This window comes from Phragmites australis, chromosome 1 (assembly GCF_958298935.1).
Source record: "Phragmites australis chromosome 1, lpPhrAust1.1, whole genome shotgun sequence".
In the NCBI taxonomy this organism is placed as follows: domain Eukaryota; kingdom Viridiplantae; phylum Streptophyta; class Magnoliopsida; order Poales; family Poaceae; genus Phragmites; species Phragmites australis.
In genome coordinates this window covers 3,050,545-3,122,633 of record NC_084921.1, presented here as the reverse complement: position 1 = coordinate 3,122,633, position 72,089 = coordinate 3,050,545, and the positions used below count along the sequence as shown (strand labels likewise).

Genomic DNA, 72,089 nt, shown 5'->3' with positions numbered 1-72,089 from the left:
GCAAGATGAGAATAAAAGAGAAACAAATGCATAGAAGTTCAAGAATGACTTATATTTAGAGAATAGCTAAGGAGCTAAAACGACCTACATTTGCAAACAGAGGGAGTATATACATACACATATACGTATATACGTACATACATACATACATGCACTTCTTTTGTATATAGTTCACACATGTTTATTTGTGATTTACTAGATCTAAGCTGGATTCTCTCTGAATGTGTACGCATATCATGTAATACGTACCAATAACGGCAATCTCTTATCTGTATTATTTTTTCTTTCTTCATCGGTTGGTAGGATTGTAGTGAACAAGTGCAAAATATTGTCAAAATCAAAGATCCTCTCAAGCTGTTGCAATCTGGCCACATAATCCAAACAGGCCTTATTTACGCCTCTGCCCAGAGGCTACAGCAACCTGGGTCAGGCGGCCCAGTATACTCTCCTTACCTGCACAGGCCCAGCCCACCCGGCAACCTGTCCCGGATTTTTTATTTTTTAAATAAAAATGTAAATATATTCGTCTTTTTGAAATCTTGCAATTCTATATTCTTGTCGCTAGTTGTAAGGAGTGACAGGTCACTTGTCATCCATTAAAAGGGTGACATGAAACTCACCGTTGTGCACGTGTGGAAAATTATTCGCAGCAAACAAAAAGGAACGGAGAAATGAATTATCTGTCTCTTTTTAAAAGAAAAGTTGAAGCGGATGTCAATCAATTGCCACCAATGATGTAATGCATTTTCTCTAGAACAGTAGATGACAGTGCTTCCAGTGACTAGTTACTGCTTGCTATGCACTTTTTAAGTGAGATTTTTTAGATAATGGAAAAGACTTTTTAAGTGAGATGTAGCGTGGGTTTGGTTTATGTCAACTCAACCTTTGTTAAAATTTGCGTAGTTCAAGACCTGGGGCATATATTGTTTGGATGTGAAACATATTTCGGTGTGACGCCTGTTTTCTCGTCGACCCGGACTATCTTCTCACACGTCAAAGCTCAGCACGCTCCCCCTCCCTTCCTCTAGCTGACATGTGGGCCCCATGTCCCTCTCCCGTCGTCGTGCTGTAACTGTGCTCGCAACCACCAGCCAATAACCGTGCCACGTACCACCTCCGCACTCCATGGCTTAGCAATGGGCCTCGCTCCCTCTCTGCGATATAAAATGGCCTCCGTAGCACCCATTGCCCTCCCATTCTCCCTCACATGGTTGCCCAAACGCATCGAGCACTATTGCTGGCATGCAGAGAATAAATTTGGTGGCACTTTGTAAAGTTCTTGTAGTGAGACCTTAGCTCTACACCTCAGAAGTGTGAAGCAACACGAGAGTCACGACTTATTGGTAAAATGTGCAACCTCTGCAGAGTGTAAAACTGATATATCAGTCGTGCTCACGATCAAGAACGGGTTTAGATTTCTTCATAATTAGTGAGGGATCTGCTTTGGTTGGTTCTGATAGTCGGGTGGTGGTAACATGATGAGTTGGTGGTCAGGTTGTGAGATACATAGTGAGTTTGGTAGTTGGATAGAATTCGATGAGCTGTTTCTCTTAATATTGGTGTCATCGCACATAGTAACTAGGATTGTTAAGTCTTTTTAACCTGAGTTAAGCATTTCTTGTCTTAAAGCTCTCATGTCATACCTTCCTATACTTGCGGAGTACTCTATATACTCACGTTTGCTTCCTCCCAACCACTTGTTGCTACTCAGAGGGTGAAGACTTCGAGGATATCCTAGATGATGGAGTTGAGTTCTATGTGGAGAAATACTTCAACTCGGAGATAATGGTCTAGGCTGACGCTCCCCGGATAACGTCTGTTGATTGATGGAAGAACTGCTACTGTTGATTTACCTTAGTGTTTTTCTTTATGATCTATGAGTTTTTTTTTACCGAATCTTATCATTATGTAATGGTACTGTAATGATTTCATTTATAATGTTACCACATGTATAATAAAAACTTGATCCTGATATACATATGGAATGCATCTGGTTTATTCTTTTGAAACCAGATGTGATATTCGGCAAGCCAATGACACTTTTGCTTCAAGATTTATATACTATCTTTTTTTTTTTAAAGGACAACAAATACAAATTCATATAAGCTATAACCCGTGGTGATTCCGTCGCGGGGGGCAGGGGCTGGAGCCACCTAAGCCCGAGCGCATTGGGGAGCTCCCTCCCTCTTCAGTTTTTAGGCATAGAAGAGAAAAAAGAAGAGGAGTTTTACTTCAAGATTTATAAATTATCTTTTTTTTAAAGAAGGACAACAAAAATACAAATTCATATAAACTATAGCCGGTGGCGATTCTAGGGGCCAAAGGGCTCAAGACCCTTACCCCCGAGCGTATTTGGAAGCCTCCTTCCTTCTTCAATTTTTAGGTACTTAAGAGAAAAAAGAGAGAGGAGGAGATAGAAGAAAAAAGTCAGCTCAGACCCACGCTCGCTCTCCCCACTTGTTCAAGTGCTGCCATATCACATTCTGCCCGAAAGTCCAAACAGGAAAAGGTCCCGATCGAGCTGAAGCTTGGAATGTCAAACTCAAAAAGGTGCTCTGTTTAGTGCTCCTTTTCCCCCTCCTTCCAAGATAGCAACTTTGTGGTGACGATGGCGAGATGAGCAAAGCCGCCTGTAGATATCTGCTGGGATTGGGTACGCTGCATAGGTGCAGTGGAGTTCCCACGGCAAGCAGATGCAGAGCACTCCTGCAAACGTCTCTTCAGTTTTGTTGAATTCTGCTATGTTCATGGTCGAATTATTTTTCAAAAGCGCGCGGTATTCTCACTGCATCAGACATGTGTCTGGGTAGAATGAAAATTTCGCAGATCATAGCTGCAAACATACCCTGATTATAGCTGCAACATACCCTGATTAATCTTACTTTATACAATATATAATTCTTAGGGCTTGTTTGGTTGGTATACTCGCTTACCGTAATTTTCAAGGCAAACCATTGTTCCATCATTACTGTGAAAGAAACACTACTCGGTGAAATTCTTGTAAGGGTGCCAATTATGGGAGTTGTAGCCACTTTTTGTGGTACTTCAGTAGATTTTACTCTGTTTATCCTCTAGTTTGATTCAGTTTTGTTAATATCTGGTACGGACGTGTAGTGTCTTAAAAGTGCAAAAATCCACTAGGTAATACGTACAAAACGCACTTTAACATAGTAGTTATAAAGCAGTGACCACATTGAACGGATCAAATTGCCACGAACGAATTTGTGTCAAGTCGACATGGACATCTAATCTGAGGTTCAGCATTAGCAAACAAGTCAGACTACATTCCTGATAGGTCTATCCATCCAGGATAGGCCATTTCGTTTCAGAAAGGTGGAGATGTGATATTTCTACTTCTACACTGCTTTTCACTCCAGCCGTTGCCAATGGTGATCTTGTTCATTTCTGAGTCTGACAGACAAATTGTGATGTTGCCATGCGCCAATTATTGGTGCTCTTTGATTTGTTCGTATCAAGTGATTTTGATTTTTGGGAGGGTTGACATAATATTTAGTAGGATAAGATTTCCCGGCCAAACAGGGAACTGAATTTGGACCAAGTGCACCTTAATTTGGGCGTACAAACAGGCAACTTGAGTATTATTTGTATTCTCCATAAGCATCATCCGTGAGATTGCGACAGTTTCATAAAACTAACATTACATCCAACTGCTGAAATTTCGATAAATTATACTCATGCTCATCAGATTGTACTACAGATAGCTGTCCGTTTGTCAAAAGCTCAATGCATAATTCATTGTTAACTCCTGCTGGTTCATTAAAAAAAATAAAGGAATTCATCGTTCATATCTCAAACGGTACCTTAATTGTGTTGTTTTGTGCTTATGGGCTCCGGTGTGTGTTGAGCAAATAGTTGCTCGGGAATTATTTTTGTTTCTGAGTAATATATAACCTCTCTTATCCTAAACTGAAAAAAGAACCGTGTTGTTTTAGAAGTAACAACAGAATATCTGTCTGAACCACTCTAAACCTACGCGACCATATTATCACAAGCAAATCAAATCAAACCAAACAGAACTAGGAAATATCACTATGTTCTTGTCTGGAGCGCAAGTTCCCCCCCCCCCCCCCCCTACAATAGCATAATTTGAATTGGCTCGTGTGAAATTCTCAGCAGGCATCAGACAGAATGTAGGGACTTGACATGCAGGAGCAAGGATTTCCTCAAGGACTGCGCAGGAGCAAAGAAGCATCGACTTGCAATCGCAGCTGAATCGCTACAAACACATCGAGTTCTGGAAGTGCACGCGATGGGAGTCGATGGAAGCCGAGAAGCCGAACCAAATGTGGAAGCGAAGGGTGGACGACGGACTGGTTTGGCGCCACATGGAGAATTCAACGCAGCCGTCCAATCAGATCGTTTTGCTCGATGGCACTCAAAGGCACTGACTGACTCCAGGTGAAACGACAAATATTAAATTCATGAAATTAACGGCATGAATTTGTCATACATAATTCATATAGAAGACTCTCGTTTCAAACTCAACATATTATATATGTAGTTAGATCGTGAAAATCTCTTACGCTGGGACTGCAAATTCGATTCGTACGCACGGTTAGTACTACGTGGAAAAGCTAGCTAGGATGCATGGGCAAGGTAGTATCGTCGGTCTGTGGAGCTAGTGGCCGACGCCGGGGCTCGGCACCGACCCGAGCACCCGGCTGCGCCCAGCTGCTGCAATGGTGGTGGTCGCCGTTGGCGGCGGCGGTGGCAGCAGCGCGGGTCTTTCTTGAAGCGACGTTGCTGTCCCAGGTCTGACCGCTGGGGTGGAGCTGCTCGTCTCGGCGCGCAGCTGCTGTCGTGCTTGGTCACCCGTTGGCATCGTCCTGGCGTGCAGCAGAGGAGGCGACGCCACGAGGAGAACGAAGAAGAAGGCCACAACTTTGTGCAGTGAAGGAGGAGCCATGGCGACCGGTCGACCCAACTCTTTTTTGGGTGTAGCTCTGCCTAGCTTGCTAGCCAGGCTCTCCAATTTGTGTGCGCGCTTTGCAGGGACAATGCGATGGAGCATCGTTGGATCGTATTTATAGGCTAGGCTGCAGAGGGAGGGGCATAGTGTAAAGAAATTTTATGAGATTTTTTATCAAAAGATATTACAAGATCTTGATTCATACCGTTTTTTTCTGATCTAACGATTGTTACGTGTAACTGAGAAAAAAAAATAGAAATATGTGGCATACATAAGAGAAAATATCCGATTTTATAGAATTTTCTTCCGAGGCTAAGACCTAACAAGCAAAGGGCTGTAAGCATTTGAGGAGGGAGAAGGAGGCAAGAGACAATACAGCCTTGACCCGTGAGGTTCTAAGGGTAGCTTTGTCAAATTGTTGTCTATGAATATTAATATCTATAAAAAATATTTAAAATAGAAAAAGTTATATATTATGAACGTACTTTTTCACAATGAGAGAGATAGAATTAAATTTGAGATATGGTGTAGTCGACAGCACAGACAAATTGTTTTCAAATTTTAGACCTGTCCTTAATCTTGCGGTTTTGAGGGTCACGTAGCATCTTGCCCTTAATTTTACACGTCCTGATCCATACGGATTTACCAATATGGCCAACTGCCCCGATGTCTTGACTCCATGATCTTGGCCTCGTATTGGTCGCTGGCGGTGGCCGGGTGAGCACGGCAATAGTCCAGTTGAGCCATGGAGGTAGGCTGTGATATGGCGGATGGCTGGCCGAGAGCAGCAGTCAGTAGCAGGGGCAAGGAGACAGTGGAGTGGAGTGCCGTGCCCTACAACTACGGCCTGCGCCAGCAAAGCGCTCGAGCTAGCAAGTACTGGAAACTTACGTATTCACATGCATGGCGTCCTCTGCCTGCCTCGATTAACTGGAACCCTCATCTTATATTAATTACGCTGTCAAGTCGTCCAAGTGGCTGTCTGTATTCTCTCTCTCTCTCTCTCCCTTTCTCGTTCTGATCGATCAGATTAAGACGGGACCGAATCCAAGTGTACGTGCGAGGCTGGGCAGATAGGCTTGATGGCGCCGCGACACTGCGCCCCGTTGAAGGAGGGCACGGCCAGTCGGCGAGTCAAACAACACGTACCCTGATTGCATCTGCAAGTTAGAAAAAGGGTGAGCTATGCAGCTAGCCGCCGCAGGAGAAGATGCGACTTCCATGGAGGCAGCAGCGACTAGCGACTAGCCAGCCAACGAAGGCTTCCAACCATGGCAGACGCCAGCAGCCGGAGGAGACGTCGCCGCAGGTCAGGTCAGGTCAGGTCAGTCAGGTCCACGTATACAGTACGTGGTGGATGCACCATGGATTGCGATAGCCTGCAAGTTGGAACGACCGGTGCGTGCCTGCGTGCGTACCAGACCGGCAATAAGAATTTCATTGCGTTTTCTTCAAGCGGCTGATTCGGTCCAAGATTATATTGATCCGGAGAATTAGTTGACCAAACTTACTGTTGATTACTCGATTGCACGATTGCATCCCTGATGTCTGATTGTGCTTTTTTCGTGTGAGCGTTGTACTGTTTCGAGTTGAGGGTGTATTTTTATCTCGGGGTTTATTTGCGGGTTTTTAGCGGATCAGTCGTAGGTTTTTAGATCTAATTTCTTTCTTAAACAAAATTAATTCTCTTCTTTTTTTAATAATATTAAGATCACTGGTACCGTCATTCGGAAAAAAGAGAGCATGCAATGACTTGTTATTTGTCTGTATTAAGGATCTCGCTAACTTTATTCTCTCTCTCCAGATCGAAGTCGCATCTAGCATTTTTTTGCATTATTGGCCCACTAGCACTAAGCTAAGAGCTCTTTGAACCTGGTGATAAGATAACACTTGGGAGGCAAACCACCTGATTCACCGTGCTATTCTTCTGGTTTAATACTTGCAGTAGCTACAAGCCTCACGTGACTATGTATTGACCTACACATCTATTTTGTCCTAAAAATTAATATATGTAAGTACGGCACGAAGAAACTCGCAGATACAGAAATGTTCAACACAGTTTTCGACGTTCAGGGGATTTTTCGCCATCGAACAGACAGGTGTTGAACTGATCCCCTGAACGTTAAAGGAGGTCAGAGGTAAACTCTTCTCTCTCCCCTGCACTTCACAAATCACAGAAGACAGAGTTCAAAAGAAATCGGCAAAAAATACAAAAACAAAAAACATACGAAACTCTATTTAAAAAAATAGATAATATGATGTCGTATTTACAAATATAACATGTGTATTCAGTATTTTATTCACCGAATACAGGTTTTTGATGCACTATATACCAAAAAGACAGGCACAGGTGTTTTCGGTATCTTATGTACCGAATACAGTACACAGTGATATACTAAATATGGTAAACAATGTCGTATTTAATATCTCATATGCCGAATATAGCCGGGACCCTCTTTATCGGTGCTTTCAGCACGTCACTTGGTACTTTGTCGATATATTAATTGAATTAAACTAATTAATCTGATTAATCATATATGTCTAATAACTCTAATAATTACGTACATACTCTAATTATACTGATAATGATATTCATACAATATTAAGAGAATAATCTAATTACACTAACTAATCAAATATATATAATCAAACCAAACAAATAATCTAAGTATTCTAATTTATCAAATTAATAAAAACTAAACAAATATAATTGAACCTATTAAACAATCTACTTACTCTAATTATTATTATTATTATAAATAATAATTAAATATGGTCTAATATATTGACGTGCTATATTTGTAAATACATATGCTATATTTAAATAGGTGAATGAGGTGTCAAATACACATGTTATATTTACAAATACAGTATTATGTTGTCTATTTTTATAAATACAATATGATATACTGTGTATTTTTGTATTTTTGCCGAAGAAATCACAATTGCTGAGTGGCAACCAGCGCCCCTCACGTTTTTCCTCTTGATCGACATGTTCGCTCGCAGATATTAGCTCTTTTTTTTTTGTTAACACCGCACATTATATATATGTTGATATAAGGTCTTCTTCCTCCTGGATTACTCAACAAATTAGTACTGAAAACAGTGGTTGGGCCTTGTCTGATCTGCTCGATCAGATTCAGGGGAAAGAATGGCTCTTCCTTTCCTTTCAAGGCAATCCTCTGTATCTTCTCAAGGCCTCATACAAACGGTCTGTTCATGCTCCTCTGCATGCAACAACCTGCATGAGATAGTCAGTGGCTGCTTGCTGACATGTATACACTCTTGGGATCAATCTCTCTCATAATGCACGACAGAGTAGTGTTCCTTCTTGCCAATGATTCTCTAGAAACAAATCATGGACGGCTTGATAATGATTCTATGCGGTTGATGAAAATTATACAACTACGACGGATACAACCGCTATATTGAATGCTATTCTTATAGTGACTATAGTTCCGCCGTGCTACATGTGTCAAATCACTTAGAATCCTATACATTTGTTTTATTTGATTATACTCTTTCCTGTTATTTGTTATTATTAGCTCCCCTCTCCTTTGGTGGTAGGATTATGAGAAGACTTTCTTCACTGCACATTAGCTTGAGGGTGTTGCTGGCGCATGGTGGTTCAACTTTTTGACTATGCACGTTGCCAACCACAGGGTGTCTTGAGCAGAATTCCACTAAGCCTTCCATGATTTTTACATCCCAAGGGGATCATGGAGATCACGAGGCGGGAGTTCCTAGACCTCAAGTAAGGAGGTAGATCAGTGATGGAGTATGTGCAGGTGTTCAACCATCTTACACAGTATTCTCATGATGAGGTCAACACCGATGAGCGGAAGCAATACCGCTTTGTGAACGGACTCAATTCCAAGAAGCAAGACTGACTGTCGTCGTATGCGTTCGTCGACTTCAACAAGATAGTAAGCACCTCTCTCATGGTGGAGTTCAAGATGAAGAACCACTAGGAGGAGAAGAAGCACAACAGGGTTCTGTCGCCTTCCATGAGCGGGAGCTCTCAATGTACACGAACAGAGAGTCAGCCTCCTCCGTCTCACATGTTGACCTCGACTACTCCACAACCAATATGGATGGTGCGACGTCCGTCTTTCTTCGCTCCGTAAGGACAGTCTCCAAGACCTACTGGTTTTCAGGGGAGTATGACAGGTGGCCTTGGCAACCCGTGTTATAACTGTGGGCGTGTTAGCCACTTTGCACCGGATTGCCCTTATCTGAAGTCGGGAGTCGTGGTAACTGCTCCAAGGCCACCACCCGCTCAACTCATTGCTCAAGCCTCCTAGGCTACACACGTCCCCAAATGTAGCCGAGTGTGTTATATCACCAACGAAGAGGCTCGAGAGGACGATAGCGTGCTTGTTGGTACGCTACTTGTGAACTCTCATCCCACAGTTGTTCTTTTCTATTCGGAAGCATCTCATTCTTTTATCAAGAATAGTTATGTTTTAAGTCACAATTTGGTCACCAAGACCCTACCATCTGTCTATCACATTGATGCACTAGGTACTAAGTTGACAACCAACCGAGTTGTCCCTAAGCCTAAGGTTCTTATTGAGGGAGTTCAGTTTTTTGCAAATTTGATCCCGCTGGATACTAGAGGAATAGATGTCATATTAGTAATAAATTAGTTGGCCAGGTATGGGTATCGGCTTGACTGTACCAAGAGAGTAGTTTCTCTCAAGAATCCCAAGGGTGATCGAGTTTCTCTTCACCTTGGGGAGGGTGATCTCCACTTGTACACTCTGAAGATTGTCATAGCCAATGATCTCTTGGATATTCTTATGATCTGTGAATTTTTTTATGTCTTTCCCAAAAGAATTACCATGAATGCCATCTGATAGAACAGTGAAATTCTTTATTGATCTCTTGTCTGGTACGACCCTAATTTTGAAAAAGTCTTATAAGATGCCGCCAAATGAATTGGCGGAGTTTAAGAAGCACATTCAGGATTTGCTATCAAATGGTTTCATTCGTCCGAGCTCCTCACCCTAACGATGTCCGACGGTCTTTGTGAAGAAGAAGGATAGTACTTTGCAGATGTGTGTTGATTACCGTCCGCTGAATGAGGTCATGATCAAGAATAAGTATCCACTTCCTATGATCGATATTCTATTTGCTCAGCTGACCGGTTCTCATGTTTTCTCAAAGATTGACTAAGATTGGGCTACCACCAAATAAAAGTTCGGTTGGGAATATTCCAAAGACGACTTTCTCCACCCGCTACGGGCTTTATGAGTTCACTGTCATGTCCTTCGGCTTGACGAATGCTCCGATGTTCTTCATGTATTTGATGAACACGGTGTTCATGGAGGAACTCGACAAGTTTGTCATGGTTTTCATCGACGACACTCTTATATACTCCAAAACTGAAGAAGAACATTCTGAGCATCTCCGAGTTGTTCTTGGCCGACTTTGAGATCACCAACTCTATACCAAGTTCAGCAAGTGTGAGTTCTGACTCAAGGAAGTCGATTTTCTAGGTCACGTGTTGTTTGAGAACGGAGTTGTCGTTGACCCAAGCAAAATGCAAGAGGTTCTCAATTGGGCTCTGCACAAGAATGTCATCGACATCCGGAGTTTTCTCAGACTTGCGGGTTATTACCGCCGGTTCATCGAGAACTTCTCTAAGATTGTTAAGCCCATGACTGAGCTGTTGAAGCAAGAAAACGTGTTCGAGTGGTTGAGTGAATGTGAGTCAGCTTTCCAGATTTCGAAGAAACTACTCACGATCCCTCCCGTTCTCGCACAGCCTGAGGTGGACAAGGGTTTTGATGTCTATTGCGATGCTTCTCTCATAGACCTTGGATGCGTCCTTATGCAAGAGGGCAGAGTTGTGGCTTATACCTTGCGCCAATTGAAGCGCCACGAAGAGAACTACCCAACCAACGATTTAGAGCTTGCGGTAGTTGTGCATGCCTTGAAGATTTGGTGCCATTATCTGCTAGAAAATCTACACCGTATCTATACAGATCACAAAAGTCTCAAATACATTTTCACTCAGGCCGATCTGAACATGAGATAGAGAAGGTGCCTCAAGTTGATCAAGGATTATGAACTGGAAGTTTATTATCATCCCGGCAAGGTGAATGTTGTTGCCGATACACTGAGTAAGAAGGCTCGATGCAATTTTCTTATGGCCGAGCCCGAAAATACCACACTTTATGATGAATTTCGGAGACTTGGGCTTGAAATGGTCCCGAAAGGATTTCTTGTAAGTTTGGAGATCAAATCCACCCTCTTGAATGAAATCAAAATAGCTCAGAAGGATGATAAGAGCATGGCCTGAATCCGGGATAAAATGAAGGAAATCAAGACTATCTGTTTTTCTGAGGATGACCAAATTGTCTTGTGGTTTGGGAACTGACTAGTGGTTCCGAAGGTTGAGACATTGAGAAAGAAAATTTTGGATGAAGCTCATGATTCATTGTTGTCCATTTATCCTGGAAGTACCAAGATGTACCAAGACCTTAAGGCTAGATTTTGGTGGACTCACATGAAGCGAGAAATCGCTCGATATGTTACGGAGTGTGATGTCTACCGAAGAGTGAAGGCTGAGCATCTTAAGCGACTGATACGCTTCAACCTTTACCCATTCCCTCCTGAAAGTAGGAGGAGATCGGTATGTATTTCATTACCGGGTTGCCAAAGACCTCACATGGATATGACTCGATTTGGGTCATTGTGGACCGATTGACAAAGTCCGCTCATTTCCTTCATGTCAAGACCACGTATTCGGGCAAACAATATGCCGAGTTGTACCTCAATCGAATTGTTTGTCTTCATGGGATTCAAATGAAAATTATTTCTGATCAAGGCACTTAGTTCACTTCTTATTTCAAGAGAAGCCTACATGAGGTTATGGGAACTGAGCACTTCCATAGCATCACATCACCTCTAGACTAATGATCAAATCGAGAGGGTGAATCAAATTCTAGAGGACATGCTTCGAGCTTGTGCTCTCACATATGGGAAGAAGTGGGTGATATACTTGCCATTCTTCGAGTTCTTACAACAACAGCTACCAAACGAGTATTGAAATGTCATCGTTGAAAGCTCTCTATGGCAGTAGATGCCGAACGTCATTGAATTGGTTCGAATCTGGTGAAAACGCTTTTCTAGTTGCAAATAAACATTATTTTGCCATTGTAAGTTTCTAACACTAAACATTATTTTACCATGGAATGCTTGAATTGGATTAGTTACAAATGGCGGCTTATAGCTTGGGAGGCATCACTTTGAGCAGGTACTTCATATTGCAAGCAAAGGCTAATAAAATGCCACGAAATAACCGAAATCAATGCAAAATTTGCTCATATGTAGTTTTGAAATGCTTCCTACATACTACTGTGAAAGTAAAGCCCTTGCAATTAGTATGCTGGAGGGGAGCACTCGTGTTTTTGCTTCATAAGATTGATTACATTTGTTAGTTCCATCCATCTGGTTGAAGCTTAGGTACATTTGTATTGTACAGGACAAATTATTAAGCAAACTATTCGCACCGCATCAATATTGTTGATTTGTTGTATCCAGGGAGAATTTCGGAAATGAGTAGTTAATTTGGCATGGAATGCTGGATGAGTACATCACAATGTTGATTCCATCAGCTTAGTGAGTTGGGGAAGTAGCCCCTTCCAGTGCACTGAACCTTGGCTTTGCTAGACAGTGTTATGCATTGGTGCTGGGATGATATGGACGCATACAGTAAATTGCATATTTTTGTTCTGGAATGTTTGGAGTATTAATTGCAAATGGCGACATGAAACTTGGGAGGGATGACTGAGAGAAGATGCTTCACATAGCATGGGGATTAGACTAATCGGATGTCAGGCATTAATCGAATCAATGGAAAACGTATATGTAGTTTTGAAATGCCTCCTACATGCTTGAAAGTAAAGCCCTTGCAATTAGGATGCTGGGGGAGAACACTCGTGTTTCTGCTTCATAGAGTTGAGTACATTTGTTTGTTCCATCCGTCTTGTTGAAGCTTAGGTATATTTTTATGGGACGAATTATTAAGCAAATTATGCCATGTCACTGGCCAAACTTTTATAATTAACAAGTCTGAATAGTTATTTTGTTATGTGTGGATTTGATATTCTCTACTAGCTATAGTGAAAAGAAATGAAAATAGCGTTGCAGAACAATTTCTTATCAATATATGTATATGCTGTTGAACGTCTTGTCTATGGCAGATGGCTGTCAGGGAGTGATCCGAAGAAGGTTGTCTTACTTGGGTGTCCGTCTGTTGAAAGAAGAACGGTTTTTGCATAAAAAAGATTACGAGCCTTCTTCAACATCCAGGAAGATAAAGTCTGTAATAGTCAACTGTTGCCTGGTGGACTAGTGCTCTTAATAATGCTAATTTTTTTACATCTTGTCCAATTTCAGATATGCAGCTCTTGTAACATGAGAAGTTAATCCAAGTTTGTTAACCAGGAAGTTGTTAGTGCTTTTAACTTTCGACTTTAACTTCTTACTTGGCATTAAACAGTCCGTTTTTCTTTGTTTTGGCAGTTATTTATACGGTGAAATCTCATATCAGTCAGCCGACCTCTGGGGTTCTGAGGAGTGAAGCTAATATGCAGCAATCTGGGATAAGCATTAGGGCTCATGTTTGCTTTATATATCGACAATCTTAGTATATCTGCATAGAAGTGCCTCATGATGTATAAGAACTCTGGTCATTGACAATGACCTGCAAGATAGAACAATTTGATGATATAATAGTTCGTTCCCCTTAGCTCTGCACATTAGTCAAGTTTCTTGTCTCTTAAGCATCTTATGTTTGACAATTATTTTGAAGATGACGATTCTTCTTCAAGGTTACTTACTTTTGGAAGCCATTGTACAAATTGCAAACATTTCTATGTGTTGGCGTAAAAAATATAGATCTTCGCACCAACATACCAGCACTTCATGTGTAATCCGTAACACCACGCGTAAGACGTTCAGCAACGGAGATAACTATTGCGTTTTCACGGAAACGAGCGACCCGTTTACGAGCGAACCGGCAAAAGATAACTAACCTGACGAGCAGCACCTGGGAAATCCAGTCTGGCACTGAGACGATGGATATTCATCAGTAAATCGCACCAGAGAGGGACCCTGTCAGGGCACAGTTAGCCAGCGGCTTGTCCTTGATCGTCAAGATCAAGAACGAGTAACAGTAGAAGGAGGAGGAATGAGGAATATGACTACAGGAACTAGGCAAAAGATGAAAGATAATGTAAAATGTGTTTGATCGATTGGTTGATATCCTTAATCGCCCATGATACTATCATATTTAAAGGAAAGCAGATCTTAGCTGTAAAAGATCAGAACTCCTAATTTAAACCGAATAAGAGTTACAGATATAATTTTGGCTACGCCTACCTGATCTTCAAACTTTCTATAACAAACATATATTTCCTATTTAAATACATAAAACTCCCATATATCTACTCGAATAAGCTTTAATGTAGTTCAAACTTCTTAAATTCGATCAACTCTTCTATCTGTTCAGAGACTAATTACAAGAATAAATCATGATCACTGGTTGCCGGTCATTGGTCATAGCCACGGATCGTGTTCACTGGTCTGAAATCACTATTCACTGGTTGGAAGGCAGTATTCGCCAGTAGGAAATCACTGTTCATTGGTCGGAAGTACTGTTTACTGGTGGAAAACTGTTCACCAATCTGATTACTGTTTACCTGATCGTGGTACTGTTCATCTCATCGCGCTTTAAGGTACGCACTGTTTGTCGGTCTAGTTACTGTTCATTCTATAGTGCACTGTTTACTGATCGTGTACTGTTTATTAGTCATGGTATTTTTCATCTGGTCATGATGCTTTTCATCTGATTACGCATTAAAATAGTTATCTCTGTAATAATACATTGAAAAAAGGCAAAGGATACTGTATCCTATTTGCTATGATTTATTGGTCATCTGCTTCGTCAGTCAACACAGATCAATATCTCCGTGACATTGCTTAAGTATATTTATCGCACGGACACTTGCAACATGTGTACGATATTTCCTGTGCTTTACTGATTTCTGTAGCTGAACTCGAATTGATTGATCGCAGAAGCAGATGCCCCTGAAGCCTGAAGGCAAGAGCCAGTGGTTCACCCCAGCAGTCCAGCAGCATCAGTCTGACTTCCATGTGACGTTGTTTACCTACTACTACATGCAGGTCATTTAGATTGGACAAGGTACGATCCCCCTGTCACGGTCATTTTCAAATTTAACTTTTGACTCCTCTTCAATGATCTGTTACCTTCATGTTTTTTTTGTGTGTGTGCTTTTTTTAAACGTCCCTGTAACCATGCGTTTGCCCGAGCATTTTATATTTGATGAAGCACTGCCGTTGGTGTGTTCCTGCAGCTCCTGTTAGCAGCTCGTCAATGGAGTAGGAAACACTGGAAAATTGGACGCCCTTTTCAGGCTAATGCACCGTCGCTTTCCACCTTTTCTCGTGGTCACGAGTCTGCTTCGGCACGGGCACCATTCACACTGTATTTTAGTGGTACCAATCATGGAACCCTGGATCTGTAACAATGCTGTGCGACGTTTGGGACTGATTGGTTTCAGACTGGCCTGTGTTCTCCATGGCATGCTGCCTCTTGAGATCCGTTTCCGACTGGGCTGGATATGGACTGGATCACTGACCGTTTCCGCGTGAGGAAAACGGGAGCTTCTGCAAGCTGCAAGGCGATGCATCTTTTTTGTGCTCGCGCCGTGCCGATGATTTCCAAGTGGCCGCTTTTCGTTGCTTCCACTCGTGGTTGTGGAGGGAAAGCATAAGCAAGCATCATGTGCCTCGGACGTGGCTAATTAGCACACGCGTCAGCAACCAAGTTTACTGAATAATCTGTCGCAACCGCCTTCCTCCTCAGCACTGGGGAGAGCTAGGAAAACGGAGCTCCACCTTCCTCCTTCGGTGAGTCCCTACCAACCATCTCTCTTTCCTCGTCTCTAACGACCCCATCTCAACATGCTCGCTGCCACCCGTTCTCCTCCACCGTCTTCGATAACTCCCTACTGCTAAATCTGTTGCTCGTCACTATGTTAACTCGACGTTGTGGAGCTATAGCTTTGACGCCTCTGTTACCGACCACCGTCAGTCCTCCATCGCTTCGTCGCTGATGCCACCGCCGCCATAGTCTAGCCCGTCGCCACCCCTGGAGCTCCCTCTAACCCTGCCGAGCACGGAAGCTCACCCCGAACTATAATCCTAACCTTACCGGCGGCTCAGACATGTGGTGGCCGCGCGGGGTGATCAAAGCACTGCGCGACTTTATAAGAAGCGCGCTCTTGCTAAGATCATCTCCAACCATATTCCCTTCCCGATTTTTTTCCTCATTCTCATTCTCTTTATTTCATTTCATCTTCAACAGCTTTCCTTCGAGGGGAATCGCGAAGAGAAAGAAGAGAGAATCCCGTCCTGGAGGGAATGACCCTAGGAATCCCTTTATAACGGGAACCGTGAAGGGAAACCATTGAAACGCTGAAGGGAACGAAAATTCCGTTGTGAAGGGATTCTGACCCGAAGAGAAATCATTGGAAATGGTCCAAATAAGAATTTCGCATGTGCCTCCCTCCCGCTCCCGTGTTTGCTGCCCGCTGGAGCCGGAAGCTCCTCGTCTTGGCGCACTTGCTCTCTTTTCTCAAGCCTAGCCTCTCAAAAAAGACAAGGCAAAGCAATGAAACGGCACACATCCTTGGGCAGAAATGTTGGGAAACCAAACCAGCAGTTCAGATCCGTTTTCCTGACCTTGGTTGGCTTCAGCTTTGCCGTGCAGTGCAATTCTCGTGCCTGTGCGCCGTGACACGACCTGCCGGCGTGACACAAATATGATTCCACAACTACAGTGCAGGGCAGTGTCACTGTTCGATCACGGACAGTCTCAGCGGAGACAGTGGGAGCTGTTCTGTGTAGGCCACACGAGGGGAGCGAGCCGCAGAGGATGAGGGAGCCTGGTCCTGGAGGGGGGAGGGGGGGGGGCCTTGGATCACGTGGTGGCATGTCGGAAATGCTCCGCCTCCGTCCGGTGGATGGGGACGGGCCCGTCGCTCACGTGCATGCTGCTGCGACACCCGCCCCGTCCCGACCGTAACGTAACCGCGTTTGTCCCCTCGTGGCGTCACCCCACGCGGGCCCCGCCGCGCTGCTCTGTTCTGTTCCGCGCCAGTCAGCTGCACGGCGCTAGCGTACCAGAAACACATCCCCAGTACCAACGCACGAGGTTTGAATGCCTGTTTATCCCGGTAGTTTCTTCCCAGCCTATCTATTAAATCTAAAATGCTCGAAATAACTGAGGATTTATTTTTCATTTCTACCCTCTTATTAGCTATTGTCGATCTCAATACCATAGTAGGCTTAAAAAACTGGCTATGAATATACCAAGTAAGCTTTTGATTTCACCGATAAAAACTTCAGCTTTGTATTCGTAAATGACAAAATGTTCTATCTATTTTTGCTCTAAAATGACATGATAATTTTATGGGTTAGCATTGCTTTCTGATATAAGTATTGGTGGGTGTATCAAATGGAAGCAAGTACAATTTGCATGTGCGCTGTCCTTCGTCGCTCTTTTCTGTTCCACCATAACTATGTATGACACTAGTTGTACTTAGAGAAATATCCCTAATATCAACGCACGAGGTTTGAATGCATGTTTATCATGGTTTTTAGGTAGTACCTTCTCAGTCTATCTCCTTGACATGCTAAAATACATCTATTAAGTCTAAAATGCTAGAAATGGTTGATGATTTCTTTTTCTTTTCTAGCCTCTTGTTAGGTGCTCAAGTATAAGTTGTTGATGCCACGTAGGCTCCCAAAATGATGGGTATGGTTGTGCCAAATAAGCTTAGGATTTCATCGAGAAAAAACTTCAGTTTACTCTTCATAAATTACAAAATATTCTATCAGTCCTACTTTTATGCTCTAAAGCGGCATATTATTTTACGCGTTAGCATTACTTTTTGATATGAGTATTGGTGGGTGGTTCGAATGAAAGTGAGTATAACCTATATGTGTGCTTTGTCGAAATGCTATGTTTGCTCCGGTTAGCATGATGTGCTAATTTATAACTATAGTTATGATCCCTACTTAAAATAGTTAATAATTGGTAGAGTACCCCTTATTTATACTATATATATATCAACTAGAATTTTTTTATCGATCCTTATAGAGAGATTATATAGAAACTGAACACATGCTAAATGAGATGCATAAATTACCTAAAAATCTCATGTAAATTCCACAGACAGCAGTCTATTTTTTACAACATTCACCCAAACATACAGGTTCGAGCCTCTAGCAATTCACCTCCAGTCCTTCCTGCGTCATCGGTACAATACCAGAACGTGGCTCACGGGATGGGTGCACGTAGCGAAAATCGGCCACCTGTCCGGCGCCCCGGCCGAGATCCTGCTGCGGTGCTGCCACCGTTCTCCCTCCCCGCCTCCGCCGCACGCGCCCTCCTAAAGCCGTCGCCTCGTGCTCGGACCCGCTCCGCCACGTGTCGACGGTTCCGTCCATCCCCCGGCGTCTGCTGTTTGCGCGCTCGCAGGCGCGCTGCCGCTACGCCACTCCCCGCACGCCGAGGCGGGACTAAAAGAGGACGCCGGAGTAATATTTTTTAAGCGGAAAAGAAAAGAAAAATAAAGGCGTGATCCCTGAAGCAACAGTGGGCCCGCTCACGTGCCCCACCCCCAGGTGGGCCCCACTCCGCCCCCACGTGGGCCAGCCCATTCGTACCTCCACAGTCCACACCACGCTCACCCGGCTGCCATGTGGGTCCCCCAGCCCACTGGCGCCCACGTGCAGCGCCGTTCGACGTGGACCGGACCGCGCCGGGCGGGGTGGTCCCCGCGCGGCGGAGCACGCTTCGTGGGCTGCAGCTGTGCTGTCTAGTCCACTGGTGGTGGTGCCGTTTCCCCACTCTGCCCCCGCCGGGGAACGCCTCACGCGCACGCCTCCACACCCGCGCCCGGTGGCAGGGGCGTGGATACGCGGAAATCGAGGGGCGTTGTCGTCTGCCAACCCGAGCCCGAGCTTTTCTAGGCTCACGCCACTTCTCCCCACCCAGCGTTGCCTTTCCGTGTGATCTCTTCTCGCCTCGCCTCGTCTCGCCTCGCGCAAAAGCGGCGACCCGGTCGGTCTCCTTCTCTTCCTCTGAGAGCAGAGCTTGGTTGGCATGGAGAGTGGGGGAGGAGGAGGAGGGTTTGGGGCGGCGGGTGGAGCGGGAGCCGGGGGGCGGATGCCGACGTGGAGGGAGAGGGAGAACAACAAGCGGCGGGAGCGGCGGCGGCGCGCGATCGCGGCCAAGATCTTCGCGGGGCTGCGCGCGCACGGCGGGTACAAGCTGCCCAAGCACTGCGACAACAACGAGGTGCTCAAGGCGCTCTGCAACGAGGCCGGGTGGGTCGTCGAGCCCGACGGCACCACCTACCGCAAGGTACGCAGATCTCGTCTCCCAGCCCCCAGCCACGGCTCCGACCGATCCGCTCCCTTCCCTCTACATCGATTAACGGCGGGCGCAGCTTAGCTAGCTAGCTCGTCGATGCAGGCTACCGTGCGCCGTGGGTCGGGTGCTGCTTCTACGGTGTGAACTGTGTAGCTAGCTTGCAGCTTTTTTCTTGTTTGCTCCAGTTTTTTTTTGGTGGGTGTTGCAACTTGCACGTGGCGATGGGCAGAAGGTGCGAGATGCCAGTCTGGACCGCGCACGAGTGGCGTGGTGGGTGGGTGTTGACGCGTTGGTGGAATCGAATCCCCTTCGCGTCGTTGGGGATTTGCTGGAGATGTTGCTAGATTCTTCAGGGTTCGGCTGTGACGGGTCATGGGAGGCAAACATGAATTGGGCATCCAACTGTGCTAGTGCTCCTCCAGTTCATGTCGCTGTTCCAGCATCTCGCTGTTGGTCCCGAGTCCTGTTTACCTCTTCGGATCAATAGCCAATGCGCAGAGTCAATTTTGTTTCAGAATTGCTTGATTGACCGTTGGGGTTACTCGAGCATTGCTATTCACTAACAAATCGTAATCTATGTAAGAACTAGTTGCCATAGCCCGCCCCGTTGCTTTAAAGTAGTTCACAAGTCATGTGTCAAGTAGGATGCGAAATAAGTATGGGAGTGAGAGAGCTCAAGTGGTGATTGGAATGTCACTAGATTGTGTGTTGACTGTCCTTGGCATCATGTTCAGCATATTGTACAGTCGCACCTGCTTGGCGATTGGGTAGAGATGTTCCTTCAGCATAGGCAGATACAAGCATAGAATTTTAGCAGGTGACTATCTGCGGATGTGTGTTTTAATCAGGACTGCGGATTAGGATTTGCATTTGAGTCCTGCAAATGTTGTTGGATGTGTAATCGTTCTTGGAATTATTCTGATACCGTTTTGTGTCATATGGTACTTTCCATAAGTACTAATTGCAAGAAAATATTTGCCAAGTGACACAATCTCCCATGCTGTTTTACCTAGTGATGACTTGAGGATTAGAGTTTTGGACCTAAATTATGCAATGGACTTGCCTGATGAATAACAAATTCATGAATTACTTCTTGTGCCGGTAGATTGTTAGTGTTATTTGTTTACTCAGGTTCTGTAATGGAATGCAGTTGACTATTTAAATAATTTGCAGCGAAAAACAAGTGCATCTCATTTACTTTCTGCTACTTGCAGAAAACATGAATGATTCTAGTGACATTGGAACTAATCATGTCTTCAATTTTTCCCACAGGGAAGCAAGCCACTAGAGCGCATGGATGCGATTGGGTGCTCTGTGTCACCAAGCCCATGTTCCTCTTATCAACCAAGTCCACGAGCATCATACAATGCGAGCCCTACTTCCTCTTCATTCCCCAGTGGTGCATCTTCCCCTTTCCTCCCTCCTAATGACATAGTCAATGGCATTGACGGCAATCCTATTCTACCATGGCTCAAAACATTCTCCAATGGTACTGCATCAAAGAAACATCTATTGCTTCCACCATTGTTGATCCATGGTGGTTCCATTAGTGCTCCAGTAACTCCTCCTTTAAGTTCGCCAACTGCCCGAACTCCGCGTATGAAGACAGATTGGGATGAATCGACAGTCCAGCCTCCATGGCATGGTGCAAGCAGTCCCTCCATAGTGAACTCCACTCCACCCAGTCCTGGACGCTCTATGGTTCCTGACCCCGCATGGCTCGCCGGTATCCAGATCACATCGACTAATCCGTCATCACCGACCTTTAGTCTTGTGTCCACTAATCCATTCAGTGTTTTTAAAGAAGCTATTCCAGTGGGCAATTCATCGAGGATGTGTACACCAGGGCAAAGCGGCACATGCTCCCCTGCGATCCCCGGCATGCCCCGGCATGCAGATGTGCACATGATGGATGCGGTCTCTGATGAGTTTGCATTTGGAAGCAGCACCAACGGTGGTCAGCAGGCTGCTGGATTGGTGAGGGCGTGGGAAGGCGAGCGGATCCATGAGGACTCTGGATCAGATGACCTAGAACTTACACTTAAGCTCTAGGGCAAGCGCTGATGCTTAACATCGCTAACTCGGAGGAATTGTTTTTTAGTGTATTTCTTCTTGTTCATTAGTTTCTGATGGAGACCAATTGTGTGGTTCCTTCATATAGCTTCACTTGTTGTGATGATAATTGTGTTATTTATGCAAGGGTAGAGCTTAGAGGTGAAGGACTTGATTGGGGCAAAATCAGCTCAGATGAAGCCCGGAGCCCTCGGCGGGTGACGATCTCGGTTGGCTGTAGCGTAAGCTCCTTGTGGTGTTGTGACAATTGTAAATTACTGCCAGAAATCTTTCAGAAATTTGTGGAGCTTTTTGCCCAACGAGACATTGAGTTCCTGTCATGCCGATACCTCCATGATCACCGGAGCCTGAACCTCGGTTGCCGCTTGCTTTATTGTTGGCGGGTGACGGTGGTCACCATGCCTGGCGTTGGACGGCGCCGAGTGCTGGATCAATGACGCTGGGGCTGCCGGGGCTGCTGTCTGTCGGCCGGAGCCGGCGGAGGTGACAGGGTCTAAAGGTTTACTTTTTTATCTGTACTATTTAAAAAAAAAACAGAGAGCAATTCCCATTCCTAGCCATGACATCGCATTGTCGTTCCTCTCTCACCCACCTCTCGTTGCAATCTCTTGCGCAACTGTCTCCTTCGTTCATCTTCGCTCCTTTCCCTCGCTCATTCCCCTATCATATCCGATCTAACCACGATGTCCACCGCACCCCCTTCCTCTTCCCTTCGTCACTAGGCAACCCCGTCAGATCTATGTCGCAGCAGTAGCAGCGACCACCAAAGGGCCGCGCAGGATCTCGCCTACCCCCTCCTTAATTGGAGCCCGCAGACGAGCCTTCTTCCCCATGGTCGGTCGCCTCTACCCGAGCTCAACCCTGTCGGAGGGTGAACTCCTGTCACAGGGATCCTGGGGGACCCTTTTTTAGAGATTCGGTCGGAGGGATGATCCTGAATTTGTTCGTCGGAGAAATAAATGGGTATGAATGCGATGGCCGGTGTGATAGAATGATTCAATGCGGAACGGAGTAAATGCACTGGTGTTTAGACAGGTTCGAGCCGTACGGAGGCGTAACACCCTACTCCTATATTAATACTATAAAAGCCCTGAGAAAGTCTCTCAAAGATGTTGCTAGTTACAAGAGTGTTTTTCTATCTTAGAGCCTGGGGCTCTTTGTTCTTCGGCCTGTGTGTAGCTGCCGGCCTTGGGTACTCTTGATCTTCTCTTCTCTGCCTGTCTGAACTAACTCTCTAACGCCCTTCTTCTACCCCGTTTCTTTCTTTTTGTACCGCCGGCTGTTTTAAATACCCGCTGGCAGTAGCATGCCCCGAACGGGAGGGGGGGCACGAGTTCCGAGACACCATAAATGGAAAGGGCGTCATCATCACCTCTGGGCGAAATGACCGGGCGTGGAAAATGCGTCCCACGCCCGGTCATCCGTCACCATAAATGCACTGGCAACGGGCGCCGTGGAGAGGGCCCACCGGGCAGCCGCAGAGTGGCCCGGCGTGCCTGCCCTGTCTTGTTCCCCTGCCACAGTAGCGCGGCAGACGGAACGCCTCGGCCCTTATGACGTTATCCCGAGACGAGCCGGATGGCACGGGATGAGACCCGTGCAATTAATAACCCCACGCCCTTCTGCTAGGATGTGGCAGGAACTGACGCTGAGCGTGGCGGGAACAGTTGGAGGTGACAGGCCACACACGCTCTTTAAATGCTGCCTTGGGCCTTTGACGGGCTGACACCTCATCAGTGGGTCCCTCGGGGGCCACTGTCAGGGGGCTTCCTGGGTCGTCGGGGAACCAAGTGCTCGGGGGTCACTGTTCTCCTCCCCGAGCACTCTCTCCCGAGAATGCCCTTTCTTGTCCTCGGGGAACCGAGTGCTGGGGGGTACTGTTCACCTCCCCGAGCACTCTCTCTCGGGCACACTCGTACGGATCCTCGGGGAACCGAGTGCTCGGGGATCGCTGCACGCAGCCCCGAGCACTCTCTCCCGGAACTTCCTTCAGTGGGTCCTTGGGATACTTGGGTGCCCAGGGGGCCACCGCTCACGGCCCCGGGCACACTTCTCCCGGTACTTTAGCCTTCCTGATCGTCGGGGGACTTGGGTGCTCGGGGGCCACCGCATGCAGCCCCGAGCACTTTCTTCTCGGCGCTCAGACTTCGTGGATCATCGGGGAACTAGGAAACTCGGGGACCACCGGCTGTGGCCCCGAGCGCCCCTTCCCGGGACTTGATCTTTTTTACCTTGCGGAGGAGACTCCGCGGGATGGCGCCATGTGGCGGATTGCTGGTCTGGCCTCGGGATTCGGGGACCCCCGGTTCCTGATACACCGACAAACCCCCTCTGTCGACCCGCCTTTTCGGCCACCCTCCGACCGAGCCGACTCCACCACGACATCCCCCTCGATGAGGTGAAGCTCCTTGGCATCTTCCCCCTTCCTCTCTCCCTCCGAATTGCGCCGCAGCCGTCCTGCTTGACACGCCGCTGCCATGGGCTCGCCGCTTACCAAACTCCAGCCAGTGCATGCCGTCACCGATCCCCAAAACGGGTTCTCCATCTCACGTCGGACCTCCTAGTACCACCCGTCAGCCGGACCTCACCACCGTTCACTACCGGCGAGCAGTCAATGGTCGGTCAAAGCCGATCCCCCTTCGGTCGATTTTGATCAAGGTCATGATTTTGACCCGATCAAATGGGTCCAGGCCCCACTATCATTTGTATGTCTAGCCAGAACTGAGTAAAAAAAGCATTTAGGGTATTTTAGTTCTCAGGTAATTCCAAAAAAGGCTAAAATAAGTTTTTGTTCCATTGTTAAATTGGCTCAAAATTGGTAAAATGCATAGAAAAATAATTAGAGCTCAGAAAAATATGAACCCAATTTTGTTGTGTTTGTATGGATGTATTCTGCATGTTAAAAATACATGCACTCATGAAAAGTGTACTAAAATGCTTTGATCTAAACTATTTGCAATTGATGTTAAATTCGTCTGAAAACTTATGAAACCAATTTTGTCGAGTTAGTATTATTGTTGTCCGCATCATAATTTTCCTCTTGGTTTCATGTTATTGCTGTCCAACGAAAATAGAGCATCTAGATGTGGTCCTATTTTTCTTCTTGCTTCATATTGTTGCAACAGTATCAAACGCGTTGGAACAAACATACTATAGCATGATAGTTGGACAAATATTTTGAAACCGTTGCAATGCACGGGCACAATACTAGTTCATAGCTAAAGCAAATATCATTTTTTTGGGCTTAATGTAACACCTAAGAACAACACTAAGCTTAGGATGCTAATAAACTACTCCACAAACACGCTAGTTCCATAAACACGCCGAACTAGCAAAATTTCAATGGTAACTCCTTAGAACATAGACTATGAGGAAACAACCAACAGACATTGATATATTTTATGAATAAATCAGCACACTAATATTTTAAAACATCATAGCAATAAAAGAATAAGAGCTTAACTGCTCTAGGGTATTATTAAAATTGTGAAGCAACGACAACATCAACTATTAATTTATTATTACTGCACCACTCTAAATTATTTATGACAATACAAAAGTGGATGACATGTAGCTAACTCATTCCTTCCATACTAGCTTCCAGAAAAACAACTTGGGAGGGAGAAATGCAAATGTGAGATTGAAAAATCTCAGAAAGTAAACTGGTTTTACCAAGCTATTTAAACTATAATATTTAAAACATCAATTTAATACTTTAGTAGGTATAAAAGATATTAACATTACCAAACATATTCTTTTCTTTTTTAAGCAAGTTAGATAGTTACTTCTAAAAAATTTAATAATCACATGTCCTTAATGAACTTAACTGTAACATAAGCCAGATAAAAAAACTATATAACCCATATACCAAGATATGAACAACATGATTGACTTCAACTTCTAAGAGAGAAACATGACTTGTAGTGAAATATCAAAATCTAAGTCATCACGAATAGAGATCAAGCCATATTAATAATAAATGATCGTTTTACAAGAATGACCCACTCATAACAATATACCTTCATACAAGTCACCATAATTAAATTGTATATGGGATATTATTGCAATACAATATGATGCACATGAATACTTTGCTATGTAAATCCATATAAGACGTCAATATCTACATAAATCCGCAAAGCATACCACAATAGACTTATACGGAGAAGCATCGCTTCTCATATCAACTTTCAATGTAACTTTCAACATATTCAAGCATTCAATTTCATACAGCAATGCATATAGATGCAATGATATGCCTTCTTTTACATCGCATCCTTCCTCGGGAATGTACGATGCGCACCGGTATGATTGCTAGGTTCACGACGTAACTTTCAATGCATTGCAATGCCACAAAATGAATATCATCTTCATAAATCCAGAAATCCATGCAATAACATATCTTCTTTTACATTGCACCCCTCCTCAGGAATGTACGTTGCAGACCGATACGGTCGCAAAAAATAAGATCACGACATAACTTCCAATGCATATGTAAATTAAATGCAATGCAAATGATGCACTTCAAATGCCATCTAGCATTTACGTATACCACACACTTCAATATACATAACATAAATATGATATATCACATAAGGCAACATATAAACATGTGCCACTGATATCAACATATAAGTGAAACTTCAAAGATAAATAACATGGGTCATGATCTTTCGTATATAGCAGCATATATAACATATTTCTATTGGACTAAGAGACACTCGTATGGATGGTTGTTCCCATGCAATCCATCCTCAAGTTAAGTGTTACATTTATAATAGCTCCTATTTTCACTTCTTTTGTTTATCATATTATGTGGATGATAACAAAATTGCATTAACAAATGCAATTAAAATAGCTAAGAGAGGAATTTCCTTTAGACAACTATCCGAATGCTACAAAGATATAGGTACAACCTACATCTATAAATAAGAGAAACTAAAGGTCAAAACTTTTTTTCTTCCATTTAGTATGATTTACCAAACCTCACTTCTCTAACCTAACAAAGGCCATAGCATGATAGCTCTATCATCATCTACATATCCCCAAGAATTCCAACATTGGAAAACATAAGATGTGAGTTTGCTACAAACAACTAAATCTCATCATCAGTTTTCTTTCTACCGCACCACATTCCTCATATATGTAATCAGTGATGATTTCAAAAATGCATAATCGACAGACCCTAGCATAATTAATTTATGATACATAAGTCATTTGAGAATCTCAAATTTTTCCAAAAGTATAACCATGTGAACAACTCATTCTTGCTAAAAATATAAGCATCATACTATCATCCTACTCACATGGCCAACATAAAGACATGAATCTCCATGAGCAACATAAAGTAAGAACTTAAACATATAAGACATTTAGGGCATACCTCGACCTGAATCATATCACAAGATGAATGAAGCATCATTTAGATAGGTTATATAAGTTTGGTGTTTGCACTGAAATTTAATGTTTAGGAGAATAAATATCAAGTTAAAACCGTAGCAACCACCGCTAAATTTATTTGCCTTCAACCAGCGAACTTCAAATGAGACAAAGCACCATCACCTAAACACAATCATATCTTAGCTCCAACACTCCTCATAACATGCAAATGCATAATACAAAGCCCTCCTACGCCCGAAACCCTCAATCAAACAAAACCGAAAAAAATAACAGCACACATGTATTCGATCAACATGAGCAACAATACTTCTCTTTTTCGTATCTATTTTTCTACCATAGATATGATAACAAAAGAGTACATTTTAGAAAACTATAGGAAAGATCTACAGTAAAAGTGGATAAATAATTTAAATTTTATAGGCTTTTATTAGATATAGGAGAGTATGAGAAGAGATGATATGAGAATGAGAATCAACTCGTGTTTCGTGTTTTATATGGTAGAGACCAGTGGCGGATCCAGCCCGGCAAAGCAGCTAGGGCGAACTTTAAGATGAGATTAAAAAAAGTATCTTAATTAAGATAATAATTAAGCGAAGTGAATAAGTCCCCAATAATTAAGCGAAGCTAACAAAATCCTTAATACCTTTGTATTCTATACGAGTAGTTGCATGAGCAGGAGTGACCGAGTGGGGATTACTGTTTCATTTTCTGCATCACGTCCATCACCAACTCCACTCTCCCTAGTACTTCGGGTATCCAAAGATGTTGGTTTAAAAAATCTCTTTATTATTGATGTCTTGATGATCTAATAATTGATATCCTACCAAGCACACAACACACACGGTAAGAAATCTCTTCATTCATGATTCATTCATTGCACAATGCAAATTGCATATTTTGCACTTGCACAAAGCAAAGAGTTCTCAATTGCTTATCATCAGTACCTCAAATCCTGAATCTGAATGCCTCACATAGTCACACTCACAATTGGAATCAATCAACAATTGATGTCCTGAATCAATCAATCAATCAATAATTACCTCACACAGTCACACACACACACACACACACACACACACACACACACACACACACACACACACACACACACACACACACACACACACACACACACACACACACACACACACACACACACACACACACACACACACACACACACACACACACACACACACACACAGACAACTCAACTGGACAAGCAAAATCAGTTTGATAGCTAACCAGTTTAGTACCTTACCTCGAATGAATTTGTGGCTCGCGGCAGCAGCCAGTGCCGGAGTGGCGGAGTGCCCTGTGCAGCAGTGCCACTTCACAATCCAAGTCAATTTATAGTCTATGACCAAAGCCTGGAAATATTATGCAAATCATCAGGTGCGACATATAAATGAAAGAAAATAGGTGTTGATGCATATATCTTCAAACCTGTAACAGCTTAAAAGGTACTGAAACACGCAAGGGTGTCCCATTTAGCAGTTTTGGAGAACTGATATCAAAAGGCTTAAGCAGTTGAGCTGGCTAGAAAAAGATTACCAATATACTACTTCAAAATTGCATGTTGTTGGTTTTGGGGAAAAAATACTGCATGCTATCCTAATGCTCCATTAATTCGAGACAATTTGTGGAAATGGACAAAGGAGGCATCTTTCTAAGCGGGAGCAACTTGACAAGCCCCACGAAGCTAATGGCGAGGAGGAATCTGGTCATCCACCCGACGTCCCGACGCAGGGCTCCTTGTAGCTCCCCGGAGGCTGTACGGCTGTGTGGGCCGGCCGAAGCCGATGTCGTCCTTGATAGTTGACTCCTTGATCCTTGCCTGCAGGCCACCACCGCCGGGAGGCCGGGAGTTACGGTTGGCAGGGGCTGATTGGAGTTGTGGTGAAGATTAGGAGTTTGATTTGGAGGAAACGGGAAAGGGCGAAGAGGAAGCAATCCAACTGGGCCGATTGGAATCCAACTGGGTCACTGGGCCGTGCGGATGGAAAGGTGCGGGTGTCAGCCTCACAGCCTAACTGCCCAAAGCCCCAAATGGGTCTTCTTCTTCCTCGGTTCCTCACAGCGACACAGCCTCACGTAGTCACGCCGTCGGAAATCAATGAATCCTTTGAAAATCCATGAGGGGGAGGGAGGGTCCGCCGCCGGGGAGCTCGGGCGGCCGCCCGGGGTCGCCCTAGCGGTGGATCCGCCCCTGGTAGAGACTATACTAAAGTAGGATGGTCTCGAGTTGAGGTAGATTTCTGTTCATGTTTTGATTTGGCTCATCACGGGGGCGTCGATGAACCCAGCACGTAGCTGGGCCCGGCGATCATGGCGGGCCAGTACAGGGGCATGTGGTTGTACGTGGTGGGCCCGGTGTGCGGGACGGTGGCGGGCGCGTGGGCCTACAACCTCGTCCACTTCGCCGACGAGCCGCTGCGGGAGATCACCAAGAGCGGATCCTTCCTCAGGAGAGCGCACATCGCCAGGAGCTAGCTCGCTGAGTTTCAACGTGATTTACTGCTACAATAACAATACTCGGCCAAGAAAACTTTGTACTAGTATGTTGATGAAACCAATTTTTAATTATCTTATGAATGATATAGTATTAAATATTTACAAATTATTACTACATAATCCTTTATACAAACGGTTCGAAAATTTCATACAAAATGTTTTTTCAAATCATCTGTACAAAGGGTCGGTACAAATTAGACCGTCTGTGCTAATCGAATATCGTGGACATCTCTAATTTGAAGCTGTTTGGTTTGTAACTGGTAGCTTAAGGGACGCATTATTCAGTACTATTCTTTTGGGTTCGAAAAGTTGACTTAGTCCATATAATTCATTACAAAGAGTTTTTCTTTTTTGTGGAACCATGTCAGGTGAAGCACGTGGCCCAGGTGTTAACAATGACAATAGAGGAATTTATGGACTCACTACCGAGGGAACTCTGAGAGATACCGTATATTACGGACAACGTAAGATCGATATCCGACTTCAAATTCATAGGTTAATAAGCAACTGCGTACACCACCACCATACGTACGTATATATATAGCTGACGGTGTAAAGTGGTATTTCCCCGGCCCTTTCTTGTTAGGATGAATAATCATGTCATTTTCTTCCTGGAATCATTGCAGTAGCGGCCTGGTTTGCTAGGGAGACTGGGTTCAGTAGTTAGGATAAGTTAGACCTTGTTTTTCAGTTTCGCTAGTTAGTCAGTGTCTGTTTAGAAGTGGTCGTAAGACCTGGGCGTGGGATGGCACGTTCGGGAGTGTAGCTAGATTGTCGAGCCACTAGCCCATGTATTTCGTGTTCCATTTTGCCTATTTTTTTTAGAATACACAGGAGGATTGCGTATTGTTGTATTAATACGAGGAAAGTTGAGAATTTTAGTACAACAGCCAAAGAAGCAGGCCGGTTAAAAACAGGAAAAACAGGAAAGGAGACACGTTATGCAGCAGCAGCGTAGACTCTCTATTGTCGGACGCCAACGGCAACAGGCGACGGCAGCGACAGCATATTAAGCGATGGTGCCGGTCGTGCGGAGCCGATGTAGGAGGACGCAGAGCTGAGTCATGCCTGCTTGGCACCAGAGATCGGCATCATCCCAGATCCAGCTAATGAAGTAGTCAATTGTAAGGCGGTTATTGTCAAAGACAATGGCATTCCGAAGCAACCATAGTCTCCAACAAATGAGAAGAAAGAAGCAGTCCAATCCTTTTCTGAGAGCAGTGACGACACTTTGATGCAGGAGTAGCCACCACTGAAGGATTGGAACTTCAGTTTGAGGCGTTAGAATCCTCAACAATTTCCACCAGACCTGTCGTGCGAAGGGGCAATGCAGCAGGAGATGTTCTGTTGTTTCCGGCAACTGAGAGCATAGAGCGCAAGAGTCATCTTCCTGGAGTCCATGCCGCTTTCTTCGGGCAGCTGTCTAGAGCCTGCCATGGAGCATAAGCCAAGCGAAGAACTTAATTTTGGCCGGCGCCCAAGATCCCCAGATTAAATTGGCACCTTCGAATCTAATGCTTCCTTCAAACATGAACCGGTAAGCAGATTGTGCAGTATAGGTAGTAGAAGAGGGCCCTTTCCAAACGAGTTGATCTTCATCTGCACTTAGGTGAAAACGTTGCTGAAGATCGAATCAGCTAGCACAAAAAACACCCGAGTTCTGGACTCCCGTCAGATACTGTAGCACAAGTGGCAATTTGCTATTTTTCTTTAGAGAACGATTGCGAGCGCTCCAGCGTGGGCACCATCAAGTCGAGCTGATTCCCAGCTACGATAACAATTGGCATCAGAGCTAGATACCACATCTGGTGTTGCGATCGAGCGATGTCAATTTCATTTGAAACTCTGCGCCGACGCTCGTTGTCACCACCCCGTCTCAGGACTCATGACAGCTATGCATGCGGTGTTGCAGGTCATGAGCTGGCGGTTCATCGTGTGGTGAGAGAGATCGATGGCTCAGCATCGTATCAGATTCTCACACGAATGAACTACACAGGATGGTCACTCATGATGAAGGTGATGATGCAAGCGAGAGGGCTATGGGACGTGGTCGATCGTGGCAGCGTGGAGTTGCACGAAGATAGGATAGCGCTCGAGGCCATCCTTCGTGTTGTCCCTTAGGACATGCTGGCATCATTGGCCATCAAGCAGAGCGCTAAGTATGCATGGGAGGTGATCAAGACCATGCAGATGGGAGTGGATTGTGTGCACAAGGCCAAGGTCCAGATGCTCAGTTGAGAATTCAAAGATATGGTGTTCCATGATGGGTAATCCGTGGGTGATATTGCGATGCGCCTCACTAGCCTTGTTAATCTGCAGATTCTCGAGGAGGATCAGTGCAACGAAGAGGTGGCCCAGAAATTCCATCCCTACCATGTATTCAAGGATCACACTATCAATTGAGATGTTGCTCTACCTCAGCATGATGTCCGTGGAAAATTAGTGGGGAAACTCAAGACGATGGAGGAGCACCATGATCTAGGCATGTCTACAGGGGCCAACACAACGGGCGAAAAGTTGTTGCTGACAAAAGAGGAGTGGATGGCCAAACATAGGTAGCATCATGGCAGCGGGGACACATTAAGTGGTTCAAAGGGAGGCTGTTATCCCCATCGGCAAGGGAAGCTTAGGCCGAAGGAGAATGATGACACCGCCACACGGGACGGTTGAGACAAATTGCATGATCAGTGTCGTAACTATGGAAGGTATGGACACTGGACGTGTGATTGTCGATGGCCGAAACAAGAACATAAGGAAGAGGCTCATGTCATTGAAGCATTGGATGACCAACCCGCTCTCCTATTCGTCGAGAACGTGATAGAACACATCATTGGTCGTAGCAACCCCGACACCCGGTGCAACATGTCTTACTCAAAGAAGAGCACGTGATACCCGTTGATGCTGGCAGCGATGTGTGGTACCTCGACTCTGGCACAAGCAACCACATGACCGGTAATCGATCCATACCGGTGTCTCTGGACAAAAATGCGTGTGATGCAGTGAGGTTCAACGATGGCTCACACGTGGAGATTGAACGAAAGGGCACCATCATGTTCAATCATTTTCAAATGTAGGAACGACGAACACAAAGTGCTGACGATGTGTATTACATCTCTCAGCTCCAGAGCAGCATCGTGAGCCTAAGGTAGCTCGACGAGAATGGCTGCAAAATTGTGATCGAGGATGGCAAGCTCTGCATCTTTGACCGCATGTGGCTTCTACATGCTAAGGTGACTCACGTGTGAAATAGGTTGTACACAGCTGGACTGAACATCGCCAAACCGATGTGTCTTCTCGCGAAGGATGACGATGTGGTGTGCCATGTCATGTGCATTTTGGCCACATTCATTTCCGCACGCTCCACGATCTCACTGCGAAGGGGCTGGTTGAGGGGGTACTGAACATTGATTAAGTGGAACAATTTTGCGAAGGGTGTGCGATTACTAAGCAGCATCAAGCGCCATTTCCCCAGGCATCGGTGTATCGGGCGGAGCGTGGACTCGAATTGGCACACGGGGATCTCTGCGGCCAATCACCCCTGCGATGTTGATCGGTAACAAATATTTCCTGCTGATCATCGACAACTATAGTAGGTTCATGTGGGTGGAGATGCTTTGCATGAAGGATCAAGCTTTCAAGTTCTTCTGCAAGATCAAAGCCCTCGCGGAGAACGAGTCTGGACTGAGGATGAAGGTGTTCCACACTGATCATGGAGGCAAATTCAACTCAGTCGAGTTCGCAGATTGGTGCGATGAACATGCCGTCAAACAGTGTACCACAACTCCATACTCTCCTCAGTGGAATGAGGTGGTCGAGCACCGGAATAAGACCATCATCAAAATGGCGCACGAGCTACTCAAAACCATGGCGTTGCTGGTGAGGTTTTGGGCTAAGGCGATCAAGACAGCGGTACACATCCTGAACAGATCGCCGACCAAGAGCCTGAAGAACAAGACTCCGTACGAAGCTTGGCACGGGTGACAACTAAATGTGTCTTACTTTATGACATTGGTCCTGTTGCATTCGTGAAGAAGTTGGGGTCTGGCATCACCAAGCTCTCCGGTCGATCGACTCTCGGTGTGTTCATCGGCTATGAAGACGGTGCGAAGGCATATCGAGTCTACGATCTGGTGACACATAAGCTTTATGTCACATGGGATGTCATGTTCTAGGAGGACAAGACGTGGGAGTGGGGTGCGCCAGCATCACAGCAGGGCTACGGTGGCCATGAAGCTTCACCGTCGAATATGCTGCTGAACAAGGGAACTTCGGCGTTCCAGTGTACATGCAGGTGCTGCTCCAGCTAAAGGCGACACGAAGAATAGGAACATGATAAGCCCTGGTGCCCTGGTGAAGGTGCACCACCACAGACGCCACCGGTGGTGAATATTAAGATAATTAGGTGGCTACCGTATGAGAACGTGACTTGGGTCACCCCTCCGTCGGGTGAGTCACATGACACCGAAGGCATGCCCATGCAACATCGCACAATCCAAGATGTCCTCGTCGTAGCAGAACCACATGATCTCGAGTTGAGTAATCTATGCTTGCTCACAGCCGATGAACCTATCAGTGTTGATCAGGCACTTAAGGAGCCAAGCTGGAGGCACGTGATGGAGGAAGGGATGAAAGCCATCGTCAACAATGAGACGTGGGACCCAGCTGTTCTTTCGGTTGGGCACCACGCCATTGTCTTGAAATGGGTTTTCAAGGTGAAGAGAGATGTTCATGGGAATGTCGTCAGGCACAAGGCCTGTTAGTGGCGAAGGGCTATACACAGAAAGGTGTTGATTTTGATGAGGTATTTGCACTTGTGGCAAGGATGGAGATTGTCTGAACATTGCTGGCTCTGGCTGCTCATATGAGCTGGAGCGTTCACCATATGGATGTCAAATCCGCTTTTCTGAATGGGGAACCAACTAAGGAAGTCTATGTCCAGCAGCCAGTCAACTTCATCAACAGTGATCAAGAATCTCCGGTGTTGAAGCTAAAGAAAGCCTTGTATGGTCTTTGTCAAGCTCCTCGGGCACGGAATGTGAAGCTGGACGATACATTGCAGTCTCGGGCTCGAGCGAAATTCTTTGGAACTTGTTTTCTACTGGAGGGAGAAGAATGGGGAAATCTTGCTTGTGCGAATATATGTGGATGACTTAGTCATCACAAGCTCTACTAGTGCTGCAATCACTGAGTTCAAGCAACAAATGAAGAGTATGTTTAGTATGAGTGACCTTGGATTGCTGTCATAGTACCTTTGAATTGAGGTTTGCTAGGGAGTTGATGGCATTTCTTTGTGCCAAAAGAGATATGCCCTGAAGATAGTTGAATGGCAGGCTTGATAGGTTATAATCCTTGTGCTACACCTATGGAGAATATGTTGAAGCTGTCGAAGGAGGATGGCAGTGAGAGTGTAGATCCTACACAATATCAGAGTATTGTCAGGCCTACGATATTTGGTGAACACGTGGCCTGACATAGCCTTTGCTATGGGTGTAGTGAGCAGGTACATAGAAACTCCTACCAAACCTTGTATGGCTGTAGTAAAGCTTATATTGAGATATGTGGCTAGGACAACCAGCTATGGATGCATGTACTAGAGGAAAGAGATGTCTGAATTTAGGATAATGAGATACCCTGACAGTGATTTTGCAGGCGACACCGATGATATAAGGAGCACCTCAGGCATGGTGTTTTACATTGGTGGAAATCTAGTGTCATGAAGCTCACAAATGCAGAGAATTGTCACTCTATCATCTTGTGAGGCCGAATATGTTGCAACAGCATCTATAGCTTGTTAGGCAATTTGGCTCAGCAATCTAATTGCATGCTTGTTGGGAGAAGAGGCAAAAAAGGTGAGGTTGTTGATGGACAACAAGTTTGAAATTGCTTTGAGTAGGAATCCAGTGTACCATGATAGAAGTAAACACATTGACACTCCATTTCACTATATTCAAGAGTGTGTGGACACCGATAAGATTGAATTGAGTCATGTTCAGATTGAAAATCAAGTTGCTGACATCCTGACAAAGGCACTTGGGCATCTAAAATTTACTAAGCTGCGGAGCACACTACGTGAAAAACGGATAAAGGAGACACAATTTAGTAATGGGTCGTTACACGACCCATCACTTATGTAGTCTCGGGTCATGACAAGATATAGACCCATCACAGATATCAGGTAAAATATGATGTGTCATAATATTATCCGTCACCTATGACGTAAGTGTCAAGTAATAACTACAACTGTCAGTTATAATATAATCATAAGTGGCGGGTCTCCCTGCACCAGTCATAAGTGACGGATTGTGTTATGACTTATCACTTATGACTTGGCATAAGTGACGGGTCTCCCTGGGCCAGTCATAAGTGACGGGTCATAATATGACCCGTCACTTATTATAAGTAATATGTGACGTATCATAGCATGACCCACCACTTATTACATGGATACATGGATCTGTTTTAAGAGCTTGCCAGCCACTGTGTAGGTGAACAATTACTCAATAGTGTCACCCGCATAGTGCTGGCGATTTTCATTGGCTCCACTAGAGATTTTCTAATATCTTGTTGATTTGAAGTTTGAATTGGTGCTAGGTCTTTGAAGGTTTGCATCCCCTATTTTCTCCTCCTCTAATCCTTATTTGGTAGATTTGTTGTGCTTTGAGTTGTAATCAGTCAATTTGCATATTTATCCAAAATCTTAGTACAATGGAGTTGCATTCATGTCAGATTTGATACTAGGTTTGCCTGATCTACCACGAGATGTCACATATCTAGTGTATTTGAATGGAATTTTTAATCGCATGCTTAACCACAAAATTAAGATAATTGTTAATGAAGAATGAATGTTTTTACATTAATTGTAGATGACAGACAAAAGTTGGATGAACCTTGAGACCCGGACTTGTCTGGAGTATCTGAGTGGGGTGAAGCATTTCATGAGTGCTACCTTGGAGGATCTGAAAGATCATGGTAAAATGACAATGTATTGTCCATGTCGCGACTGCAAGAATGATAAGAAGTTTCCAGAATCAAATAATATCTATGAACACTTGGTCATGCGTGGATTTAAAGAGAATTATACATGTTACAACAAACATGGCGAGGAAGGCCTTAACGAGGGAGAGATGGATCGGGCACTCCATGTCGACAGTGTGGATCAAGGACTTACACCCAGTAAAATAGATCATGATCTAAGGGATGAGGATATATTAGGTTTCAATGATAATGATCTCGAGAATTTTGTGGAGAATGTGGACCAGATGGTGCGGGATGCAACACGACGAGTATAACAATGGTAAGTTTGCTAAATTTCAGGAATTTGTGCGGGATTCTAAGACGCCCATTTATCCCAACTGTAAGGAGAAGTACACGTAGATATTTAGAATCCTAAAGTTTCTACAGCTAAATGTAACCTATGGTTGGACTGACAAGAGTTTTGAAGAATTGCTGGATCTGCTAAGGGACATGCTACCGAAGGGGAACTTGGTGCCCGAGGGCATCTACGGCGCAAAGAAGATAATTTGTCCTTCAGAATTGGAAATAGAAAAATACATGCATGTAAGCGGGATTGTATCTTGTTTCGTGGAGAGTATACAGAGCTGGATAAATGCTATGTTTGTGGAACACATCGATATAAGCATAGAAATGACAGTGGTGACGGGGATGAGGCAAGAAAAGTAAAAGGCCTCCTAGGAAGGTGGTGTGGTATTTTTCTATAATTCCCCATCTGAAGCGTATGTTGCCAAAAAAAAAATGAAGCCCAATTGGTGCATTGGCATAAGGAGGGTCTTAAGAACGACGCAATGATACAACACCAGATGGATTTCGCTCAGTGGCGAATCGTTGATTCCACATTTGGTTGGTTTGTTGAATAATTGAGAAATATTAGATTTGCTATGAGCACAAATAGTATGAATCCATTCAGTAATATGAGTATCTCACATAGTATTTGGCATGTTGTATTTTCGATCTACAACCCTCCACACTGACTTTGTAACAAGCAGAAATACATTATGTTGTCGATCTTGATATGAGGACCTAAACAACTTGGCAATGATATCGATGTGTATCTCAGACCTTTAGTCGATGATCTTAAGAAACTCTGATCGAAAGACGCTGAGGTTTGGGATCAGTACAAGCAAGAGTACTTTACCTTGCATGCCATGTTGTTCGTCACCATCAATGATCTACTAGCACTTCGTAACTTATCAGGTCAGAGCAAAAGAAAAGGTGAAGCTTACCCCCATTGCTTAGATGACACAGGTAGTTTGAGGTTGAACAACTCAAAGAAAATAGTGTACATGCGGCATTGACGTTTCCTTTCTAGGAAACACCTGTACCGAAAGCGGGGAAATCACATTCAGAAACAGCAAAACCGAGTCAGTCGCAGAAAAAGTAAAAGAAAAGGCAGCCTAAGCTAACCAAGGTTCTTTCACCGGGTCAGTAAACACTATGTTCTCTCAGCGGCGCTGGGAATCTCAGAGCACCCAGGTCGAGTGCGAGGTATATCAAGTTCCTAGGGCTAGAAATACAGCTTTCTCGAAGACCTCGGGATGTACAAGAAGAGGAAGAGGTCTACAGTAGACGTGGATGCATTGACACATGCATTGACACAGGACATCACTCGGAAAGTTTACGCAAGCGTCATGGAGTAGCTTGCATCACAGGGAATACATATTTCATGCTAGTGGAAGCTAGCCCTGGAGCTACAGGGAAGAGTAGTTACGCCTCTAAGGAGGCCGACCAACAAGTAGTTGCTATTGTGACTGAGCCGGATATGATTGACCTGTTAAAAGGGCCCACGCTCTACAGCCTTGTAATCAGGCCTGGTGGGTATCACATCTAGGTTGCAAGGGGCTAGGTGCTTCCAGGCGTCCGTATCTTACATACAGTCCTAATAAGTGCATGCTATGTCATGGTTACGGTGGATATGGTATATAGCAATATCACCGATCATGTGTTGGAGCTCCCCCCAATGATAAAGTCACAACTTTGGGTGAAGCTCTTCGTCAAAGGATCCAGTGGAAGAGGGACGACATCATGGTCTCAAGTGCATCCCATGACGAGCTCCAAGTGCACCGCCGTAGCGCCCTCACTTCGAGAGAAGGCAGCTTCACTACCTTCTCCTTCTCCAGAGAAGTTGGCTTCACTGCCTTCTTCTCCGCATTCAGCATCCTCACTTCTAGATCCAATTCTGTCTCCCCCAGAGAGTCCAAAGAAGAAGGAAAAGGAGGTCGAGAAGAAATGCTCTAAGAAACACTTGTCAAAGATGTCGAAGGCTATTGTACCGGCTAAAAAGTCCACGGATATTAGAGCAGCGTGGACTAGTGCCAACACGAAATTCTAATATGGGAAGCCCATGATGATTGTAGAGGGCCTAGCAAGGGTGGGAAAAGCATGTGTCGACCTGCATAGTTACTACACGCATGCTTCTTATTGAGGGTCAATCCTGACAGTGATTCCAGAGTATGTTGGACAACGGGTGCGTGAACGGTATTTTGGGAACATAGAGAGTTGATGAGTCGGCGTTCGGTGAAGCACATGAGGAATTGTGTGTGACAAACTCTGAGACGCGAGGAGTTATACAGGTTCAGGCCTCTCGGAGGATAATAACCCTACGTCCTGCGTGTTGTGTTTATGGAGGATCTGAGTGGGTCACAGAGAGTGTTCTAGCTAGTTGCTAGGCTTTTTTCCTCTTTTCTTACAAACGGGGTCATCATCCCTTTATATAGGAGGGAGGAACAAAACTTACACGTGGATTCAAACAGAGGACTCTTGCTCATCCTAATATCTAACCCAAGCCATCATTACAGAGGACAAAGTGTGTCCACTTACCCTGAGGGTTTGATACATTCCCTCGTTGTGCGTCGTAGATCTTTGGCTATCATGTCGTCTCGTCCTGGTGCTCTGACTGCCGCTTGTATGCAAAGTTATCAACTTACCTGACCGGTCTGCTGACACCGTCCTATCCGTTGTGCGGTACCGTGCTGGTTTGCACTGCCCCACCCCGTAGCATTTAATGCCATGAGATGGGACACTACCCTTCTGCACCGTCCATGACTTTGTTCTCAGGGGAAGGTGCTTGGGGAAGGAAAAAACACTTGAGTAGATATCAATATATATGATTGGACAGTTTGTGTTAGGTCTAGCCCTGCGACCAGTGGGGCTGGTCACGAGTTCAAGCGAGATACCAATGAGGCTGGTCGCGCAAGCCTCGTACTGGTCGCGGGACTTTCTACCCTGGTCGTGCGACCGACTAGCTTTTAGGAAATACGCATCCCTGGTTCTTATATTCCTTAGGGGTCCCTTTTGCCAGGATACCCCTATACTCCATACACCGACACTTCTAGAGACAACAATGCCACATCTATAGTCGTACAGTACAAATGACGACACCTCTTAAGTAATGACGATAGCTACTTCATTGTAGGTTTCAATGACTTATACGACCTCTTCAACCTTAATGGTCTGAACATTTTGTTATTACGGATCTTCACATTGTAAGTCCCTTGAAACTGAATATTCATGAATTAATACCACTAAGTCTTGAATTAACTATATTCTTATATGTAGACACTTGATGAAAGAAACAAAGAAGAACAAGGATTCCATCGCATGTCTTGACCCTGAGTCCATTACAGTATCAGTCATCTAACTTCACCCCTACTACGCTGTGGACCATGTGTCTAGGGCGATGCAACAATATTTCAAAATGCAGTATCTAATGGGCGCCCATAACACCGATGGTCATTGGATCTTACTAGTCATTTGCCTCAAATGGGACTTGGTGTTCTACCTCGACTCGTCAAGACCAGTAGGATCAAAAGGCAAACTTAGATAGTGTGATTACAGCACTGTAAAAGAAATCTTCGATGCGTAAGTTCTACCTGACTTAGTTTATATATTTAATTTTTCTAACATTCAAATGCTCCCTAATTGATCCATCTTTATGCAAGACTTTTGATAAGTACCTTCGAGCTCAACCTGACTACAACGAGAAAGATGGCCGCAGACTGACACACAAGACCGGCTTCGCGGTAAGTGTTACAAAACAGATTACCAAATGCACTCTGTTGCTATCTTTTTTCTTTTGATCTAACACTAAATTTTCTTTCCAGCAGTGTCACCAACAACCACCGGGCAACGCCTGCGGATTCTATGTTGCGTGGAACATGCTCCTCACACTCCGCATGAAGGATATCAAATCCTCCGATGTAAATTTCAATACGAGATTATTCCTAACTAATTTCAGTAATTAGTTTAATTCTATGATAACATGATATTGGTTACGCGTCAAATTATGCAGAAATTTGATGCTTTTTTTTTTTACGATGGTGCACTCCTGGAGATACGACGACTGATCGCTGAGTTCTTGGTGTCTGAAGTCATCAGTCCACACTGCGAGCTCCACTATAGAACTCATATGTTGTGAGGTTTTATGTAATATGAGTTGATCAGAACTTTGTAACATTTGTGATTCTGTAATGAATTGATTGGAACTTTGTAACCATTGTTGTTCTGTGATCAATACCATTCGAGCTAGTTTTTGTCGATATAGATTTGGATGTGTTACTGTTGTTTATAGTAAGAAGACGGCTGCCAAAAAAATCATGACTACGCTCCAGGATGCAGCCAGGAAGTAGGTCAATCCAGCATAATAATCTACACATAAGTGATAGGTAACTAGATCACCCGTCACTTATATATTCCTTCCCAGCACATGGGTGACAAACATAAGTGACAGGTAAGTGATGTGTAACCTCTTCACCCATCACTTGTGTCTGTCAACCTAACACATAGGAGACGTTTATAGATGACAGGTCATGATTATGACCCATTACCGATGACCTTACCCGTCAATAATAACTAGTCATCAGTGACGTATTCGGAGTGACAGATGTAGGATCCGTCACTAATGTCCATTATGATCCGTCACTTTAGACATTTTTCACATAGTGTGGCAGGCTTGACGTGGTGGAGGTGAAAAAAGAATGCTATGATTAGGAGGGTAATTTGTTAGGATGAATAATCATGTTATTTTCTTCCTGGAATAACTGTAGTAGTTGCCCGGTTTGCTAGGGGGACTGGGTTCAGTAGTTAGGATAGAGTTAGACGTTGTTTTTCAATTTTGTTAGTTAGTCGGCGTCTGTTAGAAGTGGCCCTAAGAACTGGGCGTGGGATGTCACATTCGGAAGTGCAGGTGGATTGTTGGACGACTAGCCCATATATTTCGTGTTCCATTTTACCTATTTAATCAATGTTGAAAACGCTGCCGAAGATAATCAGCCAGCACAAAAACACCGGAGTTCTGAACTCCCGTCAGGTACTGTAGCACTACCGGCAAATTGCTGTTTTTTTCAGAGAGCGATTGCGAGCGCTCCAGCGTGGGCGCCAGCAGATCGAGCTGATTCCCAGCTGCAATAACATTTCTTTCTCCCTCCATGATTATATGTTTACGCACGTACGCGTGTATGTCCAAGCATGCACGTAGCTCCATGCAATACAGATCAAGACACCACGATCGATCACAAACACACGTACGTACGTAGACTCGTCATCCGCGTACGTACACCAATCGTGGCGTGCATATATACACATGCAACATTTGTGTATGTATATCATCGCCTACGTACGTAGCTGCTAGCAGCTAGGGCGCCGGTGTCCGCGGCGGCCGGATGACGTGGCGCCGGCCGCCGGTGCCGCCCTCGGGCTGGCAGGTGAAGAATGCGGCGGCGACAGGGGCGCCGAGGCCGTGGTGTTCGGCGAAGTTGCGGGTGCAGAAGTTGTGGCGGAGGAGCGGCGGCAGGTCCACGGTGCCGCGGGCCATCTGCTGGAACAGCACGAACACCACCCGGTGGATCCCCGCCGGTGGCCGAGGGCTCTCGTAGCAGATCACCTCGCGACCTGCATGTACATACGCATGCAATGCCAGCCACATCCACACACATCCATCATATGATAATCTACTGAGTTCATCTATCACATGATCAAAAGTTTAACGCATGAATTATATTGTTCGATGAAGACATGCATGAAGAGTCGGAGGCTTGAGAACAGGAATCCATGAATTAACTGGTACTCTCTCCGCTCCTGTTTATTTGATGTTTTAAAATGTGTGTAGTCAAATTATCGTATGCATATGTACAAAACTATCTGAAGGTTGTCTACATGAAAGCTATATGATTAATTATGATCATTATCGGAAATATGTTCACAACATTGTAATTTTGTCAACAATTTAACATACAAGAGTAGAAACTAATATAAGAAGTAATAATAGTCAAAGCAATATATGTTGGAGACCATAACAAGTCAGTGTAACATCAAATAGAAAAGGAAAGAGGGCCAGCCAGCTGGTTATTAGGAAGTTAATTACCATCGACACTACCACCCTGAGCTTAGTTGTGATTACATAATTTCTTATGCAAGTGTTATTTTTACAGTAGTGCTATACATACAAACCCCATTTGTGTACAACTCCTTTAATCACTTGCATTGGGTGGTGTCACATTGATTATTAGTCAAATAGGCCACACCTGGTTGTACCAGAGTCGTAAAAATACGTGAAGTATTTCTCTTATTTTTTACATCAAATTTCTTATGCAAGTATAAATTATTACATCCTAGGTCGAACCACGTATTCTTAAACTAATATGTCGTCAACTGAAGCTTTGTTGTCACATATTTCTCCACTAGGTGAAGCTCTAGATCACCGGCAAATTGCCTGTTCGTTCAATTGCTTATACGGATGCTCTTTATAAATCTAATTGAAGTAATTATTTTCGCCCATAATACTGTCGTTTATTACCTTTTCAGGCATGCAAGTTCCTACAAATCAATAAGTTCTGCATGAAAATATATCAAGAAACCAGAGAGGGAGGGGCTCTACAGCGGGGCGGCCAAGAGGCCCTTCGCCGTCGCTGACTGGCTCTCCGACCCTTCACAGCCAGCTGGAGAGCTCGCACCGCCGCCCCGCCTCCCCCTCGTGCCACCACCGCCCTGAGAAGGTCGTTGTTGCCTGGATCTAAGCCGCCATCGTCGGGTTTCAACGACGCCAAACGCCGTCGTCGCTGCCGCTACACTCCCCGATGCTGTCGCCTCCTCTAGCCGCACGGTGGGTTTCGAAGGGAAGCAAGGAAGCAAGCGTGCGGTCTGCGAGGTCGGCAGCTATGGGTCAAACAAGGTCCGTCATCGCCGGAGCACAGCTCACCCGAGCGGCCGAGCCCCGTCGCCGCTCACCGACGCCTTCCCCCAGAGCAGCCTGCCGCCTTCTCCATGGACCAAGGTCGGATCGGCCGGATCCGGGGCTGGGCAGCCGGATCCGCTAATCCTGAGCCTGGATCCGTCGCCAGTCTTCACTTAGCTGTCGTTGCTTCACCGCTCCAAGCTACGCTCCTCGGCGTCTCCTCCGCCCAAACCTGTCACCACCTGCTCCCTCAATGGGGAGTCCCAAGGGGAGGAGGAGCTAGAAGGTCCCACCATCCTCTGCCCATCGCTCACCACGGCCCACAGCCCGGCTGTTGAATCTCCTTCGCTCTACCCATCGTAGATCCTTCTTCCTGGCTGTTGAAGCTCATCTCCCTTGGCTGTTGCAGCTCCTCCTTGCCGATCCACATTTGCCCATGCCGCCGCCCAGAGTTCGAAGCAGCCTGCCAAATCGGCACCGGCTCGAAGCTTGTCGTTGTTGACCTGGACTACGCCACTCGCTGGATCCACACCTCTCAGATCTTGTCTACTTCACCAGTTCAGGCTGCGGTGGATCCCCATTTCCTCTACAGAGCCTACGCCGTTGTGCGTTGTGCCTGATGGGTTAAACGATGGGTCCCAATTACGGCCCTAGCATAGGAAGCAACCTAGGGCCAGCCTCACCATCAGAGCCACTGGACACCCACTCCTTTTTTTGGCATCTAACACCCTCTACTCTGCTTGAGCACAAGCCTATCATCCGTGATGAAAACAGGTCGCTCACTATTGTTGTCTCTCTAGCTGTCATAACCAATGTTGCCTCCTCCACCTTCACCGGTGCTTTCCACCATCCCTGTCGAGGCGCGATGGGTGTTGGTGGGCTCAAAGGATCGCTCTAAGCAAGATCCAGCTACGCGCCACGCTGAATAGTCGTTGCCACTATCGCCCAAAGCTCATTCGGAGTGCAGTCTCGCTTTCAAGAGGTGGTATCGAGGCACATTCCACCAAGTCAGTTCCTACCAGGACGTCTTCTGTTGCATCCGCTGTCGACGCCCTAGGCATCTGGATTGCATACTCCCTCCTTATACGCTAAACCTTACCGTTCGCATTAAGCTTAGAATCGGGCGAAGATCGTGGCTATGACTTCACAGCGTGGACGTCGCTTCCTGTCGCCGGTTTCACCTTGAACCTTTGCTAGGCACAACAAGGACGTCTAATCCGTTTACCACGACAAGGGGGGTGTTAGGTGCAGATGTTGCTACCATGCCCCTCAGGACTTGATCGCACTGGACCTTTAGTCCATGCTTGCATCTCTGGTGCAGTTGCTATGCTCTAAGATCCAACAGTTGATTGTAGCCTTCTTGGAAGAAGGGATGCGCCCTCTCATAGACGAGGTTTCTACCATCAAGTTATGGCTGGCACATGTGGCCAACCAGCTAGAACGCATGGAGCCGTCTAATGAAGACCCCTCTGGTGCCGACATGGTTGGCATTTTTGGTCCTTGCTCTCCAGTTCAGTGTTCTCCTTCCTCATCGTTCTTTTCTTCCCACATGATTGTTTGCTCGCCTCCTGAGGACTCCTTGCCCATAGCCGTTGCAGACCCAAACGATTGAGAGTTTCCCATCGTCAATAAAGTGGATAAGGCGTCGACCACCTCCACTGCACAGAGACACCAATGGCCGCTCATGAATCAGTTGCATAAGCACCAGGATCCACTTATGAAGCCACAATCGCTCCATGTTGTCACCCCTATTGATCCTTTGGTCACCATTGTGGAGGGTGTTTCCCAATAGACTTTTGAGGAGTGGTCGGAGCCCATGGCCACTAGCTTGCAGCCCCAAGCTCATGCCGCCAAAGTAGAAGATGAGTCAACCACAACACTTGTGGACATGAACCCTCCGGATTGTGAGCAGCACACGATGGCTCAATTCCTCCATACGCTTGAGCCAGAGACCCTGGAGTACTAATATGACTTCTCGGGGATTGCCTTTCAATAGTTGGACGCAACATCCCCGATTGATGAGCAATCGTCTGAAACTTACCTCCTCTCACTGGCAACCGCCCCCACCATGTTTGAGGCAGAGACTTTGGAATACAATTTGGACTTTTGTGTCACACCTATTCTAGACTCCACTGAAACACCTTAACATTGACCCATCGTGGGGGTAGACGACCCCCTCACACTTCACCATGACCTTCACCATCGATGGTGACACCAGCAAGACACAGGAGGAGGACTTATGATAGGTCAATGGTCTGCAGAAGTGCCCATCTTGCCTTAAAGTTTTTGGTCAAATTCGATGGATCACCTCCCCCACCACCAGAGGTGCTCTCTCGGATCATCTCAGTCGTCAACCTTCAAACTTACATGGGGCATTGAGGTGTTAATCTTGCAAGCCATTCAGGTGTGGTGCTATTGTGGTTCTTCTTCTGTTGGCTTTTGTAGTCGCTTTTAGTTGTAGTATGTACTGTTGTCGGTGACGGCTTTGGTCTGGCTTTTCTTCCGCTTTGCAGCGTTGTGAACCATCTAGACCTAGTTTAGCTAGGTAGTCAGTCATGTGTCTAGGTTATTTTTGCGATGCTCTAGACTTAGTTCTAGCTAGGTAGTTTTGCTCATTGTGTTTGTGGTTTTTGCTCGATTTTTTCTCAATTAACCGATCAATTTAGCCTGCCGAGCTTTCTTCTTATTAATACAATTGGCAGCTCCCTGCCAATTTGTTTTAAAAAAGTTCTGCCTACTGATAATGTGATTTTCGTCAAACATGTTGTTATATGATTTGGAACAGAAATAGTTCCCAACACTCCCGCCATAACGCGCCAGGAATTCACTTAGTATTTTAGAGAGATTTACGTAGGAAACATCGGAAGCACCAAAACTTGTAGGATAAAAGACAGAGGAAAAAAGGATTGAGCTAAACGGAAAACCAATATAATCTTGTGACACGCAAGTGCCTCAATGTCTCATCTCCAGTAGTTAGATCGTATAAATTTTAGTCGCAACAAAAAAAAGATCATATAAATTTTGAAAAGGGGCATTCGTCATAATTAATTCTAGAAGGGGTCATCTTTGGAGATTCAGTTGACTAATATATGCTAGGAAAAATAATTTAATGATGGCTTAAACTTTAAGACATAAAACAAGGTAATGGTTACTAATACTCCATCCTGTCAGAAAAAAGTGTCGTTTTAGGTTGTGTTCAATCAACACATTTACACTTTAATCATCAATACCTTTTGAATATTTCGATCGAACTTTTAAAAATGATATAACTAGTTTTGTCTTAAAAAGTAATTCATAATATTACAAATTTGCTACATTTTGTATATATTTCATACGAGTAATTAGTGGTCTTGTTAATTATTATTTCAGATGTCATATACTCACTATGCATATGGACTATATGCATGGTTGTGCGCTTACCATAGTTTGTATCAGTTGTCCCAGGAATATCTGTCACCAACCTGCAAATAAATGATAAAGGTCCAAATATAACATGCCTTGTAAACATATTCACCATATGCATAGATTTGGAGTGTGCACATGCAGGTAAGCAAAAGCCTAAATCGATCAATCACCAGTGCAAGTACTCCCTTAGCGTCGGATTGCTTGGGTTGGGGGCATCTGGATCCACCATAACCTTTCGATCGATCGAAGAACCATCGTATGTGTACATGTACGTATGAACCGATCAATCGAATCAGTTAGGCATCAAGAACAAGTTCGAAATAAAATTAACAAGTATATAGACAAATTAAAGAAGACGAAACATGCGTACGTCGTGCATACAGCAAATACATATATATAGCAAGAACTATACAAGCGTGTAGGATTGCCTGAGATCGCTCCCCCCGACCTCGACGAGAGGCCTCGCGGACACCGCCGACGGCCGGAGGTCGCCGCCGTTCATGATACGGCGGCCGTTGTAGGAGACCCGGAGCGCCACCGTCGGCGAGAACTGGTCCACCACATCACCGACCACCCGCCCTAGCACCAGGCTGTCCCTTGAAGTCGACATGTGGATGATCGATCGACAGCACGAGCTAAATAGGTAGAGGGGAATCGAACGCTATGTGGAAGCTATGGCCAACCTGCTGCTTGTCTCCTTTTATATCTGCTGTCCTCTAGAAGCTAGCTACCTATTTACCCAGCTACTACCCGCTAAATGCAAAACTAATTAACAGCAAATAAATAAAATGCACTATCTAATATTCTAAACACGCTGTTTTTTCCCATTAACAAACCGGCGCTCGCAGAGCATTGTGCAGGTCGGTAATTTCTTTAAATTATTCTCTCCACAATTTTATAGAGTTTTACTGAACTGCATCAACTGAAATAAGTCGCTTTGCAAAAAATAAAAAATAAAAAAATCAGGTTACTTGACCACACACAGAGGCTGTGCATGGGTTAATCATGGCGTGGTGCTTACTTCAGGTGCTTGACGGAAACAGATCGACAAGAATATTTCTGAAAGACAATTAAGCACTTTTTGTTGTGATACGTGTCAAATATGTTTACATGGCTGTTACAGATAGATTTGAATTGTAATTAGGTGGAACTAGAGATAGAGTTATAATCGAACTTATATTTTGAGACATTTAAATAGAAGGACCACCTGTGTAATCGCAGACCAATGAAAATAGTTGAAGAGCAGCGTCCGTAGTCATGTCTCGAGAATGTAGGCAAGTTGGATGAACCTTGTTAAAAAACATCGTGTCTCATGTGTTGATTTTGTGCTTGGCTTGTCGATCCTAATAATGCTTTCGCTAAAACCCTATAAGTGATACCAGAGTTATACAGAGATGTTCCACACCGCGTATGACACGAGTTTGGGGAAGGACATAGTGCAGGGTGTAGTATGGCGGCGATTGACGATTCGATTGGTGGATTCGGACACTTAGAGCTCGGTGACTCGGATCGTCCGATGAGCTGCATCAACGGGGATCCGTCCAGACGTAGAGATCGGGTTGGTGGAGAATAGAGCCCGCTGTTTGATAGAGGTTGGTTAGATATGATAGCCAAATTCGACAGTATGGCTATAAGATATCACAGATAGAGACGACGGTTTTGACTCGTAATCTGATTGACAGATTGTCAATCCAAAATAGAGCAGCTGTTGCGAGCTAAGGTAGAGCTACGAGAAAGGAATGGCGGCGGATGGTGGCGTGGTGGCCGCGCGGGAGCCAGGCGGCTGGTACTGTTGCGTGCGTGACCGGATGTTGGGTGGAATCCGCGGAGGCAGCACACGATTCTGGGGTGTGGCGTGCTGCTGCTGGAATCTGGGGTGTGGAGACTCGGTATTGGCTCGGCTGCAAGAGGTGGAATGTTGTTGGCGCTGCAAAATGCAGGCTGTTGGCGCTGCAAAATGCAGGCGACAGGAGTTGATGCGATCAGGTGGAGGTTCACGTGCTGCATGTGGACAGGTGGGTCAGTAGCAAATTCAAGTGCTGGGGCTGGTGGGGCAGGAATCTTGCATGCTGTGGAGCCAGGTTACATGTGATTATGGAATAAAAAATGGAGTACATGGCTGTATGGCATAGGAATCCACGGGAGCAGCACGCATGCCGATAGCGCTTTGGATCACAGCACGGGATGGTTGCACGGATGCGGGCAGGGCCGTCCTTAGGAATTTGAGGGAATCGGATCCTCTGACTTTACCAGTGGGTGAAGTCAGTGATTTCAAACGTCTGTGGACCGTTGGATCATGGATGGATGGATTAGAACTGTTCATCTACTCACAAACTACTGTTCACTCGTGACTTCATCCCTCTGAAGTCACGGGATCCGGATCCGAATTTGAGTCCCAGTACGAAATATAAAATGAGACTTTAAAATTGAAAAAAATCATATAATCAAAGTATATTTTCAATTAATTATATAACTTAAATACATATTATTTCTTACAATACTTAGGAATATATCAAATATTAATGTTAAAAGAGTAAAGGTAGTACTAAGCAATAAACTGACCTCATATTCTACTAAAAAGCATCATTCTTTTAGTATTTCTTGAAATGAAATCTTCAATTATATCTTCATACTTAATCTTCTCCAAGACATCATTTTTAAGTGCTATTGTCGTCAATCCATTGAGTCTTTCTTGTGTCATAGTAGAACGCAAGTAGGACTTCAACAACTTGAGTTTAGAAAAGCACCTTTCCGCAGATGCATCAGTCACATGAATGGTTAACAAAATTCTGTATGCAACAACGGCACCTTTCCGCTGGCCTGTATGCCCCCGTCCTCAACCCGATGACGGCAGCGCCCAGCGGCCAAGCCTAGAGGCGCCGTGCAAGGCGTCGGTCAGTCGGTGCTATTCCCCCGGAGCGGTAGCAACATCAGCTGAAGGGTGCGTCGCGTACTCGCGTCAGCAGGGCAGGGACGTAGGCACGCAGGGTGCTCGACCTGGGAGACGAACAGGCCAGCGGAACACGAAACACGATCGAAAATTAACACAAACATGCACAAGAAGAAACGGAATAGGCCACAAGCCACGATCGAAAATTAAGTATATGCTTAATCAAATTAATTAAGATTTGATGCCCCAATTATTTGGGGGCCCTATGCGACCGCCCATCTTGCCCCTGCCACTCGACGGGCTTAGATGCGGGTTCGGCAGGCAGATAGGTCTGCGGAGCTCAGTCGGTTTCACGCAGAAGTCTTGTTGCCAGACGGCTGGTGGTTAGTAGGAGCTGTATGCGGGCGTTAGAGTCCCAATCGGCTGGTGTGGCTGGATCCAATGCGGTGCGGCGCAGCTCGGTGAGGAGTTGGAGTGCGGTGCGGCTCCAGGGCTGGCGTAGGACGTTCGGACTCGTGCTCGGATAGGCGTGGGAAGACCAATTTTGTCCTGGACTCGGGGAGCGGGCCGGGATATAAAAGGAAGGCGTCGGCGATAGGTTCGAACCGCGCAACAGACAAGAATGCGGAGACAACCGCGCAAGCAAAAGTCCACGGATTGCGGGAAAAATTATAATCGGCATGTTCATCAACTGTTGCTTGTGACTGTTGTCAGAGCGACTGCTGATCGAGCGTGTTGACTTCGTTGTGTGCGTGCGGCGTGGTTGTAAAGGGGCTCAAGAGCGGTGAATTGTGCACATGCGGTGTATGAGACGGCGTGTGCGCAGTTCGGCGTGTGCGTAGCGATGCGTAGGGATGAGCGTACGGAGACGCGTTTAGCACGTATGATGTACGCATCGATGTCATCCAAATTTTGAGGTGAAAAGATTCGACCAGACTAGCAACTTCGGGCTTTGGTAAACAAGAGTTAATGATCTGCTAGCAAAACATGGTGTCCTGAAGGCTCTACACATGAAAAAGTTGGCCACGGTAGATGATGATAAGTGGGAGGAGATGCAAGCACAATCATCGTTAACAATCATGTTGTGCCACCCCGATCAAATTATGTACCATGTCATGGTTTTATCATCACCTAAGAAAATTTTGGATAAATTGGTCGATTAGTTTATGTCTAAGATATTGAGTCGAAAGCTATATCTGAAGCAGAAATTGTACGAGCTGAAGATGAAGGAGGGGTAGATCTTGCTGAGCACATAAACGTCTTCGATCAAGTTGTCATTGACCTTGTGAAGATAGAGGTGAAGTTTGACGATGAAGACAAGATGATTATTCTTCTGTGTTCCTTACCAAGGTCTTATGAGCACTTGGTCACAACACTGACGTATGGCAAAGAGACAATCAAAGTGGATGATATTCTTGCAGCGTTGTTTGCTCATGAACAAAGGAGAAACAACAATGTTGGCAAGAGTACGTTGGGAGGCGCTTTGCTGGCCAGGGGTGATCAAGGCAGGGAGACTGACAAGAAAAAGAAGTGGAAGATGATTCTACGCTATAATTGTAAGGTTTGGAGATATGTGAAGAGATATTGTCCGGAACTGAAGAAGGACATGGCAAATATTACGATTTCCAAGAAAGATGACTCGGAGAGCGATGGTGGTCTTATTCTAGTACTATTGAGTGAAAAGTCTTATGGTGAAGCGTGACTATTAGATTCAGCAAATTCGTATCATGTAACATCTGAAAAGGAGTGGTTATTTTCATACTCCGAATGTGACTTTTGGTCTTGTTCACTTGGGAGATGACACGGGTTATCATGTTATGGGAGTTAGCAACATCAAGTTAAAGATGTATGATGGACAAATAGTGTTACTTGAGGGTTTGCGGTATGTGCTGCGACTTAGGAAGAATCTAATCTTTCTTGGAATTATGCATGGAGAAGATTGGTTGTATCAGGCGATGCCAAGTAAGAAGATCTTGAAGGTGATGCATGATGGTAAGACTGTGATGATAGGAGAAAAGACGTGAGATCATCAGTACAAATTGAAAGGTGAAGTCATGGAGGTGGGACTTGTAAATTTTGCAAAATATGTTCCTGACGGCAATGCATCCTCATCAGACTGTTCGGAATAAGCAGCAGAGCTGGACGACTCAAGTATAGGTACATGGAGGTTCGCATATGACGTGCATATTCATCTAAGGTGAGGTTTATTGGCATATGTGTCGAATATATGTACATAGTCCGTTACAAATAGACTTGAGTTGTAATTAGGTGAGACTAGAAATAGAGTGTAGTCGAACTCTTATTTCTAGAGCTTTAAATAGAAGGCACCATCTGTGTAACCATAGATCGACAAAAATAATTGAAAAGGAGCGTCCGTAGTCATGCTCAAAGATATAGACAAATTATTCGAACCTCGTTAAAATATATCGTGTCTAATGTATTAATCTTGTGCTTAGTTTATCGGTCTAGTATGTTGTGCATAGCTAGTACGCTCCATCGTCTATTTCGTCAAACAAGGACAAAGCACAAGTGGCAAAAAGGGAATTATTAAGGGCTCCGTCTTTTTATACAGATATGTATATTGTACATTCCAGCAGGAAATAGCTGACCGTTTCATTGGACAATCGTATATATCGAGCACTGTGAAGAGCTAGATAAATTACTGAAAGGAGAAGATCGTGTATGACAAATGCAACCTAGAAACGGGCGCCACAGGACTTCCAAGACAGTGACAGTGCTATAGAAAACATGCATGCGACCAAATAGACATTTCCATTCATGGCACAACACTTGTCGATGTTCATGTGTGCCAACCCCAAACATACTACTCCCTCTAGTCACAAGTACTTAATATTTTGGATAAAATCTGATCCAACTTTGATTATTAATAACTTTTAAAACACTTAGTTTGAAAACATGAAAATCGTGAGTAGATTTGGCTAAAAAAATATTTTCATAACTCATAAATTTATTAGATTTTATGAATATATTATAGTAAAAAATAGTGATCAAAGGTATACATCGGAGATCGTGTCATGTCTAAAACATCTAGTATTTTTGACTGGATAGAGTATATTAAGGTTTTATCTTGTTTAGATAGGTAGACATATATGAACCCTTGAATAAATAAGAGTTGACAAGTAATTCCTAGCGGTTCAAGCAATAGTTCATTTCTCTCCCCATCGGAAGAGATTGCCATCACTACCAGGATTAAGGATTTTCGTGGCAGTGCGTCTTTTTCTTGAGAGGCATCAAGCACAACCAAGAAAATAGCCACCATCCAGGGGTTAGCAGGGAGCCACTAAAGGAAATCTATTTTCTTGAGGGTTAAATAGCATCACCAGGAATTCAGGCAAACAACCTTGGCGGTTTCCCAAAACTCACAAGAAAATTGATATAAAACTAAGGGTTATTATTGCACTGCCAATAAAATAAAATATTTTACTGGTGGCTTTTGAAACCGCCAAAGAAATAGGCAGGTACTTCAACTATGGCCGGAAATTTTCCAAGTCCCGCACTATGGAGGGATTGGGCACGTAAATTGGCACGCGTGGGATCGGTCCCGTATAAAAAAAACCCTACCAATTCGCTGCCATCGAAACAAAAAAAAAACCACCCCTGTGACCCCTCACGTAGCCGGCCCGCTTCTCCATCGATCCCACACCATCCCTCATCACTGCTGCCACCCACATCCATGGACTTCCCCTGCTGCCGCCTAGCTGTATATCATCGTCGTTGCCCCAGCTGTAGGTGGTTGTCATTGCCCCTTCTATCCACCGTCGTCGCCCCGTTCAACCATCCACCACCAGTGCCCCACCCAGCCATCCACCGCCATTGCCCCATGCATCCAGAGGCGTTGCCCTAGCCATCCACCGCCGTCGCCCTATCCATCCACAAACGTAGGCACCCCATCCACCACCAACGCCAGCCTAGCCATCCACAGACACTGGCACCCCAGCCATCCACAGACAGTGGCACCCCATTCATCCAACAACAGTGCCGGTCCATCCATGCACTATCGCTACCACCCCATCCCCAGGTATCCACCTTCATCGCCCCGTCCATTCACCGCCTCCCCATCCCCAGCGACCCGTCGCCATCTGCAGCAAGGAGAGGAGCAAGGAGGAGAGGAGTGTTAGGTCGCTGCAGTTCGCGAGCACATCAGCAGCGAGGAGAGCTGCTGTAGTCCGTGAGCACCATAATAGTGTGGAGAGGAGTTGTGTCCTTGTTCTGATCCCTTCAACTCATCTTCCAACACCTCAAGTAGTGTTTTCTTTATCTGTGGAATGATTCCTTTTCTTTAGGGACAACCTCTATAGGGGCACACAGGCTGGAAAAGTTGTTGCAGTAGAGATCCAGTTTAATTGCCTCATGGACTTGACCGATGTGATCTTAGCAATAATCTGATGACTTAATTAGCTAATTTTGATGTGATCTCAATGCTAATCTGTTGACCTGATTAGCTGAATGAGTTATGACGAGTTAAAGAATTAAGTGGTTAGGCGTTTAATTGGTTAGTCATGTCCGATTTCTTTCTAGATTTTTGATTTAAGTGAGTTATGACTTAAGTAGCTTCGGTGCAGAACTGCATTCCTGGTTTCATATTTTTTATATTCAATTGATTTTTGTGTGGAATACTTGAAATAAACTTATTTGTCTCATCTTGTGTAATAAAAAATAGGACAAACTTATTATGGCAGATCGTGATTGGATGTACATAGGTTGGTCTCGTGGGTAGGCTCCCTTTAATGAGTGGATTGAAAACACTAACAGTTTCTTAGATCATGCATTTTCTTTGCCGAGTCTAGTCAAAGGTGGTACCATTAAGTGTCCATACTCCATGTGTCGGAACTATGAGCGGCAAACAAGGGATCACTACATAAGAAACTAACAAAGAAGGCACCACATTAGTGACGGCTGCTCAATACGCGTCACTAATGTCCTATTAGTGACAGGTCTAATAAGAACATGTTTATTGGACCCGTCATTCATGCCCCTTCTGATCGGGACCAAATATAGACCCGTCACTAATAAGTAGTCATTAGTGATGGGTCGTAACATGATCCATCACTGTTGATAATAGTGACGGGTCAAATTGTGACCCGACACTAATGACTAAGTCATCAGTGACCGGTCGTCCTAGACTAGTCATTAGTGACGGGTCAAGTTGTGATCTATCACTAATGATAAGGTCATTAGTGATAGGGCGTCCTAGACCAGTAATTAGTGATGGGTTAAGTTGTGACCTGTCACTAATGATAAGGTCATCAGTGATGTGTCGTCTTAGACCAGTCATTAGTGATAGGTCGTCTTAGACCAGTCATTAGTAACGGATCACAACTTGAGCTATCACTAATGATCCACTCATTAGTGACGGGTCATCCTATACCAGTCATTAGTGATGGGTCAACTTGTAATCCGTCACTAATGACGGTATTCGCAAATATTTTTTTTAATTTTGTTTTTCTCTTATTTTTTCTCACATTAGCAGCACTAGAATAGGAACCATTGTACATTTTTGCTCAAGTTTGATGTAAGGTGTGACGGCTATGGACACAAATGCGCGTTCCAAAAACGATGCAGAAACTTCTGGGGGCGAGAACTCAATCTTCTAAGTCGTTTTTGGCCTCCAAAAATTCTCTGAACATGACAATATTGGGAAGAAATAGATGTAACTTTTATTAAGATGTCCGTAGAGTGAAAAAAATGTCAAAATCGGAGTCTGTATGAAAAAATTATGCCTGTTTTACCGAATGCACTCCGAGTCACCTATCAAATTATAACCCTTGACAAAATTTGGCAAAATTAGTCATTAGTGATGGGTCATGGTTATGACGCGTCACTAATGACCTTCGGCAAAGAAAGTTAAAAGGATAAAATATCCAGTTTCTATCACAACTACGTGATAACAAAGGTGGTAAGGTGGCCACACACACGAGGAGGAGGCCGCGGGTTCGATTTCCATGGAATGCAAACTTGAAAATGATGTGAAAAAAGTGTGGCTTGTGAGGCATATGGGAGATGGACCTACGTTGGGATGGCTCGGGTGAAAAAAAATAATATATTTTTGACTTTTTTGTGTCCAAAAAATACGAAAAATGTTCATCGGTCATTAGTGATGGGTCAAGATTACAACCTGTCACTAATGTTCAGTCAATAGTGATGGGTCACGGTTACGACCCATCACTAATAACTGAATTTTAGTGACGAGTCACGGTTATGACCTGTCACTAATGACCTCATTAGTGACGGATCATCACCTGTCACTAATGACCTATCATTAGTGACGCGAATAGAGTGATGGGTACGAGACCCATCACTAATGCCAATTATCACCCGTTACTAATGACTTTTTTTCACGGAGTGGATAATGTAGATATGCATTTGTGTAGAAATGGGTTTATGGATAACTATAAAACATGGGCATCACATGGTGAGAGAGATGTTGCTAGTCATGTTGAAGTTGGACATGATGAAATTGATCAAATGGATGACATGTTAGCTAATCTAGGTGTTGACCATCCACCCACAATTGATGAGGAGCCAAAAACCTCTGCCAAAGCATTTTATAGAATGGTTGCTAGTGCTGATGAATAGGTTCACGACAACACAACACACTCATCTCTATTTGTTGTTGCATGCTTCCTAGATTTGAAATCACAATACAACATGCCAATTGCACATTTTGAAGCGAACATAGAGTTAATCCATGAGCTTTTGCCTTTGGAATCTAAGTTGCCTAAGGATTTCTATCATCCTAAGAAACTATTAGAGGGCCTTGGTATGCCATATCTAAAAATTAATGTGTGCTATAATAATTGTATGCTTTACTACAAAGATAATGAAAATAAAGATAAGTGTGATGTGTGTCTCGTTGTGAGGAAGTCTAGAACAAAATCCCGCGTAAAGTTTTACGCTACATTCCTATTACGGATAGACTACAAAGGCTATATGCATATAAAGATACAACAAAGCTTATGCAGTCACACAAGAAATCCGCATCTGGTAAGTTGGTGCACCCCTGTGACAGGGAAGCATCAATTTGATGTAGACTTTCTAGACTTTGCTAGTGACTCAAGAAATGTGCGGCTTGCGATTGCAACGGATGGTTTCACACCCTTCAGTTTGGGTACGACTCTGTACTCATGCTAGCCTGTATTTGTTACTCCGTTGAATCTTCCACTAGGCATGATTATGAAGTCAGAGTACATATTCCTTTCCCTTCTAATCCTGGGTCATGAGCTTCCTGGGAAGAAATTGAACAACCTAATGCAACCTTTAGTTGATGAACTTATGATGTTATGGGAAGGGGTTGAAACATGGGATATTTCAGTCAAGCAAAACTTTAGAATGCGAGCAACCTATTTATGGTTAGTCCATGATTTCCTGCTTATGGTAATTTTGTTGGATGGAGCACTCATGGTAGGTTTGCATGTCCAATATGCTTGTGTGACAGTAAGGCATTTCAAGTCCGGTATGGTCATTAGACTTGCTGGTTTGACTGCCATAAATGATTTTTACCAAGGGACTATGAATTTAGATTTCAAGTTAATGCATTTTGGAAGAACATAATAGTGCTTGATGAGGCTATAAGGCGCTTAACAGGGGAGGAAATTCAATCCAAAATGCACACACTTGTAGCTGATGCAAAAAGCTTTGGTAAATTGTACAATTGGAAGCATGTTAGTTGTTTTTGGCAGCTCCCATACTTTCACAAATTGTTGCTACCACACAACATTGATGTGATGCACAATGAGAGAAATGTAGCGGAAACTATATAGAACACATGCTTTGACATACACGACAAAACTAAAGACAATGCGAAGGCAAGGCAAGATCTAGCTGAGATTTGTAATCGTTCATAACTATATTTGGAGTTCAGTTTCTTTTATAGGTAGTTATGTGCCAAAGAGTTGAGCAAGGATGCCATATATGCACTAGAAGATCAAGTTGTTGTTCTTGTATGCAAAATGGAGAAGATATTTCCCCCTGGATTCTTCAATCCTATGCAACATCTCATTATTCATCTTCCTTGTGAGGTTCGATTAGGAGGCCCTGTGCAAGCCTATTGGAACTATCCATTTGAGTGGTAAAAAATAGAAATGCTATTCACATATGAGAGGTAAAAACATAAACACTATTTTATTGATTCATTTTTGCTTGTTTCGTGTAGGGAAATCCACAAACTTAAAAGAAAGTAAGAAATAAGGCTCATATTGAGGGTTCAATTGTTGAGGCTGAACTATCGAGGAGGCCACATATTTCCTCTCTCTTCATTTTCAGCCCCAAGTTCGATCAGTTAGAAACAAGGTTCCTCGCTATGATGATGGTACCTCTACCTTTGAATGTTCGTGTGGCCTTGAAATCTTTAAATACCCTGGACGATGCACTAGCCCTCGTCATGTTTGTGAGCTCTTAGTAGAAGAGTATGAGGCTGCTTTCCTATACATTTTTTTACAAACATGCCAGAGATTGATGAATTCTTCAAGTAAGCACGAGATGAATTCAAAACTCTAATTTATTTCCCGGATATATTATCGGTACTATGCTAACTTCTTTGTTCCTCTAGAAAATTTGAGAAGGAACAATGGAAGAGCTGAGTAGAACCAAAACCCAAGCAAGTTAGGGACTTGAGGTTGGATGGGTGGAAGACTGGCCGTGGGAAACGTGGACCGAATTTATTTGATTGGTTCAAAGAAGAAGTAATGTTGCTGAAAATTTTCATCTAAAAACTAACATATCAAGTTGTACTTGATTTGCAGTGCAAAAAGATGTCTAACATTGATGGTGGCTTACATCAAATTTCTTATGGTTTTCATAGAAAAGTGTCCACTTATGTGTGTTATGATGTGAATGGATATAAATTTCGTTCTGAGAAGTATGACAGTACAAAATCAGGATTAACTACGGTCAATAGTGGCATATGTGTATCTTGTGTTGACGATGACAACAATGAATTGGAGTATTACGGCATTATTAAAGATATCATTAAAATTCAATAGGAAGGGAGTATGCAACTAGAGATGGTACTGTTTGACTACCTTTGGTTTGACCCAGCACCAAATGGAACTAGTCACACAGAAAAATTAGGGTTAGTGGAGATTAAGCATACCTCTAGTCTTTCGTTGTTTGAACCATTTGTCTTGGCAAGCCAAGTTAAACATGTTTATTATTTGCCTTACTCATGTAAGGAATGGATTGGTGGGTTGCATATCATGTTTCTCCGCGTGGCTATCTTCCTCCAAATGACAGAAATGATAATTCAAACTCTCCTAATGAGCCATCACATGATGTTTCATTCTACCCAGAGGATGACTTAGGGACCTTCATTATTGATTTAGAAATCGAGTTAGAGAATATAACTTCAGTTGCTTCAGATGAGAACACCAATCCTAAGGAATTGGAATTTCTATCCAAGCTGAATGCTAATGAAGAGGATATGGATGAACAAGATGAAGAGAACCAATATTAGGATGAAGATGAAGAGGATCAAGATGGCTAGCCTAGACATCCACCTTATGACCCAAATAACTTTTGATTTCCTCTTATACAGATTATTAAGTGTGTGATTATTGTATGTCTTACTCAAGTTATTTAAATTTGCGTTGTTTCTTTTTTATAATCTGCAAAAAAAAAACCCGAATCATTTTGTCATATACAGGAGAAGCAGTGTCTTCGACACAGGAAGGTTTTAGGCAAGGAGGCTGTAGCCAGGGTTGATAGCTACAAAAGGAGTAGAGCCGATGGTGCTCACTCACAGAGGAGCAAAACTGAAGGTGTTAGCTCCCAACGGAGCAATGGAGAAAGTGTTAACTCCCAAAAGAGCAGTGCTAGTGATACTAACTCCCAAAGGATTGGTACAGCGGATGATAACTATGAAATGAGCGGTGCTGGTGGTGATAGCTGCAATGGTGAGGAGCCGCCAAAAAGAGGGAGAGTGATGTCTATGACTAAATTGGTGTTACCTTAATGTGGTAGGAAGATTGAACTGGCGCCTAAGGGTGATAGGTAAGCATGTGCAGATGAACTAAAATTTCTCATGCCAATGGTTATTTGTAGCTTCTATGACTTACTTTAACTATGCTTGCTTCATTTTCTATCCTATGTAGTATAACGACATCTATGTATGGATTACCTGAGTTATTAGTTCCATTTACATGGCTGCAACCTTTTTCCATTTACATGGATGTAGGTTGTTACAATGGCTACAGGTTGTTTGCCATTTTCCTTTCACCTTTCACCTCCATCTATTTTACTATTTTCTGGACAACAATAATTTTCAATTAAAACATTGTAGTATTAAATTGGACAACATTGCAATATCACCATTTTTTGAGACAAATAGTACTCTAACTTTTTTGCTATTGTTTGTGTACAACTAAAGATGGCCAAATGGGCCGTGCTTACTGGGCCGGCCCGAGGCACGGAACTGTAGGCACGGCCCAGGCACGGCCCGGTCCGAGCCGAGATGGGCCGGGCCGGCACGGCACGAGGCCACGGGCCGTGCCTGGGCCAAGCGCGCGGCACGGCGGGCCGGCACGGCACGGCCCGGCCGAGTCGGGCCGGCACGGGCACGGCCCGGCCCACGGGCGGCACGGGCACGGCACGGCCTGACTCAGGCACGGCTGGCCCAGGAGGCACGGCCGGGCCGGGCCGGCACGGCACGCGGCGGCCCACGGCACGGCCGGCCCGGCACGGCACGGCACGGCCCACCGCGGGGGGCACGGCCCGGCCGGCACGTGGGGCACGATGGGCCGGCGGGGGCACGCGGCCCGTTTAACCCGTTAACCCGATATTTTTGAATTTTATAGCCGTTTTGTGACCGTTTGAGCTCCAAAAAATTCGAAAAAAATTGCAAAAATCACCATTTTTCACCTATAAATAGAGGAGCACCTTGCCCTTCCATTCCACACCAGCAACACCATTTTCTCTCTTGTTTCCTCCTCTCATTCTTGTCTCAAAGTTCGTGAGAATTAGCGATAATTTGGCAAAATTAGTTTGAATTGTTGCAAAAAAATCCGAGCAATTCCAAAATCATCATCCTGCTGATTTGCTATCTTGAAGTTGAAGAAATCTTGGTGATTTTTTTGCATCGTTGTTGAGTCTTATTTTATTATTTGATTATTTCTAACTCTGAATATTTGCAATTTTTGTAGTGTCATTCGACATTGATCATGGATGCCGGTGATCATGATACATCCATAGATCATGATTTTTTTCTCCAAGGACTCACAGGGGACTACGGCCCCTTTGATACTAGTGCTGCAGGTGATGATGGACCCGACGGTGAACCTCCGGTTGGTTCACATCCAGATCCAGGTGATGCAGCAGGAGTGCCATCGTCAGGCTCTACAAGTGCGCACACATTAGCAAGCAGCGGGTCTAAAAGATCAAGAGCCGGTACTTCCGAAGTTTGGCAAGACTTTGAAAGGATCTATAAAGAGGAAGATGGGGTAAGTGTCAGGTATGCTAAGTGTTATATTTGTAAAAATGAATTATCTGCAAAGCCCTCGGGTGGAACGGGGCATTTGAAGAGGCACGCCATAAGTTGCAAGCGAAAGAGTGGAGCAGCCATGAAGCAGACGGTGTTGCAGTACAACCCCGACGGCTCTGTTCATCATTGGGAGTACGACTCTGCCAATGCTCGAAAAGAGCTATGTTGCTTCATTGCAAGAGCGGATCTACCACTCAATATCGGTGAGTCTGCTGCATTTGAAGATTACATTAAGCAAGCTCATAATCCTAGGTTCACGCATGTTTCTAGACAGACAACTAGTAGGGATATGGTAAAATACTACAATACGTGTCGTAGCAAACTTAAAGAAATGTTGCAAACATGTACATTTTCAGTTGCTTTGACCTCGGACATATGGGTAGGTAGGGCTAGAGAGGATTATCTTAGTGTGGTTGCTCATTTTGTTAATAATGATTGGGAATTAGAAAAGAGAATAATAGGTTTTCGCTTGATTGACAACGCGCATACCGGTGAAAATATTGCTGAAAAAATATCTCAAGTAGTTGCAGACTTTGGCCTCACGAATAAAATATTTTCTATCACTTTAGATAATGCCGGTGCAAATTCTAGAGCAATGGATATTCTTACTCCGTTGTTTAGTACTTATGCTGAATCTTTCTTGTTACATCAACGTTGTGCTTGTCATATTATCAATCTTATAGTAAAATCCGGTTTGAAGAGGTTATCGCGATACTTAGAAGATTTTCGTACTGCAATATCTTTTGTGAACTCCTCTAACCAACGAATTGCAGCATATAAACAGTATTGTGTTGCAATGGGTGTGCGTCCACGTAAGTTTGCTCTGGACATGCCGGTGAGATGGAACTCTACTTTCTTGATGCTTAAAAATATTATACCATATAAGAGCACATTTGGTGTGTTTATTCATACACATTACCATCAGCATGGGGGTCAAACTTTACTCACGGAAGCGCATTGGTATGTTGCTGAAAGGATACTGGAGTTTCTTGAATTTTTTTATGATTCAACTGTGAGTTTATCAGGAGTTTATTATCCAATATCTTGTTTAGTAGTGCATAATATTGTTGAAATTGCTACTCATTTAAACAACTATGAAAATGACAATCTTTTAAGAGATTGTGTAGTTCCTATGAAATCTAAATTCTTAAAGTATTGGAAAGAAATTCCTTTGTTATACGCTTTTGCCTTTATTTTAGATCCTAGAGCTAAAATTGCAGCTTTCTGTAGAGTTCTCGCAATTCTAGGTGATGCTCTTGGCCATGATTATTCTAATTATTATACTAATGTTCGTTCTAAGTTATTCGAAGTTTATAGTAAATATGAAATAAAGTATGGCGGAGTTCGCCTGCAACGACCTCCACTAGTACCCACAACAAGTAAGAAGACGACAACGTGGGGGAAAATATTTGGTGCAGGTTCTTCATCAAGAAGTTCAGACTCTTCATCACGATCGTCTACGGGCTCCGGAATTCCAACATCCGGAGGGGAGCTAACTACCTTCATCGACAGTGACGTTATCAGCCACGAACAAGAAAACTTCAACATACTGCAATGGTGGCATGAGCACAAGACGAATTATCCAGTCCTTTCACTGTTAGCGCGAGATTTGTTAACGGTTCCTGTATCTACAGTTTCTTCTGAGGCTGCCTTCAGTCTTACAGGAAGGATAATCGAAGAGAGAAGAACAAATCTGTCAAGTGAGATGGTTGAAATACTCACCATAGTAAAGGATTGGGAACAAGCTGAAGCACGAATGCAACACACTGCAGAAAATACTGAGCTTGAAGAATCATTCCAAAATTTGTATCTAGATGCTGATGAGAACATGTAATTTTAAATTTTCTGAGCTATGTTGTACTCTTTTTTCCTTTGCTAGAAAGGTTTTTAATGAGGCAACCTATCAATAAAGCTCATTTTTAGAATTAATCATGTGCCCCTATTATTTCTAAGTTTTTTTATTCATATTTTTTGTTTATTTTTTTAAAATACCCCCCGCGGCCCCACCCCCACCTACCTCTCCTCTCATCCCTATAAATACCATCTACTCCATCTCAAACTCCACCCTGCCCACCCATCTCTCTTTTCCTATTTGCTAGCCAAGTAGCCAGTATTCACTTCACATCAAGAAACTAATTCCATATTTCAATTCATGGATCAAGACGCCAAGAACTCAGGTGCATGGTCCCAAGTGTGGCAACATTTTGAAAAGGTCTTCAAAGAAATTAACGGGGAACAGGTAAGATTTGCTAAGTGTAATATATGCAGTATAGAAATAGGTGCCAGATCTTCACATGGAACGGGACACTTGAGGAAGCATATGAAAAATTGCAAGCAAAATTCTGGGGTTTCTAATGAAACCATGTAATTTTCGGAGCATAATCATTGGTTGTACTCTTTTTTCCTTCTAGTAGAAAGGTTTTTAACGAGGCAACCAATCAATAAAGATGTTATGTATTTATTTTCCATATTTTTTATTGTTTTTTGGATTTTTTTAGCTATTATTTTTTATTTTTTCCTATTTTTTTGAGTGCTGACGGGCCCAACGTGCCTCCACCGTGCCGGTCGGGCCCGTCGTGCCTTCCCGTGCCGGCCGGGCCCGTCGTGCCTTCCTGTGCCGACCTGGCCCGTCGTGCCTCCACCGTGCCGATCGGGCCCGTCGTGCCAAACGGGCCTATCGTGCCTCCACCGTGCCGAACGGGCCCATCGTGCCGAACGGGCCCATCGTGCCGGCCGGGCCCATCGTGCCGACCGTGCCGTGGGCCGACCCGGCACGGCACGGTGACAGTTGGGCTGTGCCGTGGGCCGACGGCTCGGCACGCGGGCCGGCACGGCACGGCCCGTAACAGTAAATGGGCCAATCGGGCCGTGCCGATTTTGGGCCGTGCCGAGATGGGCCCGTGCCGGGCCGGCCCGATTGGCCCATTTGGCCATCTTTATGTACAACTAAAAGTGCAAACTGACATGCTATGTTTTTTGTTACACCTATGTCAAGTATAGTCCCAAATTAGCATATATGTACACATCACAGCTAGGAGTTATTCTAAAATGGGAATATCTGGGTGTTATCAAGATCTATGATGAGGAATGCAATGCTGTTTCTACACATCCATCACTATCATGCAATGACTATTACTGGAGAAAGGACAAGTATGGAGTGCCATATGCTAGATGAGTGAAGCAAGAGTTCTGGGTAATAAAACTACCTTTGCTCTTATGGATTCCATTATTTCTTCACATATCTAACATTGGTTATTTCTATATTTGCATATGTTGTTCACAGTTAAGCTACAGGGTAGAAGCCGTGAGGGTCTTAGAAACATATCTTGTGAAGAGAGTAATCGATATGATGTATCAAGCCCTTCTAGAAGCTGTGAAGTTATTTTATGCAAAGAAAGATGAGGACATTGATGATACACAAGCACACACCATATAACTTATAGAAGCATACTATTTGACTACTCGGCTAGAATGGTGCAATCATGATGTTTGTGCTCTCCTCTCCCGCTACTGAGCATCCAAAGAGTTCAAGGCAAAGAGAAAGAGAGCTCAGGAAGCACGGCTGAATTGTGAAGATCCCGTTTAGAATAGAGGGTGTTTACGGTCATTTTCAGAGACACAATAATTCTTGGTATGAAATCTTTATGGAAAGCATTATTTGAAATCATTTATCTCTATTAAGTTTTCTAAGGTTAAATGTATGGTTTTCTATTGTGATAGGATTATACTTTTGGTCCTCAGAAGGGTACCACTTTAAATACATATGCTGTAATGAAATCTAAACTTAAATGTGGACAACAGTGGAAGTAGTGGTCTAATTAGAAGTGGGAAAGCAAAATAACGCTTGGTATGTTACGTCATGCTACATGATTTGCATTCTTTGAGATGAACCTATTTCATTCTTTATAATCTCCATATATCATTGTAGGATGACTAGAGAGCAGAGGCTAAATCTCAAAATTCAGAACAAGAATTGGATGAATATGTGCTCTACTCGATAGGAGGCAGCATGCCCCATGGATGTGTACCAATAGCCAGTGGTACTGTGAAGAAGGTAGACATTCTAGCAGTTGCTAAGTCTAGGAATGCTAGGCCAACAAACTCTGCTTCTTATTGAAGTGTGATCCAAGAAAATGTTCAACTTAAAGAGACAAATGAGATCCTCATTGAGGAAAATGGTGTCAATCGTGAGTTGATTCTGGTTATGTTTGGTGGCAGAATGCCAACATGAGTTGTAGCAATCTTAGGTTTAAGTTCATGGTAAGGTGGCAAAGGATTTTGCTTTGGCAGATGGCCCTTGAACTGTTGATCTCGTTGGCTTTGTTGGATGACTTACTTATATAACACACCAGTTGATTCAGATGACAATTTAGGGCATGTTTTGATCATGTATTTGTGTTGTTTACTTGGCCCAATTCTCTCATTTCAAATGGTTGTTTACTTAGTGTGTTCAAATTTTCTTCTCATTTCTAACTGTTGTAATACTCATCATTAATGATTGAAACTAAATTAGTGAAATAATCTTTGTGGACAGCCATGGTCAAGCCATCTTGCATGTTCGAAACTGACTTGATTTTCTCATGCTATAGCCAAGTTATTTATGATTTTACATGTCGACTAGAGCCGGTTTGTGTGAATTATAGCACCCAAGCATCTCTTTCATTGTTGTTTGGTCTTCTCAATATTAGTTGATGTAGAATTATTATGTGAATTATAACAACCAGTATTTCTTTGTATGAATCATGTTGCTATTATGAAGTGTCCACTTATTTATCATACTGCTCCTCATGACTGTGCATCTCAAACATCATCTTTTTTCTTGGAACAACATCATGTGATCAATACTTTGTTATGTTGACTAGAGTTGGATACTTTTGAGTGATATATTCTTTATTGGAGTCATCAAATATGTTTTATCTACAGGGATTTGGATTATCACATGCATCCTCTTGTCCCGATGATGGCCTAGATATGGAAAGTGACAACGATGGGTGCAATGCCATGGAAAATGAAGGTGATGGCTGCAAGGCAAGTGATGGTGACTTAGCCAACGATGAGATTGGGTTAGCTGAAAATGGAAGTGCCACAAGAGAACTTGATGAAACCAGTTGATGTCATGGCTAGAAATTGAAGTAGCGATTTGTTGGAGAACTTCTAAAGTTTTTTTAGTCCCGTTTTGTTCTAATGAGGCCTTGCAACACTTGTGGTAACCGGTAGTAACTTAAGGTCAAAACTGAGCTCATGGCTAACATTTTATTTGTGGGTTCTATATGTATGTAGCTATAAGTACTACGTAAGAAACCAGCAAAAGAGACACCACATTAGTGACGGCTGCTCAACACGTGTCACTAATATCTCTTCTGATCGGGACCAAATATAGACCCGTCACTAATAAGTGGTCATTAGTGACGGGTCGTAACATGATCCATCACTGATGATAATAGTGACGGGTCAAGTTGTGATCCGTCCTAATGACTAGGTCATCAGTGACGGATCGTCATAGGCCGGTCATTAGTGATGGGTTAAATTGTGACCTGTCACTCATGATAAGATCATCAGTGATAGGTCGTCCTAGGGTAGTAATTAGTGATGAGTCAAGTTGTGACCCGTCAATAATGATAAGGTTATCAGTGATGGGTCGTCCTAGGCTAGTCATTAGTGACGACTCACAACTTTATCCATCACTAATGATCCACTAATTAGTGACGGATCGTCCTATACCAGTCATTAGTGATGGGTCAACTTGTAATCCGTCACTAATGACCAACTCCAGTCACTAATAACGGTATTCACAAATATTTTTTTTTTATTTTATTTTTCTCTTATTTTTTTTCTTACATCAGCAGCACTAGAATATGAACTATTGTACATTTCTGCTCAAGTTTGATATAAGGTGTGGTGGCTATGGACACAAACGTACGTTCCAAAGACGGTGCAGAAACTTCCAGGGCGAGAACTCAATCTTCCAAGCTGTTTTTAGCCTCGAAAAATTCTTCGAACCCGACAAAGTAGGGGAGAAACGGATGTAATTTTTTTTTAAAGATGTTCGTAGAGTCAAAAAATGTCAAAATCAAAATCCGTATACAAAGGTTATACTCATTTTACCGAATGCACTCCGGGTCACCTATCAAATTTTAACCCTAGATGAAATTTGGTAAAATTAGTCATTAGTGACGGGTCATGGTTATGATACGTCACTAATGACCTACAGAAAAGATGGTTAAAAGGATAAAATATTCAGTTTCTATCACAGCTATGTGATAGCAGAGTTGGTAAAGTGGCTACATACGTGAGGATGAGGTCGCAAGTTTGATTCCTATGGAATACAAACTTGAAGACGATGTGAAAAATATGTGGCTTATGAGGCATATGAGATGGGCCTGCGTTGGGATGGCTCGGATGATTTTTTTTTACTTTTTTTATGTCCAAAAAATACAAAAAATATTCATTGGTCATTAGTGACGGGTCAAGATTACAACCTGACCCATCACTAATAACTGAACATTAGTGACGGTCATGGTTATGATCTATCACTAATGACTGAACATTAGTGATAGGTCATCATCCATCACTAATGACCTATCATTAGTGACACGATAAGAGCGATAGGTATGAGACCTATCACTAATGCCGGTTACCACCCGTCACTAATGACTTTTTTTTCATATAGTGAAGATTGAATTTATATGTGCAATTGGACATTAACATATGTGTGCACCTTCATATGTATTGATGGATGTGTGCTTCAATGAAAATCATTTTTTATTCCTGTGTTTATGTCGATGATATGGTATGTGCTGTTGAGAATCAGATTTGTGTTGTTCAGAATTGGGTGATACTGTACATGATGCCTATTCTATTGATGGCATTTTTTCTGGGATTTGTGACATTTTTCTGGGGGTTTGTGACCACCAAGAACATATGAATTATCCTATGGGTTATGCACTGTCAAGGAAATATGTCTAATCCTATGGGTTACCAACCGTCAAGAAAATAGAATTATCTTTGTTGGTTGTGCACCGTGCACCGAAAAAAAAATATGTTTTATCCATGGGTTTTCAACTAAAAATAATAATTTTTGTCCAGTTTTCTTGGCGGCTGACAACCAAAGGATAACCCGATTGAACTCTATTTTTCTTGGCTGTTACACCGCCAAAAATTATTTTTTGTCGGCCAACCACCAAAAAAGATTACTTTCTCCTGCATAACATTCCTAACGGCATTTGCTTGGCGATTAGCGGGCATGGATTGTTTCATTGGCGGTTTTGATTGTTTCCATGGCTGTGCTTAACCCTCAAGGAAAAATACCTGATGCGTCCCTACTCGATCACCCACAGTACGAGTCCTCATATGATTGGCCAAATAAGTCATAGCAAAAACAGGAAAATAATCATGAAAACAAGAGAGACACGTGTTGAAGAAAAAATATAAGGGAAAACCGCAGTGCAAGAGACGAATTGAAAATCGGCTATAGAGAATATTACAGTGATGGCATCTCGATCATCCTGTGCGACTAGAGGGTGTATTTTTATACACATATGATATTATTAAAGACATCAAGTCGGAAATTAAAAGGTAAAAACAAATTCGAAAATTACTCTAGTCCGTACCGTGGAAAACTAGAAAAATACCATTCATCCTTCCATCAGAAACATTAGAATTCGGACTACAAATAAGCAATAGGTTTTCTATCGCTATTATATTGCATCGCAAGAGTAAGGCCAAACTCTGCACAACAACCTAAAGAGCCCACTGTAGCATACTCCATTAGGAAAACTACATAAAACTCCATCCACTGCGCTTGTACATGTTATAGGAAATTTGGTGCCCCTTCTCCGTTATTTTGGACAAATTTTGGTCAAACATTTATATTTTGACTTAGTATATACGCAAATATATCTCGATTGAGCGAGCGAAAATAATGCTACTTTCACTGCACCACGTTTTCATAGCGCTTGCTAACATGCTGTATTGCTGTGACACAAGGTTCAAAGTTTCATCTTAGATAAGTACAGGCCATATCTAAAACAGTAAATTTCACAAATCTATAACTATTTATATCTTTATAACATTAAACTATAATTTTTGAGATCTATTTTATAAAAATACAGCTACTTATATTATTTGTAATACAAAACTATAACTTTTTGATCCGGCCCACCCGTCAACCACATATTACTCGTTTTACCTATTATGCTGAAAATGTGTGGCTGACGGGTGAGACTGAAACAAAAAGTTATAATTTTGCGTTACAGAGAGTCCAAGTAGTTGTATTTTTATGAAATAGGTCTTAAAAATTATAGTTTTACATTACAATAGATTTGTGAAATTTACTCTGATTAAAATGTCACGACACGTCTATATATGCAGCGGAGTAAACATATGTACTGGTGCTATAAAAATTTGTTTGCTCTTTGGAAAAAACACATGTTACAGCGAACAAGTAGAAAGGGTGTTTGCCTTTTGGTTTGGGGGTCTCGGCTACACCCGAATCTACCTTTTGCTCTGAATTCGTGGTGATAATGCTAGAAATGAATCTGCCAATTTGCACCGCAGATTGAATGAATGGGCGTCGCGCTGTCCAGGAAAGACCGGGGTATTTGGTTCCCTATTCCAGCCGAAAATGGCCTTCTGGCCACAGAAACTCGCCAAGAAAGATATGGCTACCATTTCGACTACTTTTCAGGACAAGCCTCAAGCACGAGTTTTATTTTCAAGGGAGAATTGCACGATCGCCACTGGTTCGATCCTAGGAAGGCAGCATGATGCTTTCTAACATAGGCTGCTCTCTTTCTCACAAATGTTTGTTGCAAGGTCGTCACAGGTCAGGTGGGCTATAAGAAATTATGTCTACGACAAGTGGAACATGTTACCCAAGAATTTGATAACTACAAGACCAAACACTTTAACCAAAAGAATTTTCAGAATTCACCTTAGAGTGGAGTGAAAATAAAGGCAAATTAACAGCCTTTTAAGACATCCGTAAGTTACCGTGTTCTGTGATAAGCCTGCTGCACGCATGCAAAAGTAATGGTGTTTTCGACAGACCAAAGAACAGCATGTGGCTGGCCAATCAGCAACCGACCTAAGTTGAAAAGCCAGGCCATCCAAAGATACATAAATTGGCCAGACATCAAATCATTCACGTGGGAGAAAAACCAAGGCAAATAACAGTCTCATTGGTAAAGGAAACTTAAGATGGCACAAGCATTACATTGCACTGCCAGAAAATAAAATCTTCATATTTGCTCAATTGCTCTGTGTTTTTCACTTGGTACACATTTCTGGAAAAGTAGGATGCTCTGGTTGATGTAACATTCTTCCACAAGTACAACTAATCACAGGAAACCACATGCTGCGCAAGATTTTAATATGAAATGATAATTGTACCGTGATACAACACCATACCAAATGTACAAATAAAATTCAGATGACAAATTATAGGGAATATAAAAAGGCATGATTCCTCATGTTCCAGCACAGTTAAAGGCGAACACAGTGACAGAATCCTGCTGAATGAATGTACTTGAGATATGAAGGGAATCTGAGAGAGGAGACGAAACATAAAATAATTGTACAACTACACAGCCATCTAAATCACTGTTTACTAGTTTTGTTAGTGAAAAGAACAATTATTTATGAGTACATAATAACTTAACAAATGCGAGGAAGGATCACAGCAGCATAAAGATAATTGTTTTATCACAACATTTGCTCTTTAAGGAAGGACTTGCTTCACAGCTTTGTATGAGAAGAGCTTGGTGGAGACAGGTTTAGCATATCAAAATTGACCAGCAGAAGGTTCCAGGAAGGAGTGCTATTGGAAAAGCCGGAGAAAATTGTTTGCATAGGCCATTGCCTTGACATTAGGGTGTGGCTGCAAAAGGGAAAAAAATGCACAATCAACTTTCTAGTAGCAGCTCAGGAAGTAATCAAGTCTCTCTACAGGTACAATGACAAGAATCACAATACAGAAGTCAGGATTGATTAAGAATTTTATAGTAGTGCATTAAGCAGTAAGCAGTAAAGACATATGCTTGAAAGAGACATTAGCAATCTTCAATTCAAACTAAATACATCACAGAAATCAAAGTTATTGTTATGCCCTTTCTTGTGTTGTCAACTAAAGCAAGCTTACCATGCTCATACTATTGCTGCTAGGCACCTATTCAAACCACATATCACATTAATGATGACAATAATTGAACTACTTCAAACAACACTGATTTACATAAACCTCAAACTAGCAATCACTTTTCAGAAAAAAATTCCGCGAAAAATGACATACCACTGCTGAGAAAGTAACAATATCCGGCTTTAGTTCTGGAGCAGTGAACCGAATAAATGCACCTTTGTTGCCCATCTGCATAATTGTGTCATGTACTCAGTATCCTTTATTATGCATAATTTTTTTGTGAGGACAACAGACGTGGGTATGAGAGAGGGCACGTGACAACAGCTTGCCAAAATGGAACGTAGAAAAATCAAAACTGGTATACGAGCAATTCTGATTCGCCCCCCCCCCCCCCACTGAGATGTGAGAAACAGATAAGCAGGCAAATTGCAGTCAAAATCAATTTGCTAATTGATGCAAGCATAGAATATGGAACCATTATTGTAGTATACCTGGTCACAGTAATTAGGAGCAGAGAAAACTGTAATAAGCTTTCCGTCATGTTCAATTTCATAGCCTTCATCCTTCACTTCGTGGGATCGGACAAC

General features: G+C 43.8%; 4 protein-coding genes across 5 annotated transcripts in view; 2 read left to right on the top strand and 2 right to left on the bottom strand.

Annotated features, from left to right (window-relative positions):
- The first annotated feature begins 19,015 nt into the window (after nt 1–19,015).
- LOC133917441 (protein BZR1 homolog 2) lies at nt 19,016–21,778 on the top strand. The gene is made up of 2 exons (XM_062361372.1): nt 19,016–19,397; nt 20,679–21,778. The coding sequence occupies exons 1-2, from the start codon at nt 19,137–19,139 to the stop codon at nt 21,456–21,458; spliced, it is 1,041 nt and encodes a 346-aa protein (XP_062217356.1). The 5' UTR covers nt 19,016–19,136; the 3' UTR covers nt 21,459–21,778.
- Nucleotides 21,779–32,936: 11,158 nt separating this feature from the next.
- On the top strand, nt 32,937–34,153 carry LOC133930261 (uncharacterized). Its single transcript, XM_062376911.1, has 4 exons — nt 32,937–33,302; nt 33,425–33,523; nt 33,566–33,674; nt 33,951–34,153. Exons 1-4 carry the CDS (start codon nt 32,937–32,939, stop codon nt 34,151–34,153), a joined length of 777 nt encoding a protein of 258 aa, XP_062232895.1.
- Nucleotides 34,154–41,767: 7,614 nt separating this feature from the next.
- On the bottom strand, nt 41,768–47,668 carry LOC133917286 (protein FLOWERING LOCUS T-like). Of its 2 annotated transcripts, none has more exons than XM_062361219.1 (4): nt 47,396–47,668; nt 47,154–47,215; nt 46,999–47,039; nt 41,768–42,368 (listed from the first exon to the last, which is right to left on the bottom strand). In XM_062361219.1, exons 1-4 carry the CDS (start codon nt 47,591–47,593, stop codon nt 42,040–42,042), a joined length of 630 nt encoding a protein of 209 aa, XP_062217203.1. In that variant the 5' UTR covers nt 47,594–47,668; the 3' UTR covers nt 41,768–42,039. The 2 variants fall into 2 exon arrangements, with proteins under 2 accessions (XP_062217203.1, XP_062217267.1); XM_062361283.1 differs by having other exon boundaries at nt 41,781–42,296.
- Nucleotides 47,669–70,593: 22,925 nt separating this feature from the next.
- The window catches only part of LOC133917154 (serine/threonine-protein phosphatase 5-like), a 6,039-nt gene continuing 4,543 nt past the window's right edge, over nt 70,594–72,089 (bottom strand). Inside the window, exons 10-12 of the mRNA XM_062361181.1 lie at nt 71,994–72,089; nt 71,656–71,730; nt 70,594–71,244 (exon numbers count right to left, since the gene is read on the bottom strand). The exon at nt 71,994–72,089 is cut by the window's right edge and continues 5 nt beyond it. Coding sequence (XP_062217165.1) covers nt 71,185–71,244; nt 71,656–71,730; nt 71,994–72,089 — 231 coding nt within the window. The 3' untranslated portion in view covers nt 70,594–71,184. The remainder of the gene's footprint in view (nt 71,245–71,655; nt 71,731–71,993) is intronic.

Bases quoted from the DNA above. Each gene is read 5' to 3' on its own strand.
- LOC133917441 (XM_062361372.1), top strand. From the start codon at position 19,137: ATGGAGAGTGGGGGAGGAGGAGGAGGGTTTGGGGCGGCGGGTGGAGCG. The intron at 19,398-20,678 runs GTACGCAGATCT...TTTTTCCCACAG, and splicing joins ACGGCACCACCTACCGCAAG to GGAAGCAAGCCACTAGAGCG.
- LOC133930261 (XM_062376911.1), top strand. From the start codon at position 32,937: ATGTTGATCGGTAACAAATATTTCCTGCTGATCATCGACAACTATAGT. The intron at 33,524-33,565 runs GTGACACATAAG...GTCATGTTCTAG, and splicing joins CATATCGAGTCTACGATCTG to GAGGACAAGACGTGGGAGTG. The intron at 33,675-33,950 runs GTACATGCAGGT...GCTTGCTCACAG, and splicing joins GGGAACTTCGGCGTTCCAGT to CCGATGAACCTATCAGTGTT.
- LOC133917286 (XM_062361219.1), bottom strand. From the start codon at position 47,593: ATGTCGACTTCAAGGGACAGCCTGGTGCTAGGGCGGGTGGTCGGTGAT. The intron at 47,216-47,395 runs GTATAGTTCTTG...ATCGATCGAAAG, and splicing joins TCAGGCAATCCTACACGCTT to GTTATGGTGGATCCAGATGC. The intron at 47,040-47,153 runs GTGATTGATCGA...ATTTATTTGCAG, and splicing joins CTAAGGGAGTACTTGCACTG to GTTGGTGACAGATATTCCTG.